At 37.1% G+C, this 60,948-nt stretch overlaps 1 pseudogene; it reads left to right on the top strand.

The window, feature by feature from the left end:
* Positions 1-23,694: 23,694 nt before the first annotated feature.
* Positions 23,695-24,419, top strand: LOC145692312 (protein GVQW3-like; annotated as a pseudogene).
* The last annotated feature ends 36,529 nt before the right edge of the window (positions 24,420-60,948 follow it).

Genomic DNA, 60,948 nt, shown 5'->3' with positions numbered 1-60,948 from the left:
CTATGAAAATCTTAAACTAAAATTTGGTGCAGATAAGTTGAACGGTTGGCCTCTAGGCGAGTGCTCAGAAAAGTGTAGCGAACGGACGGACGAACAGATGGACATGTATCAAAAAATAACTTTTTCGGTATTAGGGGCTATAATACGTGTATATTCGTTGAAATCACAAATTTGATTTTTTTTCGATCACCATACTTTCTTCTCTCATTTGTCACTTCAAAGTAAAAGGAACTCAGAACTACAGATAAGAGACACCTACTTTTACACATAGACATTTATTGATTTAAAACTGTTTTAGTTTGTCATTTCACTTCCAATTGAAAGGTTTTACCATGACTAACGGCATACCAATGACGAGACGGAAGTTTTGAGGAAGTAAATGCATTTAGAAGTCTAGACTACATTACGCCTATCAGCCTGTTTTTACTTCTGCAATTGTTGACAGTTGTAATTTCGTCCAAACGCTACATGAAATAATTCTTGGTTGACGTCATTGTGTTACTATTTTAGTATTGTTCTCTTCAGACTTGGTTGAAGTTTTGTCTTAACGGTTATACATTTTTTCTTTCTTATTTCATCGTTACACATAAGAATAAAATGTTCTGGTGAGTGGATAAATTCGAACCTACGAACATTGAGTTTTCATTCTTCCAACACATTACCAATGGACCAGGCTTTGTCTTCACGTTAACGCACGGTTACAGGGTTTATTACGATTTAAATAAAATGGCTGGCTGTTAGAGTTTCCTGCCCAAATATTTCGATAAAAAATTTCATTGCTTTGTAGATACGTAGAGCAATGTTTAGATACACATTTTAGGATAGTGCATTTTAGTGTATATAATAATTTCATGCCAGATAAAAGCTAGATAAGTTTTGATAAAATATTTCATATGTAGTTCTCAATAATAGGCTTGCTGTTCGGGGTGAAGTTTCAAGGTTCAGCATTGACTAGCAGTTTTTGCTATTAATATCCCTTCTAACAATATTGGCAGTGGACAAACGTTAGCCCGTGTTGAAGCTTTTTGCTCCTAATTGAATTATTTTACTTTATTATTTAACGAATATATTGAAAATTGTCAGCAGGCACGTATACAGTAATTTATTTCGGAAGGGGCCCGACTTCAATATTAGGATAAATTATAATAAAATTTTAAAAGATAATCCCCAAATTAGGCTAAATTTACAGAAAAGTTGGGATTTCAGAGGGGGTCCGGACCCCCTGTACCCACCCCTAAATGCGTCCTTGTTTGTCAGTAACGTTTCCTCATTTTGAAACCCTCAAAAACTTCGGATATATAAAGGGAAAAGAGTTATTTTCGATAAAATATCACTTCAAGGAGACGCGACAGTTTTATTGCACATGGTGGTATCCAACGTTAACAAGGGCAAGAATTCCTTCCCTTTTATTCTTTTGCTATTGTGCTCTATCGAAAGGTTAGGTTTGTAAAATATTACTCTTACAAACAAGCGTGATTGGCAGATAGGAATACTGAACAGAACTCCAAAGAAATGCATGCTGAACTTACGTTTATAGCTACTCTTTGGTGATTTGGCCTCAAGGTCAATCGAGTGGTAATTCAGTTCCGTCTCTGTTCTTGAGCCATGTTCGTATTACTTCGAACAGTTTTGCTAATGAAAAGCATGCCTCGTAATATAACAGACTTCTTTCGCGTAAGAAATCGAAACTCAGTTGGTCACAGCAACTTTTGTTACCTAACCATAACGGCCTAGGGTCGTCTTCAGTAGAATAAAAAATGTTACGTGATATTCCATTCACGAAGGAGGAAAGGTTACTTTAAATATATTTCTTATTCATTTTGTCTACTCTGCTTGTCAGAAATTATATACTTTCTGTTGGGCGGTGCTGAAAAGAGAGGGGGGGGGGGAATAAAACTTCGTGCTCCCTCATACATTTTAAATTTTGTTACATTGTTGCTCAAATTATTACTAAAGAAAGCACTTTAAACCAAGATATCTAAAGTTACATTATGTAAAGGTGGCATATTCAGGAATAATAATAATAAGAAGAAGAAGAAGAAGAAAAAAAGAAAAAGAAGAAGAAGAAGAATAAATGTCTTTGGAGAGCCGAAATTATGTGACACGAATCATTACATGTAGAGCTTTAAGATGAGTGGTCATAGGAGATGAAAAAACAGGGTATTTCTCTGTCTGACCAACGTAAAGATTATGTGCTGAAGTTAAGAAGCATAATAATTCTACAATAGGTTGCGTTTACGTAGAATATCAGTTACTTCAGTTCTCCTCCTTCGGGCTACTTACCTCATGTGGTAAATTCAAAACAATTTCAATTTAAGACAAATACATGTAAAACTTTTCTGTAATTAAATATATATAGGGGAAATTAAACATTTAATAGGGAAATCTGTTATCAAAGTGTCCAAAAAAGTAGATAGAAGACTATCAAGCGAGAAACATTGTGAAACTTTATAAAATTCTCCAAATTAGAATTAACATTTACTGGAAAACATTCGTTATGCACCAGTGAGCATGTAGTGAGTAGTGAGCACAGGGGAAATTATTACGAAACTGTTTGCAAACAAAAATTAGAGACACTAATGCAAGTGCGAGAACGGCATTTTTTTTTGGTATCGTCATGAGTTTTACACATATGTTACAATTTGATTTTTTTCCCACATAAAAAATAAATAAAATAACCACAGTAATAAAATTACAACGTCACTTCCATGGGGTTCGAACCCAATACCTTCGGCATACAGACTAGTTGCTTTAACTAACTGAGCTATTTGTTTTCTTACGTGAACTGAACCTGTTCTACGGTAAAGACGATTTTTCATTACGATTGTGCTAAGAAATCGTCTTTTTCCATAGGTAATTTCCACTATTTGCTCTATCTATACGTTAATACTTAGCATAGATTCATATATTTGGAGTTCGCTGATAATGCATGTAATAAGACACATTAGAAATGTTTCGTTAAAAGTTTCGTTTGTAGATCTAATCCACGTCTCTCTCAATGACATAGATGTCGCTGCTTCGTGTTGAACTGCAGAATTCCCTCGCGTTCTTGAAAATTTCCCACTTTAGCAGAGTTGGTAATTCTCGAGATTTCTGTCGATTTAATGTTTTTTGCTTCTAATTTATTTATTTTAAGCTAATATCTAACACAAATATTAAAAACGGGTTTGTTATTAACCTATCCTGCTGGGGAAACCTTCCGAAATTTCGAACATATAAAGAAAATAGAGATATTTTCAAAATACTTCAGAATAAAGAGACGCGTCATTTATTTTGCTCATGGTAGTACATAGTACTGTTGACGGACCGAAGCACTGGAACTACTTACCTTTGCTCCCACGCATGTAACTAATCGCTTGTAAGAACTCACTTCCACACACCGGCCGCTTTCTTTGCCCTCTAAACCATAGTTCGCACACGGAACATTGCCGATGTTTATCCGTGTTTCCACCGGAAGCCATTTGTCACACACGTCACCAAATTGTTTTGAAATGAATAATATGGCTTTTGCATTACACGTTTCCACACTGGCGAAACCTACCAGAAAATAACACCAAATAGTACACAACAACAAAGTTCGCATAAATGTCGCGAGAAACAGAACAACAAAAGTCACTGGACGAAAGCATGCAGGAATTGCAACTTCTTGCAGGCACAACACACGAATCGATCACCACCTACTTGCAATCACTGAAGACGAGTAAGCTACTACAGAAATCAACATCTCCACACTGACGCGTCTGCTGTATTTCCCTCGATAGAGGGAGCCTCGCAACAGACAGATAGCGAATATGAAGCAAATGTTTGCATATACACAACCTCAAACGTCCGGATCGGTCAAACAGAACATAATGCCACTGACGTTTTCAACTATTATTTGCCCTTTACCCTGCTGTACATCATAATATGACAATGGTCTTATTTGTCAGAATATGTCCACGGTGGATGAATGGATAAGCTCTTCCCCTTGTAATCAAGGGATCTCAGGTTTGATTCCCGGTGGGGACAGAGTAAGTCCGAATCCCTTGTTCAACTGTCGGTTCCATCCTTCGGACGTCATCATCTCATGGCAGGCAATGGCAAACCATCGTGGGTTCACCTTGCCCAGGGACCTTCGGGTCACAGCCCTGCTTTCGGGAGGAACACATCATCTTGATCTGCGTTTCGGAGGCGCTGAGGTACGTAATACAATTCCCAGCCACCAAATACCCTCCCATACAGTCTATTAAACTACCAGATGGTGCCCAATTTCAACGCCCTGTATCAGCCAATGGAAACATAACACCAATTTCGTTTCTACCTATTATTTGTCCCGCACTCTGATGCACATCATATGTGCAAATCATTGATCTCAGAGTTATGGACGGTAAATACAAAAATCCGAATATAACATGTAGTTTGCCATATAATTCATTATAAACATTTGCGGTATTTTGGCCCTACCTTCTTGAAATCGTTATCAGTGTCGTCGAAATATTTTTTTCCTGAAGAGTTGCCTTTATATCTATACGAATACAGCAAAAAAGCGAGGTAAATATAACTTTTATTTTTGACGAGAACTTACACAGGGTCCTTTAACCAATAATGAGCCTTTCATAATAAACAGGAAATTTTCGTGTAAATACATTCATTTATATAAATAAATCGTAGATCATTTAATCTTGTTTTCTAGTATTCAGTTATAATTACCTGTGTAGATATATACGTAGGTAAAAAGGACGAAATAATAATAATTGCTCTTCGGGTTTCATAATGAGAATTGCCATAATGATAAGTTTTTACTAAAGAAGCAAGTAGGACACATTAGTATTGTGCTTTCTCGTGGTGTTTTCAACGTTATGTATCTCGGGAACGAAAATCGGAATCAGTACCCTTGATTTACCACTTTCTAGCATTCAGTTTCGGTACCTACTTCAAATTCTGTCTGTCTGTCTATCTGTTGTTATGCTGCTCAATAATTTCTCTATTTGGTACTCATAAACAATATTCTTCCCGTGCGAAGCTGCACATTTCTGCTAGTCTAATCTAATATAAACGTAATAGTTTGTTTGTGTGTGTCTGTCTGTGTCTGTCTGTCTTTGTGCGATCTGGGGTCGAGACGAGTGGACAAAGAGTTACAAATTTTAGTAGTCCAGGCTCCAGAGCAAGAAGAAGCGTTTTCTTCAAAATTCGAACCAGGGGGTCTCAGGAGGGAGGCGTTTACCGGGACATGTGAAAGTAGTAGAAAATGACCGATATTAGTGTCGAATTCATAGTTTTTGCGGTCGCTGAGATGAATGGTGAAACTCCGATCGCATTAACTTCCAAATTCACTCCATCGGCTGCGGGCCGGGGAGGGGAATACCGAGATATGTATAAATTATTCAGTGACTTTGTCAAATCCATAGTTTTCGCGATCACTTCGATGAATGTTGATAGTTCCACAGGCGTTGACTTCCAAATACAGCCCCCATCGGCTGGGAGTCAGAGGCGTTTTCTATTTTCAAAATTCGAACCAGGCGGTCTCAGGGGGCACTTAACAGGATATGTAAAAGTAGTAGAAAATTACCGATATTTTTTTCTTTCGTGTTCAATTTGTTTACACAAATATTTTATCTGACTCGTGCGAAGAATGGGTATTTCAGCTAGTATTCTATAAGCTTGATTCTTTTCGTGCTAAAAACGAACATCCGGCTAATAATTAAGAATTGTGTTTTTGGTTTCACACTCGTAATTATCATACCTATAGGTTTTACATTTGATTTGTGAGTTCTCTTAGTGTTTGTAACGCGACTGGAAGTGACAAGTGGAAATTCTTTTGAGTTCAGTTAAGAGATATTGAGAATGCCTATGCAGTGTATGGCTGTGGTAATCACTACAGAAAGAGTAAAGGAAATAACGTAAAATATTTCAGATTTCCTCAAGAAGAGGGGAATGTCTTCAGAAATGGATTTTACCTTTTAGGTGACAGGACAAAATAAACCTAAAATATTGTTAGTTTTATATAAAAATAATAAATAAATGCAATGTTAAATGCAAATTCTGTATACCGGTACACGATTTCATGATGAAGTTTTTTTTTTAGTATTAGTTGTATATAATAGTAGATACGTAGTACGACTCGCATATACAGTGATTTGTGTTGATTCTGCATTCAAAAATCCAATAGTACGATTTAAAAAGACTGACTTCGAGATAAGACCAGGATTCGAAATCATGGGGAGGGAGAGCGACAAAGGTGATCATTTCTATCATCATTTCCTTCTACATAACATATTGAGACAAAGACTTCTTCACGGAGGCAGACATGTAACTTGAGTAGGGAGGCATGATGTTTTAGAGGGCATTACTTCTCTCGAGTTACACAAATGGAGAGCATTGAACGCGTTAAAGTACTTCAGATCCCATTTCATTCTGGAGGTCCGTCTCCCCTGTAGCCTCGGTGCTGAAACGGGACGTTGCACTTCAAATCAACTAACTAACGAATGGAAGGTTCGTAATAATTATGAACGGTTACAAAGGTATATAACAATGTATTGGACCAAGAGAATAAAGTATCCATCTCCCATGTCATGGGCATTTTTACACTTAGATTTTGATTTTTTTTTTCATTTTAATCATAACTTTGGATAATTATATATACATATTTAGAGGGCCTCTCTAGAATTACAAAGTTAAGAATGACTGCAGTAAATATACAAATATGGTAGATTCTCGAACAATCAACGAAGCACGGTGACTCAGTGCTGTAAATCGTGTGTACCTGTTTTGCAGAAAGGGGTTCAAACTAGTTTTTCATGCTCAGCGTTGCCATGTTTCAAAGAACAAAAAATAATCCAATGCGTGTGTTCGTGTTTCGCAGGAGAGATTTTATTTTTTATATAGATAGGTTTATGGAAAGCTTGTACTGCACCAGAAGTTACAACGATAATGTATAATTCTTATGTACTTTTAAGTATAATTTGTATTTACGGGCAAAATGAGCTATTTAAAAAGGCACAAGCTATCAAGAAGAAGAAGAAATCTTATAAAGAAATAATTTAAATATTTGGTATTATATTGAGATTTTGTTATCGTTGCTATGACGATTTGTTTACTTGTTTTAATGTCGTTGCTATAGTAACTACAAAGATATAGATGTAACGAGGAACCATCTTGTGTAATCTAAATGTATAATATTTTAAGGTGTCGAACAAGATATACGTTGAATAATAATAATATATATATATATATATATATATATATATATGAAATGCATTCATGTGTTGAATTATTCCAAATAATCTCGTGTATTGCCTAAACATTTAGAACCAGGGCATATGTAACATAGTTCACGACAGAATTAGCGTTACATATTATATGGTGCCGGAACCATGGACTATGGAGATCAGTTAGAAGTAAAAGTAAACTATCTCTTATCATCATGGATTATTTATTGCTTCGTAATAAAAGAAAAATTTACAGAAGACCCATAATAAATGTGAATACCGGAATTGAAGAAGTTGGATGTTCCTGGAAGCAAGACTTCATTTGATGTAGTTAAACTTTTACAACAGCTAGGACAACAAATGAATTCCATGTCACAACAGATGGATACTAGGTTGGAACAAGTGACACAAAACATTGATTCCAAATTGAACACCAGATTGGAACAAATGGATTCCAAATTAGGCACCAGGTTGGAACAAATGACACTACAAAAAGGACATGAGTTGGATACCAGATTGGAACAAATGGATTCCAAATTAGACACCAGGTTGGAACAAGTGACACGACAAATAGGACATGAATTGGATTCCAGATTGGAAGAGATAAATGCCAAATTGGAAGTAACTGACAATAGGATGGAACAGATTGTTCATAGCTTTGTATTGGTGAAAAGTAATGTTGACGTAGTTGAAACCCAAGTCAACGAACATGATAAATTCCAAGATTGCAGGAAGAAATCCATACTATTAAAGAGAAGATCAATGCGGTCATCTGTTATCCTGATCCTGCCTTCAGTGCTGTGCGTGATGAATATACGATACTTGAACCAAGACACTGCAAAGAACACAACAATTCATCCGAAATCTGTTCTGACAGGGAAGACAACATTTTAAATACGGAGAAAGAAGAAAGGAGGACACCTCGCAGGAATCATATGCGCAGAAAACGATATCTAAAGGTGAAATTCAGTGAAATAAGGTCACTAACCAAATTCAGTGGCAGATCAGAAGATATTCCTGCAAGTATGTTTCTAGAAAAATTTGAGCAAGAGTGCGAGTTAATATGTATGGGTAAGGCCAAATTTCTTAAGATAATACCGCATATTTTGTTACCACCCTGTTCTGTATGATTTAAGGCAATTAGCGGTAATTTACGTAACAATTCTGATTTCAAAAATGCCTTGCTAGCTAATTTCGAAAATGACTTTATGTTAGCAGACAGGGATGCTCAGATCCGTAATCGACGTTTTGATCCAAAAATCGATAAAAGCCTTACTGATTTTGTGATCGCCGTGTATAATGATTTGAAACAAATCAATCCTTACCAACTGGAATCCCGTATTATCGTCTCAGTACTACTACCGTTAAGCTTCAGCAAGTATTAATCTCGTCACAATGTATAAATTCCAATAATTTAATTATGCTTGTTCAAAATTATGAAAGTCAGATTAGATTGCAAAGTAATAGAAATCAAGCTATGTGCCTGTTCGAAATAAGTAGCATAGACCGCATACGTCTCCAAAAGTGCTGCCATCCCCCCAAAATTAAATTATCTGTTTTTATACTATTTTATTAAATTTTTACTAATTTTATCCTATTTTATGGTACAATTTATGGTGATTTTATACAATTTATGGTGATTTTGTGATAATTTTATACAGTATTTTGTGATTTTTCATATTTCTAGTGATTTTTTGTGTTATCATCCAACAAAAAATTATTGTAAAATATTTTTGGTAATATACTTGTTATCTAAGTTGGAAACACTTGATGGAAACACACAAATGGTTGAGAATACAAAGTTAACTTATCATCCTTCCTAAAACTCTAAAGAAACTTGTTCCTTCCCTTTTCTTGTCCTTCCCTCAAGCGGTGACGAACAGGTGAATGAACTTGAAGAAACTACCTGGAAAGGGTGGGAGGAAGGAGACACAGATGCATGAAAGAATGCTAGGAATTCCTTTGTTCAAGGAGTAGAGGTAGGACCAACAAGTGGTAATGAGTTTTTTATGCTAATGAGCACCTGCGCCGTAGACTTTTCAGTTTTCGAGACATCTGGTGCCAAGAGAAGATCATTTGACAATAGGTCTTTGTTACAGGAATGTTGTTTATCCTTGAGTACACATGTACACGTGTACGAACAATGGATGCCGCAGATGTTTGTATGTGTAATAAATTAGGGTCATTGACATGCCGGCTTCCTTTATCCTTTGTTGACAGAGAAGTGGTTGGAGTGCCTACGTGACTGACAAGTAAGTTAATTGGTGGTAGTCTTGATGTCGTTTACGTAAAAGTTCATTCTCAGGTGTAAGACTCCCTTAGCTCCTCAAGAGGAAGCGGGAGGGGCAGACGTAAAAATTATTTAAAAAACGAACGATATTAATATCATAGTTTTGGAGCTTACTTAGATAAAGAAAGACATTCTAGATGCAATTTGTGTTCAAGTTCAGCCACCGGTTAGCACTCTGGGGGAGGGGAAATTGTGGCATGTAAAAATAATTGAAAATGGCCAATATTAATGTTGAATCTAAAGTTTTTGGAGTATTTAAGCTGATTAGTGTCAGTTACGATGACATTTAAGTACACGTTTAGACTCCAATAGGTGTAAGAAACCCAACATCTATAGGGAGAGTGGAAGGGGTAAAATATAAAATGAAAGAAAACGACTGATAATAGTGTAGAGTACCGTATAGTTTGCTGGGTCACTGAGATGAATAGCGATACTTCCGATGCCATTGAAATCCAAGGTCAACATAGATTAGTATTCCTGGGGAAAAAATGGTGACATTTTCCTGGGAAAAAAATTAAAAAATACGACCTAAATTAGTATCGAACCCATAGTTTTCGGGGTCCCTAAATTTATTGGTGATACTCACATAACCATTTAAATCTACATTAAATTAGTGTCGAATTCATAGTTCTCGATGTCGCTGAGATTAATAATTACGCTCCTGATAGTGTTAAACTCTAAGTTCGGGGCGCGGTGGCTCAGTGGTAAAACGTTTACCTCCGGTGCTTGGGGTCCCTTGTTCAATCCCGGCTTGCGCCGTGTGAACTTTGTGGTGGACCAACACCGTGCTCTTGCGTTTTCTCGGGGTTCTCCCGTTTCCTCCCACTTTTTTCATTCCACCATTTCACTCATCTCTCATCATCACCGTCTCCTTTAGCCTAACCGGCATATGCGTGGGACGTAAAACTTAAAGATTTCATTTTCATTTTTTTCCAAGTTCAGCTCCCATTGGCATGGAGGATGAGAAGGAGTGAAAAATAAAATGTCCCATAGACTGAGATTAGTGCCGAATCCTAGTGTGTGCTCGTCATACTATTGGGTTAGAACTGCGATGACATTTAATCCCACTTTTAGGCATGTCAGCGGATTGAGAATTTACAGGAGTAACGCCGAAGGCGTTGCTCGCACATCTATGTATATTTGAGTGTAGGTGTATTAATGTATATTTCATCGTAGCTCCGGAACGTCTGGAGCAATTTTAACTAAACTTGGTAGGCATATGCCAATCTGGAGAAAATGCTTTGGAGCAAAGACATCTCCAGGGGTGGGAGTTAAAACCTCTGATATTAGTGTGCAATCCAAAGTTTCTGGGTCGCTGAAATAAATAATAACTCTCCCAATGCCGTTTAAGTCCAGGTTCGTTACCAGCGTCGGACAGATGAGATTGGAGAGGTGAAAAGTAAAATGTCAAAAATAACTGACGTCAGATTTAATTCAAATTCATACTTTTCTGGGTTGAGAAAACGTCTGACCCTTTCGAAATGTCTTTTGGAAGACAGATAGTATCCACCTCAAACCCAGAGGCGGATCTAGCCTGGGGCCGTGAGGGCCTAGGCCCCCCGCAGTATTTTGAGTGACAAAAATAATTTTAGCTATTATTTATGTATATTTTTAAGGTTTACAGTAAACTTATGATATACCTATTCTAGTCTGGGTTCTGGCTGTTCCCCCTCCCCCGCTTAGTTTTGATCTGCTAGATCTGCCTCTACTCAAGCTAGGTTTCTTAATCATACCAATTTGATTACAGGTGTATTATGTGGTGGTAAAGTTTTTCAATATATGTTACAAACGTAGGATAGCTTCGGTATTTTCATAATTATATATTCATTGAAATATATATTCTAGGGGGAAGAGCATTCAAATAATTCCCATAAACCTATTTTCTCCGCGCGAAGAATGGGTATTTAAGCTAGTTATAAATAAATCCCCACTTGTAATGACCACTTACAATTAAGCTTTATCAAGCTTTATAGGCGGTACGTATTTTACTATTTAATACTTCTGTCTTCCTACGTTGCTCGTAATTCTTTCTTTTAGAGTTTTCTTTTTAAATAGCATTAACTATTTTTATTGTTGAAAAGGTTACCGATATTGCTGGAAGTTTTGAAAAACGTGAAAACTACATTTAAAGAATTTATAACTGGTTTACAAGAAGCCAAACATGTATACTTAATTACACTGTTTCTTCCAGTTATTGAACTTACAAATACCGTTTAAATGCTGTATTACGAATTTTATAATAAGAACCATTAAATTATATACCGTAGAATTACAAAATAACTATTAAATAAGAATTGCAGTTTCATTAGGAACAAAGGTGGTAAAAAAAATAATACTGCACTATTTTACGCAGAAGTCTTGCTGGAAATAATTATTTGTATATTGTGACCAAATATTTATTATACTCATATACTACTATTATTATTACACTGACTCACAGAAAAAGTTAAGTATCTGGAAGGAATGTTTTGATGTCGATGGTACTGTAATTTAATACACGTGCATAACATCGTTAGATATTAAATGATTACAGAATTACGATGGTCTGTGACGGCCAGATCGACCACCAGAGTGAATTAGTGTGTCGCCACGTTATTATGTGATTTTAATTCAAAACCCCCTCACACTTGGATGCATACAATGCTCTGGTTCTGTTTGGAAGGGTCTGATATTCCGGATATTGGCATTGGCACATACCGTATTTGACGTCCGAACTGGTAGTATACGTGTTCTATCAGGGAGTCTTGCTGACCAAAGGAGTTCATAGACATACTTGCAGGTACACATGGACAAGGTTGTCCTATTGAAAGATGATATCAAGGTAATATCTCAAGAAAGGTAACACATGTGGACGCTGGATGTCTGTGACGTACCGTTCCGTCAGAATTTCTGAATCGCTACCAGAGGTGACCTGAAGTCATAGCCGATGTTTCCCCACATCACAACGCCAGAAGTAGCAACGATTTGTGTTTTCAAAACATCGTCAAAATGTGCACTCTCCTCTCAGCACACCATACTTACAGATGATGGTTATGTGAGGTGATGGCGAACCGAGATTCATCGCCTCAGTTATCCATACTTTTTGGTACGTCATCAGTCCAAACAAACTCGCATATTTTAGCCTATATATAGGACTGTGATTCATACTTCGGCTGCTGCTAGTCTGCAACCAATGGTACTGTATAACACAGGTTTTGTAGTGAGTCTATTAGTTGTACCCGGATGGCAGACGAGGGGGTTAAGAAGTTAAGATGTACATGGATCACAATAGATCAATCCTCACTTAGTGTTGTCAGACTTGCTTGACCGAAACCTTTATGAAGCATGTGATTTCCCTCAACTTCCCATTAATTTCAACATGGAGCTACTCTTATACTTGAGTGTCCCACATGCTCGAATTTTCCACGATTCGATTTGCTAACCTCATGTTGAAGCCCTTTCCATAATCTGTTAGGTCAAACTCTCACACGAGCATGCGGGATTTTTCATTGTTCTTCAGTGCTCATTAACGGTTCGACGCTGCTCGTACCCCTTATTTCCCTTGTCATACCTAACAACACGCTCTCGTGGTGGCAACACCAATGCACTTTGTTGACAGTTCTAGCCATTATAAATGATTGCAACTCTCCATGGGTACGCCCCTGATAGTTAATAAACACAGTAGTTGTATGACGTCGGTACAGAATTGAAGGACTGAAAAGATATTTATTCTACTATTGATTGGAAAGTACGTGCGAATTTGTATTTGTGATGCTAACCGGTTATTATTAAGTGGTGTCAAAATAAGCAGATAAGTGTAATATTGTAGTTATTGTGGTATTACTTGAGCATTTCTTGGACGGAATAGGAATAAAGGAATATTATTGAATTGTACTGAAGTTTCTTCAGTTTGTATCAAACTGTCATACGGATAAGTGAGAAATCTCGATCAATTTTCCAACTTAAAAACTCTCACAGAGGGCTGGAGAGAGTTCCAGTTAAGTAATCAGGGATGTAGCCAGCAGGTTTATCTAGGAGGGGGGCAGTCGTTTTTGAAGGAGGGGGCTACAATGAACAAAGCCAAAACGAAAAAAACTGTTACAGCTAGTGATTTTGAGGTTTGGAAAAACGGAAAATTGTAGCAGATGTGAGATAGCAAGCTGTGCATTTTGTCATTTCTTACACGGAAGAAATATCATACTATTTTTCGATCGGTAAGGATCGGTAAATAATTTACCGTAAATTATAATTATATATAAATTTTGTAATTTTTAAATGATTGAAGCTTGGTAATCTTACGATAATGTTTTAAAAGCTGGCCATTTGGGGAACCTGGCCCCAACGGGTCCCCGTGGCTATACCGCTGTGAATAATCCTAGACGATGTTTTACATTACCGGTAATTTTACTTAGCCGTGGCCTGATCATTATTAAAATATTTGATTTAACCTTAATTTAAAATCATTTATCACCATAATCTGAATTCCTTGAATTTTGTTGATTTTTCGTCCCGGTGCCCCCTTGGTCGCGGCGCCGGAGGTAATTGCCCCGGTCGCCCCGCCCACGCAACGGCCCTGTTGTCAGTCACAAATCTATGCATTGTTTTCACAAACATTTCTGGAAAGTCGTTGGCGAGTTTAGTTATTGTGAACAGGCTGTTGGATCACACTTTCTCGTTTAATGCGTTACACAAGATCGTCCGTATGAACACTGGGCCTTCCACTACGATAATTGGCATGAACATTTGAACGCCCTTCCCGAAAGTCTCTTCATCATTACCTGACCTTCCCTTCAGTCATTTCTGTTCGTCCGCAAATGGCACAAAATTCCCGAATGAATGTCAGCAGCATTCCGTTTCTTGGCGTTCAGATATCGTATGACAGGTCTCACTTGGCATTTGTGGATTTTTGTATTACGTCAGCCATTTCACCTTATTAATACTCGCACGTACGCAACCCCACTCGGACGATTCTGTCTCTGTTGCAAACACAGCTGTCGTGTCGTGACAAAACGCTGTAACTTTGGCGGAGAAGTTTCGCGAAAATGAGCCGTAAAGTTTTCATCCGAAAATGTGTAGAACCAGTGTAACTAGGCAATAATGGTCAACCAATCAATTTTCACCAAATTTAATTACACAACATGCATTTACGTAACATTACATGTAACCACATGTTTCCAAAGTCAAGATACACTGGTTCTACACGATATAGATCACATTTTCTGATGAAAACTTTACGGCTCTTTTTCGCAAAACTGCTTCGCCAAAGTTACAGCGTTTTGTCACGACACGGCAGACAGAATACTAGGACACGCTTCTGCGCATTATCAACCTTATCAGTGCTGCCAACCTCGTGAAAAATATTATCCCTCTTTTTTGTATGCGCTTCCCCGTACATGCACGAGTACGAAATTACGTTGACAGTGGACCATTTCTTTCGGATGCTTAACTTCTTTATGTCAGTCATTGTATTATCAATATTATCATTAAAGAAGAACTGAGAATTCGAAGCTGCAGCTGAAATCGCAGAAGGGTTCGGACATAAAACGCGTATAACCAACGAATTGAAAGAAGGGAGAACATGTATGCACCAGGTAAACAAAATTGGAAACCACTACTCTGGATGAAATTAAGACGAAAATGAGGACAAATTTACAAAACGAGATGAGACGAAAAGGGTTTTGCGGGAATCGAGACGAGATGTAATCCAGCAGCTAGGAAAGTCCTGTTGGGAGTTTGAGAGCCAGAAGGTTTGTTTTACCGAGTTCTACTATCTTTAGTGTTTAAAAAAATGGTCACATGTTCTGAATAATGGTCATTATTGCGCAATGGCCGCCATCTTGAATATTCCTTTCGTATTCACTACATTTTTCTTAAATACATCTAGCTCAAGCTGTAATTGTCGCAAAGTTATCAGTTATACCTCGTTCAATTAGCAATAGTATGGGGTTTTAGGTGACGTTATTCACTTGTCAGTAATACACACAAGAGGGAAGTAAAGGAGGGAAATTTTGAAAATTTCCCTCAAAATTTTCCCTTTTACCGATTTTTTGCTATTGTTATATGGCAACGCTGGGTTCTAGGCGAGAAAGAATTTTTTTTCCTGTAATGTGATAAATATATGCTGAAAGTTTTGTCTTGATTGGTTTACTAGCGGAGGAGTAATAAAATATTTTGTATTTTATTATTTTGGTCGCTCTAACAATCTTTGGATTTAATGAAAGTACTTTTGTCACATAGAAAGACCTCCAGCTCAAACTGTAATTGCCGCAGAGATACAAATAATACCAAGATCTACTTTTAATGATATAGGCCTTTAGGTGGCTTGCCAGAAGTGCGTATGGGAAGGATCAAAAAATGTGGAAAATACGCTTAAAAGTTTCTATTTTTCTCTGTAGCACAGTAAATACAAGAGGATATTTCTTGGTGCGTAGGTTGGCAGCACTGTTGGAGTCTTACTATGACCAAAAGTCGAGGTTAACGTCGAAGCCGTCAATAAAGCGAAGATTAATGATTTAAAAGTAAGTGATTCAAGATTTTCTTCCTATGCTGCAGTTATGATGATGTACTATGCTGCAGGTATGATGATGTACTACGTCAAGATCAAATGCTAGCAAACAGGACTATTATTAAGGCTAAAGGACACCGTGTCCCCATACCTCCATCAATAAAACCCAACATTCCTGTTCGAGGTGCTATGGACAATTTCGACAGAGAAGAAGCTACAGTTTCAGGAATGCATGGAACACACGACACAGTACTTGTCTTGTTTCAAGACCATCATCTGAGTGATAAACTTAACGTCTCGTTAGAAGAACCTGATAGTCCAGAGATACCTGGGAACGTTTGGCATTGATGTCACTTCACGAACTCGCACTAAAGATATAGATGCCCAAAAACTATTGTACTACACAAAGCCAAAAACAAGGTGCAGTATCCTCAGTACTTTCGTTCCTAGCAATGACCTACTTACAGCAAATGAAATAAAACAGCCAGGCAGAAATTTAGATCTCATATGGTTTCTTTCAAGATTTCTTAAAAAATCCAACGTACCTCAATTAGATTTCCCTCAGGAAGTTGAGATTCCCTCTAGAAACGCTTTTATGAGTGCACTGTCTGAACATCCATCTCACAGGACCATTACGGGATATACTCCAATACTACCATATCCTGCAACTCAGTATGACTCTATTTATACAACAATGTGTAATTTCCAAGATATCTTGCACCAGTTAAATGTCGAAGAGAGTTCACTGTGGTGTGACGAAGGCGTATATCATATAGCTAAAGAAATTCAGCTTCTTCAACCCGAAAAGTTTTCCAACATATTTCTTGGCCTTGGAGGATTTCATCTTCAGAAAGTCGTGCTTGCATGTGTTGGTCTATACCTCAAGAGCAGTGGAGCTTTGGAAATTCTTGTTCAGACTGAAACCATGGGTCCACACACTGCTGAAAGCGCTTTAAAAGGAAACCACTATAGCAGGGGAGTTAGAGCAATAGGAATGCTTTGTGAAGTAATGGAAACACTGGAGTGGAAGGCGTTCATGGAACAGATTAACATAACTAAATACCCCGAATTGTTCTCAATAGTAAAACACATACAGTTATCAGTGTATGAAGAACAAAGTTGATCTAAAGAAACTAAATGTGCTATCGAAAACCTGAGTGCCATCAGAATGGACTTTGAGAAATTTAGAGAAAGTGGAGCACAAAAAAGTATAATGTTTGCTTATTGGGATCAGTTTGTCTCCACACTTGCTCCTCTTCTCCGAGACTTAATTCGAGCGGACAGAGAAAATAACTGGGACTTGTATGTGTGCAGCCTAAGAGAGTGTTTGCCACTTTTCTTCTCATTTGACAGAACAAATTATGTACGGTGGTGTACTCTATATTACCATGATTGCTTAAAACTAGAACAAGAACATCCTCTGATCTATAATGAGTTTAAGAACGGTCATTTCACAGTTCAACATAGTAACAATAGATTTAGCAGCGTTGCATTGGATCAAGCACTAGACCAACACTATAATAAACCAGCCAAAGGATCTTGAGGCATAATCGGAGTAACCAGACGAAAAGAAGCCGTGACAAAACACGATTTTATCAAACATGAGAAAGAAAATATAACATACTTTTTGAGACGGTTTTGCGGCCTTAATAAAGACGATGAATATGCTCTTCATCATGAGTTTTCGAAGTCCTTAACAATTCAAGAGCAGCAAAATATTTCAGAGATGATAACTCTTGTGCTTGAGAGAGGAAATCCCTTTTCGAAAGTTGATAGTTGTGGAATTTCTAACATTATAAGTGGAACAAAAATTGATCAAGTAATAGCTAATACTCTCTATACAAGAAATAGGAGATACTAGCTACAAAAACTTCGTTCAAGAAAGGCTAATTGACAAATCCAAAGTTATTCTAGATCCCATACATAAACAATTTCCAAAGACAAAGAAACACATATCTGCAACCGAGACGCCACTCCAAGAAACAAATAATGCTATTCGGTTCATAGAAATAGCATGTTCAAGAAATTTCGATATTGAGACAGTACTAAAATACGAGCTTACATCTACATTGTATTATCAAACAGATGATGGGCTCTTAAAGAAAGCAGATAAAGCACAACTCAGCAAAGAACTTGAAAAACACTTTTTTAAATAAGAATGATGTAGTTAGTCATCTATCAACGCAGGAAACGAGAGCAGCAATGGTGATTGACTTTATGGTATACGCGCGAAAAGTCTATGTCAAACGGCTTATGTGTAAGACGTTTGGAGACTACTTTGACTATTTGTGGAAAATATTTTTAAAACTCTCCGAAGGTTGTTTGCGCACTGACATAGTGTTTGACTTGTATCAAGATAAAAGTATCAAAAACTGGGAGCGACTGAGGCGACAAAAAATATTGATCCAATTGATGTGATTCCTAGTAACCCAAATGCACCCCTTCCTGTCAACATGGATACTTTTTGGGCTTCAAGCCAGAACAAAGCACGTTTGCAAGAATTCTTCATTGAGTGGATTGTCGATCAAAGAAATTCTATAAAATCGTTGTATTTGGGAGGAGGTCACAAACATAACCCAAAGTTATGCCTGAAATTAACCGAAGGATCTGTTAGTTTGGTACCAGATCTTTACTGTGAATGTGAGGAAGCTGATGATGGAATCATGAAACACATCCAACACATGGTCGAAACTGATTCCATTGAAAGAGTTATGATTGCCTCAGTAGATACAGATGTTATGATTTCCGCACTATGTCATTTCAAAAAGAGTTATAAAAATGTGGCCTGAAAGAACTGTGGGTTTTCAAAGACACATGACCATCTATGAGGTACATACCACTTCACAAAATGACGAAGAATATGGACGACACACTTTTATATGTTCTTCCTGCTGTTCACAGTTTAACTGGTTGCGATACCACAAGTAAGGTTGGGACAAAATTTATGGCACTTAAAACAGCAATGCCATCAGGAACCCTATTGAATAATTTTGGGGTTGCTCCCTTGGATGAAGGAACGATACACAATGCCGAGCTTTTTATCGCAAAAGTACTTGGTTCATCAAAAACAAACTGTGATATGGTACGATTTGAACAGTACCACAAAGCAAAAGCTATCAACTTTTCTCAACTATGTCCACCATTATCAACGATAGTCTTTCATATACAGCGTGCATATCTTCAGTGCTACATATGGATGACTGTGCTGGATGAAGCCCAACCACTGAATCCACTAGAATATGGTTACATAGAAGAAGCAGGATATCTTAAGCCAATAATAATGACTGGATATTTCAGATCTCCTGAATTTTTCTCTCCTGAATTTTTCTCTCTCCTTTTGCACATGTCTTGCGTATGTGCAAGACATGAGCAAAAGTTTATGTTTGTCCTTGCAGAGTGAAACAAATACCGTGTTGTCCATTCTGTAAATGTAAAGTGAAGAATATGTGTGTAAAAGTGGGATGGAAGTGTCAGTTTATCAGACATTTGTGGACTGTTATGTAAGAATAATAATAAATTGCTGTTTGAAAATATCACTTGATATCAAATTTGGAATATTTCTTAATTACGAAACATGAAATGTTACGATTTTTTTAAAAAATCTATGTCTTCACTTGTGAATTAAATATTGGGTATTAATGTTTAGTGAATTTCTAGTAGTTCCACTTCTATCTTTTAGTGCTTCCACATCATTAAAATATTTCATGTGAATTTTATATTTATTTCCCTTATACTTCCTTGTCATAAGTTATAATGGCACATATGTTAGATTAATCCACACCATTTATTACTCTAATCAAACAAATTATAAAACGAAATAATATTTGTACCTCTGCGGCAATTACAGTCTGAGCTGGAGGTCTTTCTATGTGACAAAAGTACTTTCATTAAATCCAAAGATTGTTAGAGCGACCAAAATAATAAAATACAAAATATTTTATTACTCCTCCGCTAGTAAACCAATCAAGACAAAACTTTCAGCATATATTTATCACATTACAGGAAATGTATGTAATTTTTCTTTCTCGCCTAGAACCCAGCGTTGCCATATAACAATAGCAAAAAATCGGTAAAAGGGAAAATTTTGAGGGAAATTTTCGAAATTTCCCTCCTTTACTTCCCTCTTGTGTGTATTACTAACAAGTGAATAACGTCACATAAAAGCCTATACTAATGCAAATCGAACGAGGTATAACTGATAACTTTGCGACAATTACAGCTTGAGCTAGATGTATTTAAGAAAAATGTAGTGAATACGAAAGGAATATTGAAGATGGCGGCCATTGCGCAATAATGACCATGATTCAGAACATGTGACGATTTTTTTTTAAATACTAAAGATAGTAGAACTCGGTAAAACAAACAAACCTTCTGGCTCTCAAACTCCCAACAGGACTCTCCTAGCTGCTAGACTAATGAGGAAGAATTCGCGAATCGATACGAAACAAGGATTAGACGAAAATTACAAGACGAGACGACCTTGTTTTTCATCTCGTCACGTGGGCAATAATACTCAGAAAATTCCAAAATGAATAGCTTACTCTTGGTATGGGTTGGCTTTCCTATTGAGGACCGCGGTGGCTCAGTAGTAAAGGTTCACCTCTGATGCATGGGGTCCCGGGTTCAAACTCTACTCTCGCCAAGTAAACTTTGTGGTGGACAAACACTAGGGATGGTACCGAGACCGAGACCGAGACGAACTTTTATATACCGAGACGAGACCGAGATCGAGACGGACTTTTACATACCGAGACGAGACCGAGACAGACCTCTACAAATCGAGACGAGACCGAGACGAGACCATGGTCAGTCTCGAAAGTCTCGGTCTCGTCTCGAATATTGATAGTTATTTTGGCTTTTACTCAAAACTTGTTTCGTTGCTGTATGAGATAATATGGAAATGGTTGACTGATGTACCTGCACAGCGGCGTATTTAGGGGGGTAGGTATCTTGATCAAGCCCCTCCCGAAACAAAATCTCTCTCTCTCTCTCTCTCTATATATATATATATATATATATATATAGGGTGGCCCATTTTAATCTTTCCATGGAAATATCTCGAAAACGGTTGAACATAAATGAACTGAACAAAAACTCAAATAAGAAATACCATGGGGCAGATCGAACGGCGAAGTCATGGTGCCCCCCAGGGCCGTTTTTCAAGGGGGCCTGGGGCCAACTTTAAAATCTTAGATGGAAACATGGGTCGAGTGACACCTCGTTCGATAGGTCTTTAAAAACTAAAAAGCGATGTGACAAAAGATTTTTCATATCGGTCACCGTATTCAAAATAGCCCCCAAGATATGTTACCTGCATCAGATGAAGGTCCAGTAGCACTAATATGAAAACGGTTGAACATAAATGAACCAAACAAAAATTCAAATATTAAATCCACGAGGCAAATCGAAGATATTGTCACGATGTCCCCCAGGGCCGGCTTTCATGGGGGCCCAGACCCAGCTTAGAAATTTTAAACGAAAATATGGGTCAAGTGATACCTCGTTCAATAGATCTCCATACACTAAACAACGTTTTGGCAAAAGACTGTTCATATGGGTCACCGTTTTCAAAATTGCCGCCAAGACATGGTGTCTGTATCAGATGAAACATCCAGTACCACTAATATGAAAACGGTTGAAGATAATAACGGATGAAGAGAATAAAACTCCTATAGGAAATCACAGAGGGTATTTATCATTCAAGGACTCGAAAATGTTGCAACGGAGAAGATGCCTAGAGTAAAAGTGCCATAATGCAAAGGAGGAAATCTAGTTCCTAGAAAATCATCGTTCCAACGTCCTCCGTAAGTGGGTGAAGCGGGACGGGAAGAAACGGTGAAATTGCAAATCAGAACCTTAGCTTTTGCAAATTGTATCTACACAACAAAATTATCTGAAATGTTATTTTATAACAGATAGTTGTCTTTAAAAAGAAACAAGATAGGTAAAATTCTTGTTAAATATTACTTTCCATTTTGATTGCAGGCAATGATTTGTGCAAAAATGAATCAACTGAAATGCGAAACCAATTTGTCGAACAATGCAATTTTAGAACAACCTGTACAAATGTTGGTTTTGCTCAAAAGTCGCCTGCACAATATTGGTTCATTACTTCATTACAGTACCAGTCACTAGTACACCCATGTGTTTCAGACAAACCATACCTATTGCAAGTAAAAGTGGGGTTCTCATTTGAAATTTTACCATTCATTTCCGCTTCACCCACTTACGGAGGGAGGTCGGAAAGATAATTTTCTAAGAATTAGATTTCCACTTTAGCATTATCTCACTAATATTTTAATAATGTTTTTCTCCGTTGGAATGATAAATACTTTCTGCGATTTCCTATACGATTTTTATCCTGTTCATTTATTTCCAACCGTTTTCATATTAGTGGTACTGGACGTTTTATCTAATACAGGCACCATGTCTTGGCGTCCATTTTGAATACGGTAACCGATGTGAAAAATCTTTTACCACAACACTTTTTAGTTTTTAAAGATCTATCGAACGAGATATCACTTGACCTATGTTTTTTCCATTGACAATTTTGAGGTTGGGCCCCGGGCCCCCATGAAAGGCGGCCCTGGGGTCACCACGACATCATCTGACGTGTTTTATGTCATTTTCCTGTTTCACTTTTTGTTCTGTTCATTGTCACAACTCTGTTTTGGTGTTTGAAGGTCTATCGATCGAGGTATCACTTGCCCCATGTTTCCATTTAAAATTTTAAAGTTGGGCCCTGGGCCACCATGAAGGGCGGCCCTTGAGGACACCGCGACAACACCACTCGATGTGCCCCCATGGCTTTCCTATTTGAACTTTTGTTTGATTCATTTATGTTCAACCGTTTTCATATTAGTGCTACTGGATAATTAACTGATACAGGTAACATAATTATCTTGGCTGCCATTTTGAAAACGGTGACCGATATTTTAAAAAAAATCTTTTGCCACATTCGTTTTCAGTTTTTAAAGATCTATCGAACGAGGTGTCACTCGCCCAATGTTTCCATTTAAAGTTTTAAAGTTGGGCGGGCGCCCTTGAAGAGCGGTCCTGGGGGACACCATGCAATCGCCATTCGATTTGCCCTATAGTATTTCCTATTTGAGTTTTTGTTCAGTTTATTTATGTTCAACCGTTTTCAAGATATTTCCGTGGAAAGATTAAAATGGGCCACCCTGTATATATATATATATATATATATATATATACAGGCGGATCCAGGATATGATCAAGGGAGGGGCTAAACAATACTTTGCCTCTTTATCCAGTGTAAAGCAGGATTGAAGCTCATTTTATTCAGTGTATACCTTAACGTTAAGGGGAGATATAGCCCCTATCCCTTCCCTTGGATCCGCGCCTATATATAAACAAGCAGTTACCAACGCAAAATAGTTATATTTTCTCAAATTGCACTATGTAAGGTATTACCTATTTCTAATTTAGATATTAAATAAAACCACAATACCACATATATTATTCAGTGTAACAAAGGACAATACAGTATCACTAACATCAACATTTTGGAGATCTCTGATAACTCAAATAGCATACACGGTGCAATGTGCATCATTTGTATCTTAGCTTCAAATACTATGATCATGGTATAATGTACGAGGGCGGTTTGATAAGTCCGTGCTAAGTCCGAGAGAGGGCAACACTGGTGCGTACCGAGGTGATTGTCAGTTAGTAACATCTCTTGAAAGATCATACACCAAGTTGCAGCCAGATCTGTTTAGTGCTCTGTGTTTGGCGTGCGGTTAAATTGGGTAAGTCGAGTGAGTTTCACAAACATGGATGAAAGAGAATTTCGTGTGGTGATCAAACATTATTTTATGAAAGGTACTTCGCCTCAGAAGACGAAGGAGAAGCTAGATAAACATTATGGTGAATCTGCACCTTCGATTGGAACAGTGTATAAGTGGTTTCAAAATTTTCGGAGAGGCCATATGAGCACAAGTGACGGTGAACGTTCTGGACGCCCTATCGAGATCACTACACCAAAAATCATTGAGAAAATCCATATGGTCATGGATGATAGACGAGTGAAGGTGCGTGAGATTGCTAGTACTGTGGGCATCTCTAGTGAAAGGGTACATAATATTTTGCATTAACACTTGGGCATGAAAAAGCTATCCGCGCGATGGGTGCCGCGATTGCTGACAGTGGATCAAAAACGAAATCGTGTGAGGTGTTTCCAGGATGGTTTGCGGCTGTTTCAACGGAATCCACAGGTCTTTAAGTGTCGTTTCGTCACTGTGGACTAAACGTGGATACACCACTACACACCTGAAACAAAGGCACAGTCCAAACAATGGGTTGCCAGCGTGGAATCTGCACCAAAGAAGGCGAAGACCGTTCCTTCAGCCGGGAAAGTGATGGCGACTGTCTTTTGGGATTCTCAAGGCATAATTTTCATCGACTATTTAGCAAAGGGAAAAACTATTACAGGTGAATATTATTCATCGTTATTGGACCATTTAAAAATTGAGATGGAAGAAAAACGTCCAGAATTGGCCCACAAAAAAGTTCTTTTCCATCACGACAAGTCCCCAGTGCACTCATCTGTCATTGTAGTCGCTAAATTGATGGAATTAAAATTCCAACTCCTTCCGCATCCCCCTTATTCGCCAGATTTGGCCCCCTTGGACTACTACTTGTTTCCCGATCTGAAGAAATGGTTGGCGGGACGCAGATTTTCGTCAAACGAGAAGGTGGTTGCAGCAACTAGTGCCTATTTTCCAGAGTTGGACCAATCATATTATTTAGAGGGGACCAACAAACTGGAGCAGCGTTGGACGAAGTGTATCAGCCTCAAAGGAGACTACGTTGAAAAATAAAATAATGTTATCCCTGAAAATGCAGTAGTTTTGAATTTTGCACGGACTTATCAAACCGCCCTCGTATTTCGAATGAAGGAACAAAGTTACAAGAAGTGAAAAATTTAACTTTTTCTAAAGACTTTACTTCGAAAACGTGCTAACATATCACGTCTCATCATGTAGATGCTTCCAAAAGATTTTGATCATAATGTCATTTACAAGAATTGTTATTTCAAACCGTTTTAGAGATACCAAACACATGGATAGTGATTGTTTTATTGCTTAAAATAACGCATTTGTGTTAAGTTTTTATGTTGATTATTGTTTTAGTTTGCTTTTATAACATTACAACAATAGTTTTTGGTTGTTTTAATTAAAACAAGTTGCAGTTCTATTATTTTAAACAGTGTTGCCACTTAAATAAATTGCTAAATATTATTCTAAATATAGTGCAAACAACGTCACTAAGCTGCAAAATATTTTAATAACACGTAATTTGCTTTATGGTGCAAGCATGGTTTCAAAAGACGACGTTTTTTCATAGTCTTTGGGCTATTTATAATGTTAATGTCAAAGTTTTCGTTCCAGCAATACATGTAAATGCAAATTGTAACTGAAATTAAATGTAACTGATAACTTTTCAGTAACACTAGTTGTTCTCCTAAGCCTTAGGCCTGATGTACACAAAACTATGCTTAATTAAAAACTCCAAATACACCCTAGTTACATTTCACTTGTTTTAGTTTGACCACCGACCACCTCAAACTCGATCCATGCCATTAGGTATGTGCAATTATTCAAGGACTTACAGTTAGTAATACACATTGTGTTGATTTTTGGTTTGGTTTGTTTTAGTTTAACGTCCAATGATTATGCTAGGGCGTCCAAAGGAGACGTGGAGCTAATGATTATAATGGAAACCGAACCACTTCGGTCGTTCAACTGTACCCCCACCGGAAATCGAATTCGGGACTACGCAAACCGAAGTCAAGCGTGCTAGCCGCTAGACCAAATGGAGGTCCTCACATTGTGTTGATTTAAATCATTGAGTCAGTGTTGCCAGATTCGAAGATCAAAAAGTAGCGTGTCTGTGCTCCAAAAGTAGCGGGTTTGAACTATTTGTAGGCCAATATACAGTATATACAGTATAAATGAATTATTTGGCAACTAATGACTGGTACTAATTGAATAATTTTTAACATGGGCTGGAAAATGTGCTGGACATATTGCAAGAAATTATGATCGATGAACAAAAACAATTCTACACAGGATACCACGAGATAAAAGTAGCCTAGGAAACGTCCTTATACAAGAAGGTTTGACGAGATCAAGAACAACTGGAGAGTAACCTGAAAAAGAATTGCTCAAGATAGATAGTTGTGGAGAAGACTTGGAAAGACCTTCATCCAGCAGTGGATTGACAATGGTTGATTATGATTATGGCTATGATTTTATTATATCTGGACCTCAGATGTAAACTAAACCAAGTCATAATTTCGTAATTTTACAAGAGAAGCGAAAAACCAGTTCCTTAAGTAAGACCTATAGTACTGTTTTCAAACTATACTAAGTAGTTACAAAGTAATAGGATGCTTTTAGACTTACATTGTTACACCACTAGAAAGAACATAGTCTATTAAAAAAAAAGTATTCTTAACTCAATTTCGACCAAAAAATGACTTAGCATAGTCTACCTCTAAAGTTCATGTATATATATAACCAGGGGCGCCCCCCCCAGAAGAGGTAACTTTCTTATTTTACATATATAAATAAAACCCATCCCAAAGTTTGGAGCCCTTAAAAGTAGCAGTATGACAACCCACCGCCCCCCCCCAGAAGTCGGTCCTGGATCCGCCCCTGTATATAACTTTTACTAGGTAAGGTAGGGTAAAAACAGATCCAAAATTTAACGAAATTCGTACAGCGAAAAACAAATTTTATCCTTCATATTGCAGTAAAACTACGAAAATTAATACTTAAGAAAACTAGAAAGTTAAGAATCACTTGTTTTGCCGGGACAGAGAAAATAGATACATATATCTCGAATTACCTATATACTTACATAATATGTATGTCCATGTTTCGCAAATTTCAGCGTAATGAACGCATGATTAGTTTTCTCGAATAAAGATCACATGCACCGCTGAGAAAAATGAAATGAAATCTTTGAGTTTTACGTCCCACGATTATGCCGGTTAGGCTAAAGGAGACGGTGATGATGAGTAATGGATGAAATGTTGGAATGAAGAAAGTGGAAGGAAACGGGAGAACCCCGAGGAAACCCACGCACACGGTGTTTGTCCACCACAAAGTTCACTTGGCGGGGATTGGGATCGAATCCGGGAGCCCAAGCGCCAGAGGTGAACGCTCTACCACTGAGCCACCGTGGCCCCATGCACCGCTGAGAACTCAGGAATAAGCTCAGGAGAACTCAGGAATATGTTACGGCACTGGATATATGCTTCTATAATACATTACAACCTTATAAACCTGTATAAGAAACAGAATGTACTTAAAGTGAGACGCGAACTATACGAAACATAAGACTTTGAATCTAACTTGTTTGATGATCCAACCCGAGACCACAGATAGCAAAGATGAGTGCTGTAGCTCCCACTATAAGGTTAAGGAAGTGCCTGTTTTAAAGTATCAATTAAACACTGAGATGTGAAATGGTAATAAAGCAATTGATCAATTTGAAACAAAGTATGTGGTAGTAATAATTTACTCTATTTGTTAAGATAATGAACGTTATATTCTGTTTTTGAAATGACGATCAAAGCAGAGTGTTTTGGGTAATAACTGAGAAATTGTAAAATTTCAATTTCGGTACGATTAAATACATTTGTGCTGCTATGTGTTGCGTTATCCGTTAGGAGGTATCGAACAATTCTGATTCAAAGGAAGTAAATAAACTATTGTATAGTACTGGAGTTAATTTAATAGAGTTTAATTGTATATGCAGTACTGAGGCTATTTGAGACGAAGTCTATTGCTGAAAGTAAAATATGGGTTACTATTAGTGTTTTATCCCAGGTATGTTATACCCACTGATGATTGAACCCGGAACATACGCATGGAAAGCATTAGCGTTGGCAAATTAGCTACGAAGAAGTACATCATACCAGAATTCTGTCAAAAATGAAGGCAAACACTAAGAACCGGAAACGACAGACTGTACGATAATAATATTTTCACAATTTTAATTTCATACTATTTATTTCGAGACTTTCGAGACGAGACCGAGACTTGGCTTTCGAGACCGAGACCGAGATCGAGACAAGTATCTGTTGACCGAGACGAGACCGAGACGGTGATTTTTGACTCGAGACGAGATCGAGACAGCGACCGCTACTTATCAACCGAGACGAGACCGAAACTGTACAAAGTCTCGTCTCGATACCATCTCTAACAAACACAGTGTGCGTGGGTTTCTTCGGGGTTCTCCCGTTTCCTCCCACTTTCTTTATTCCACCATTTCATTCATTTCTCATCATCATCGTCTCCTTTATCCTAACCGGCATATCCGTGGGACATAAAACTCAAAAATTTCGTTTCAATTTATTCTACAAAGATAAAACTTCTTTATTTCTTATTGTTGTGTTCATTGCTCTAATTACTGAAAGCTTACTACGCAGTCGGCGTTCCATTAACCATGGATATAGATGTATTGTTGAACTTGCCCAATGGGGCGAAGAAAGAAGAGGAGTTGTGTGAGCGCATGCGAGAAAATAATAAAAGTGGATACAAGGTGATTTAAGCAAGCGATTTCGTTTATTTTAAGCACATCAAGTGTTTTGTATATAAGGAAAGGAGTGAATAAATAAAAAAGACTTAATTGGATTTATTTACGGCCACAACTGTGGCCTCTACTTTTCAGTGGACGTTAGTGGCAGTGATAGATAATGGACAGAGAAAGCGACCCTGAAGACCTCCCTGGTCCATCAGGGTTGGGACAAAGGACTTTAAGCCATCACCAGCAGCCGCCTGATGAACGTGGCCCAGAGCCAGACGTTCAGTGTGCGCAGGAAGTTTCAAGCGAAGAAGTTTTACAGGAATTCGACTACACGTCGCTTTCACAATGTATTCTCCGTACTGTACAAAGTGTTCCAGTAACTCCTGGAGATATGGTCAATGTACTTGGAACAGTAGCCACTTTGACAGGAGCAGATGCAGCAAGAGCTGTAGCCAATATCCAGGAGGGATTAGCTGGTCCTTCTGCCGTTATAAGTACAGTTGGGATGCTTGTGTTTTCTAGTGTGATGAATTTAGTTGAAGCGAGGACACGAACCTCTATTAACATTGCCAATGATGAGGATCCATTGTATGTTGGAATGGATATAGATTTAAATCCTTCGGATCAACTAGATGTATATTGGCCACAGATTAGAGAAGCATTTGAACGAAGGAGACGTGTTTTGTATGTAAACCCCGAAACGCCTAGAAATCTTCTGTTAGAAACAATATTTAATGGAGACCGATTTCACTGGACATCGATAGCCCTCGGAATTAGTGCTTTGATGTCATGTACTTCAGCTAGTGAAAGGAGTCTATGTTTTGGTGTGTGCAGTTTCCTAACATCTATTGCCTGCAGTGAACATTTCAGAAACACCTATGAACCACTGGAAGACTATTCTGTGGCAGAGACTTCCGTAGATAGAGAAGTTGAAATAGGTGGTCAAATGGTTGTCAGGAATTACGCAGTTATAGAGAGGACCCATAAGAAGATTCCTAGAGTGGTTATTGCAGCCAGTGCAGTAGTGTTGGGATCTTTTTTCTTTATTAAAGGACGATGGTTATGATCATTTTACTTGTTGTTAGAGAGGACTAACTTTTTCAGTGAAGTGATTATATTCGCAAAAGACTTCCTTGTTTGTAGTGAAGCATTTCCCTTAAGGAAACTCCTAGTTGTTTTCAAGTTTACATGCATATTTACGTATAAACTTTGTAAACTTGCCAGAAGTACAAATTTATGAATTACTGTATGCAAGCAGTGCAGCAGCTGAAATTACTGTATAATTTCAAATTTCGTTACAAGCAATCAATTCATCTTAATTCAAGAGCACTTCGATGAACTCTAAATTAAAACTACGTAGCCTATACCAGTATATTGTAAATACTCGTTGAAGCAAATGTGTTGATTATTACTGTAAATATTTATTGAAATCAAATTAAATGTTATAAAACGCTTGTGAAGTTAATAGTTCAAGTAAAGGTTCAAAATGACGTATTTATGTTCAAACAACAAACACTCTGATAAATTTTGAGAAGTCTGCAATTTAATACTTTCAGAATGGTATTACAATTATCTAGTTATTGGTTTTATGATTTTTCATAGAATGCACAAATGTGAGGGCCCTAAAGTCATCGTCATGAACTGTACAATCAATTTCTATTTTGCAACAACAACAACAACAACAACAATAATAATAATAACAATTCACCTAAGTGCTAATGTAAACACTCATAATGTTCGCCTCTGGGGGTCAGCAAATCCTCAGGAGATTGTACAGTTGCAACGAGACTTCCCTAAATTGAATGTGTTTTCTGCCATATCTCGGCGGAAAGTTTATGGACCTTTCTCACTTATCGACTCGATGTGTACCGTGTGACGAATGGTGCTCACATTCAACACTAGTAGCAAAAACTGTTCGAATTGCTCTTTCATTAAATGTATTATTATGAGGCGTTCAGAATCCAAACCGATTAACTCCATTTTCTGCTGCTTTCTATGCTCTACATATTTTGACTTGGAAAAGATACATTCTTTTCAGAGGCAAAATCGATTAACTTCGTAGTGGAAATATTTGCCACTAGAATGCGTAAACGTTCTGATCATTCTCGTTTAAATACATTGTACTTAAGTAACTAAAATGCTCACTACTGAAAAATCTCGTTTGATGGAGTTAATTGGTTTAGCATCTGAACGGCTCATTTATAATTGTACGTTAAACGTAATAAATACTACAAAGTTTTAGAACAGCAATGCAGCTAGGCTAGTTGTCACCCGGGCGAGAACTCGCCTTAGCGCCCCCTTCCTGACCAATCAAACCAAAATGCTAAACAACTATACCCAATTTTGGCATCATACGAGTAATTATTCTATTCCATTTTTTTCTTCAAGTGGTAAAGCTTGATTTCAAAATTGCAATATATAGTTTAATTTTTAGTACAAGATAAAACACCAAACTAACTAGTATTTGTCAAATTGCAAATCACAATGTTTATGGAATTATATCGGGATGTGCATAGGTGTAGAATGAATCAACAGTCTGTTGCTTTAGAATAGAATATTTAGTTATGACAAACCGTCAAGCTGTTGTCTCGAGTACTGTACTAGGATATTTTACAAATCTCTTAAATCGATATAAGTTAAATGAAAACATAAAAACCTGGAACTAAAATTTAACTTTTGGGGGCTCTTTTGGCTGCAAAGGGTTTAACAGTGTGCTCAAAAGATAACTGAAGATAACTAATGCTCTATGGATATGATCCTAAGGTTGGTGAGTCGTTATTGTATTGTTAAGTTTCTGAGGTATTTTTTTATGATATTTAGTTTGCTAAAATTCCTTTCCTTGCCTTATAGTGAAAATAAATGTTTACCCAGTTTTGCGCCCCCAATCCAGCCCCAGGGCACAAGCCCCGTTTGTTCCCCCTACTTACGTCACTGTCTTAGAATCCCGATATTCACCTTCAAACACGCTGTATTGGATAACTTTTATTTTCTCAGTTTCAAGCGATAAAACCTTATATTTTACCAGTGTGATTTCTCTCATAAGTCGCTTCTGGTACTGTATTAATTGTTAAACTTCGTTGACAACAGTCTGTTGCTTTAGAATAGAATATTTAGTTATGACAAACCGTCAAGCTTTTGGGTCTCTACTAAAACAATATTGAATTCGGAAACAATATTATCACTATTTTTGTAGACTATCGAATAGATTTCAAGTATAATTAAAGAAAAGAGATGCTTCACAGGAGCCCCGTGTCCACGAGGGGTCTAGGGGGCCAGGCTCCCCTTAATTTTTGCTGGCCCCCTAAAATTTTCACGGTAGGTTGCAAATGAACTATAATACAATGATATACTATAATATGGTTGGATCGCCCCCCTACATTTTTGGACTGGCTACCGGCCTGCTTCACAGACTAAACAATTGCCAAGCAATCATTGCCTTCTCAACGTATTCTTTTTTGTTTGTCTCAATGTCATCCATAACTCTCTATTATACATGTTTGGTTAACTAGAGGACGAATACATCATTTGTTATAATGAAGTAATTCAATAAAATATTTAACTTTCTTACTTGAAGCGTTTTTGGTATATTGCCATTAGAAAACAAATGGTAGAATCAGGAGATGGGTTGATTAGTCACAGTCAGACTATCGAAATAAAATGAAACGAAATCTTTGGTTTAATGTTTCACGATTATTCCCTTTAGGCCAAGGAAGACGGATCATTAAGGCAAATGAATAATGATTACAATTATTGGTGAAATGAAAGTGTGGAAGGAAACGGGAGATCCGAGAAAAACCACAAACACAATGTTGTCCACGACAAGCTTACTTGGCCGGGAATCAAACTAGGAATCCCACGCACCAGAGGTAGGCGCTCCACCACTGAGTCACCATGCCACCCTAGAGAGATGGAGTGGGTCAGTGGGTCGTGGGTCAACAGTATGTGACCCACTGTGGCCCACCATCCACCGTGACCCACTGCGACCCACCACCCACCATGACCCACTTGAACCACCACCCACCGTGACCCACTGCGACCCACCACCCACCGTGACACACTGTGACCCACTACCCATCATGACCCACAGCGACCCACCGACTCAGTATGATCTACCACCCACTCTGCTCACTACATTGTAGACAGTATCTTGTGAACACTGGTAAATTTGTCTTCGTTTTACTTTCAAGACCTTCATTTCCCTTCCATTTGTTTCTGTCTACTTACCTGAGGTGAGTATATTTAACCAAGTGAAAAAAGAACTTCAGGCACTTTTGGATATTTATATTTTTAATTGTAATAATAGCAATAGGACTTATACTACTACTTGGCTTTCGAGACCTGTGAGTTCTTAGAGGAGCTAACTATTGAAAAAAAAAATACGTTTTTAAATCACTGTAATATATAAATTATTATATTAAAAAAATGAATGTAACTGTGTATGCCTGATTATCACGGTCAAACTGCGAAGTCAAATGAAATTACTTTTGGTTTATAGTTAGGCCTTAATCCAAACTAGAATGTTATATTGCTTTCATTATAAAGCATAATATCCTAAGGAGGTAGTGAGGATCCGAATTTTTGAGAAAAAAATGAGTATCTCGCAAGCCGTTAAACTTCGGAGCTGAAATTCAGTGTATTAACTATTTATTGAAAATAAACAGAATGTGTCCTAGTGTTTTTTTAAATTCTCCTTTATGGGGGGGGGGGATTTCTATTTATGGAAAAATGGTAGTGAGTTGGTTTGTAAAAATGATCGAAAACGATTGATGTTATTTAAGAAAAAAAATTCAGAAACAAATATACAGTGCTTGGCTTCATATATCCACTGCTTTCTACTATAATAATTGCTGAAGCTTTTGTGTATTATATGGAACGCTTACAGCACAGGGCAATCAACCCATAAAGTTGTGAGAAAAATAGGCATAAAATTTGTACTGTAAGCTTAATTACACGGAAATTTTAAATTTTGATTGTACGCATAATTATATGGAAAATTTTACACTTTTTTCCCTTTACGTTGGTCTATTACCTTGATTTGGTACTTTCAAATTTCATCCTTTTTTCCACTGAAAAATATTGATAATTCAACAAGGAAATAATTATACTATGATAATTTAATTGAAATTTATCGTAATTTGGCACATGGCAAACAGCAGTGTGGTAATTGAAGGGGAAGAATTAGGGAAATTCCCGTTCACCTCTGAACACTTTCCAGGAACCTCGTTCCCTTTCGCTTTCTAGACGGGGGAGGGGACTTGGTAATGGCATCAAACCGCCATATGTAATTACAAAAAATAAATTTATAAACAAATAAGACATAATCAGTTTATCAGGCTTTAATTGATAATTTATTTACAACATTCCCTATCGAAGGCGTGGTAGATGAAGTTTCTATTCTCCATGAGTCGACATTGCCTACTAACATGGTCGATATGGAAAAGATGTTGTATGGTGATAGAGAGATGATACTTCTTGCTGAGTATTTCAAAACTGACCAAAAAAATTATCAGACTTAAGTCTAACAAGCAGATTGTCGATGAGGAGTTGCAGAAATCGGGTAGAAGTATTATCAATTTCCACGACAGAGTGCGAACGGGGATTTCCCGTTACGAAGTTACAGATGACAGATATTAGAAATATATTAAGTGCTCAAACATTGTCTAACTTGTTCATCAATGTTAATAGCCCACCGCTAGACAAGCTCAAAATAGACGAGCTAGTTATTTCTTGGCTGAAGGATGGACATCAGTCCGCTGCGGATGATTTACCACGAAAAATTTACCAACAGGAAATAAATCCGATTTCAGATTTGTTTTAAGGTGGAAAATTACGAGTTATGGAAAATGTATACTTGTATTACTAATGGCTTATTTGTGTTATTTAACTTTATAACTAACTTTAATAGCAAGTCTCTTCTTTGCATTAGGTAAAATACTTTCAATAAACTTTCGTAATAATTGCAATTATGCATATTTGTAACTTAAATTTAACGTGGTGTTTTAGTGATTACACAAATTACAATTATGAGCATACTTTATGAAGATGCTCTCACATAGGGTACCCGAGCACCTTTATACACTATGAAAAGCTGATTTTTTCAAGACTTTTGTGAGAAAAATACTATGAACTGAGAAACCATAACCTTTTCCATATTGTAGAGGGGTATTTTCCTGCGAATAGAGGTTTCTTTTGGAATGCGTTCAGAAATTAACACTTGCAAGAATACTCTCTTAGTACAAGTATATTTTAGGCACACACTAATTTCCCCCCCCCCCTCGAACTGTTTCAATTTCCTCACTGACAAACACTTTACCATTTTATATCGTAAAGGTCAGATCCACCCAGTGGCGTAGCACACTTTTGCGGCCCCCCCCGCAAAGTATAGAGAAGGGGCCCTAGTTGTAAAGCCGACAGAAGTAAGGTTGAAGTTCTACTTCTTTAAATCTTTATTCATCGCAAGACTTCGGGGCCCCCTATACCTCGGGGCCCCCCGCACTGCGGGGGTTGCGGGGGCAGCTGCTAAGCCACTGGATCCACCGTTATTGTAACAGAGTTGTGCTTGAGCAATTGACTAGAAATTCTAACTCCGATTAGTGACAATTTCACAGTTTTGTTTTATTACAAGTGTAAACTTTTTAGTCAGTACAGAAGAGGCCATGGATCATGTTCAGAGTTGATGATGATGGATTTCGGTGAGTCAGAGTAGGTCACAGTAGATGAGTGAATGATGGTGGGTGGTGGGTCATTATGGGTCACAGTGGGTCATGGTGGGTGGTGGGTCATGATGGGTCGTGGGTCAGAGTGGGTCATGATTGGTGCTGTGTCAGTGTGTCGTGGGTCACGGTGGGTGGTGGGTCAGTGAATCGTGGGTCAAGTTTTAATTGACCCACGCCAACTCTGATTAAAGAAAACAAATAGAACCTAATTAGCTTGAAAAATCTCAATGCAATCATGTTGATTCATGTGGGAGTATGGAGAAATAAGAAGTGTTTGTAAGGACTATGACAGAAGTAGCCTACTCTGAAGATTGGGATACTGTCAGTCTAACAAAACACAACCAATCCACAATCCAACGATGGTGCATCCAGTTCCAGCTTCTAGGCTAGCTGCGACGTCATTGATGATGACTTATTTCAATTAAACTGATATGGCTGTTGACTCATAAATCAGATAAGTTGTTAATGGATTTTATTGTAATTTAAAGTCATGTATGTTGCTTATTAGTCGTCAGCGAATAAAATTCAAAATTTCAAATTTTACTGTAACTCACTTATAGGTATAATCCTATACACAAAAAAGAGGTTTAAAATCTACAATGCGAGTTATAGGTTAGAATTCAAAATCTAGCCATATCTTGCGTAAAAAAAGCTTATTTCTAAAGGTCATTTAGCCTATTTTCTTCAGAAGTTGTTGGCAACACTGCGCAAATCAATTCGGACGACGAACATCGAAACCTCCGTCACGGAGGGAACTCGGCCGAAGCGATTAGGGCGACGGACATTGAAACCTCGACAACGGAGCGGATGTGTAGGGCCCGATAAACGAATAGTGGACGATTAAGTTGAGTGGTTTAGCCGAACGACAGGTTAAGACGAACATTATTTTGGGGATTTTAAATATAAGTCATTTGTGGTTGTACAAAGAGGAAAATAGCTCTCTTGGTCATAGGCAGAAGACACTTGTCAGTGGTCTTAGAGTGCAGAGAATTTTTGTTGGGAAGATACCAAATCGTCAGAGGACCATTTCATCATACATCTCGACAGGACACGTTATTCTATGGAATTTTACCTGGACGAAGCTGTAAGTAAAGTGCCAATTTTGTTCTGAAACAGCAACAGGAATATTCCGTGAATTATCTCTCGCGAGAGCTATGTTTCTTCAATTGTGTTAAAATCTAAGATCATTAAAATAGCCAGCACGCCTACTACGAATTTGTTTTTTTAAAAAAGGTAAATAGTAAGATTCATTACACATATTATTTTGTGAATAAGCCACTTGCACCGAAAGTTAAATTTGCATATTTTGGTTTAATCGATCTTTAAGTAAAAGAAAAGAAAAAGATTTTAGTTATTACAACAAGTTTATTTAATATTTCCACGGCTGTATAAGTAGTTCCTGTTGTAAAATGTCAATGTATTTCTTATTGTGTTCTGATGTACATGAGAGATTACTTAAGTAAAGCAGTCAATAGAAATATGTAATTTAGATAATTTTGAGATTGAAATATGATCATTTAAATGTATATGTTACCGGCGTAATCATTTAACATTGAATCTGACAATCCTTCGTACCGCGAGGACGTAGGTTGTGGTACGTGCTTCTGATAATTTGCAGGAGCAGTGAGCTATCCCTCGCACTAAGTTCAAAAGGTAAAAAGAGGACTTATAGTGTTAATTATTACACACAGATAGCTCGAATACGACCCACCACTTTGCGTACCAACTCTCACTCAAATTCTCCCAAGTTTGAGTGACAGTTGGCAAAGGATGTTATGTATCCTGGTGGAGGGAGATGATTGGGATATTTACACGTTAATGCATATTGGTTATTGAGTGCAAGGATATATAGAAGCGACCTTCCACACCAGCGATAAAAAATTTCCGCCAGTGCTTTCTCGTCGACGAAGATCCAATGTGTGAAATGTACCATCATCTCGAAGACTTGTTTTGTACTAGACTACACCAAATTCTCTTTCGTATTTCAATCATCTTATTTCGAGCTACTTAATGTTATGTCCTAAAGTATTGTGATGCCTGTGGACAACAAATCTAGATCTGCGCTGGCTTTAATAGATCTAGAAATGAAAGGAATTTTGTCGTATCCATTTTCACAACTGTGGATGGAGTAGTAGGAATCCCTCTATGGCGAGCCGACTCAGCAAAATTTTCTCGATTTTGATTGGTTGATAGAGGTCACGTGATGTTAGGCCCCGCCCACGCGGGAAATTCAAATTTAGTCACGCCCCCAGGTCACGTGGTATGGTGTCATGAGTCACCCTGCGGGGAAAACCCTAACTGTGGATTTTTGAAATTCGTTTACTTTTAGGATAAGATGAGTGCTTTGATACCTTGATTTTTAATTGGCTGATAGAGGTCACATGATTTTAGGCTCTGTAATTTTTGAAATTCTTTCCCTTTTACGGGTGAGTGCATTGGTACCTTGCTTCTGATTGGTTGATAAAGGTCATGTGATCTTAGGTCCTGGGATTTTGAAATTCGTTCCCTTTTATGGTTACCTTCTTTGACGAGTACTTGTTTTACCTCGATTCTAATTGGCTGATAGAGGTCACATGATCTTAGTCCCACCAACGCGAGAAATTCAAATTTTCAGGTCACGTGGTATGACGTCATGAGGTCGGGTGATCCACACTTGACCGTGATTTTAGAATTACGTTTCCTTTTATTGTTACTGTACTGTTTATATACTGAAGTTCACCTTAAATATTATCGTTCTCTTTCACAGATAAGATGGTTCTTACCTTGATGGAGAAGGAGCCCACCTTATATGTTCTTGTGTGGAGATTGAGTACAGAATCTTGTCCTTGAATTAGTATGTTTCTGAAAGGATACCTTTACTCTCTAACAATGGTGCAAGAGGGAACCATTATTGTCGTTTGTAGATTAACTAAAGAGATGGTTCTTTGCTTAAATGTGATTGGTTCATTGTTAGAACTCTTATAAAACATTGTTGTGAGTTTGAGCGATTTTTAAACGCTCAGGGTTTTGTTGCTCACTAAGCGCTTCATAGATGGAAACAGACTTGCTAGGTTTTTAAAACTATACTGCTCCGATTCATTTCGAAACGGTTCAGCAGTGCAAGAATTTTCAAACCTAAAGCATTTTCAAAACTAAAAATTTATCGAACCAAAAACAATTTCAAAATAAATTTTTCAAAACTAAAAGTTTTTCAAACCAAAAAAAAAATTAAACAATTTTTTCGAACTAAAAAATATTTGAAACAAAAAATTCAAATCCAAATTTTTTCGAACTAAATTTTCAAAAGAAAAATTTTTAGGATCAGAAAATTTGAAAAAAGAATCAAAACTAAATTGTTCGACCTAAATTTTTACATCAAAATTTTTAGAACCAGAAAATTTGAAACTAAAAAAAATTAAAAATTTTTATCAAACTAAATTTTCAAACCAAATTTTTTGAACTAAAAAAATTGAAACAAAAAATTCAAAGGAAAAATTTTCGAACTAACTTTTCAAACCAAAATCTTTTCGAACTAAACAAAAGTTTCGAACTGATTTAAATCACATTTAAAAATTTTCGAATGAAACTCTTTTCTCGAACTAAACTTTTTTAAATTTTTGAAGTAAAAATTAAAAACCAAATTTTAGACACTAAAAATTTTAAATTTTTTTTTCGAACGAAATATTTTCAAACTAATCATTTAAACCAAAACTTGGTAAAATTTTCCACTTCAAATTCTCAAACCAAATTTTCAATATTATTATTATTTGAAAGCGAGTGTTCGGGGTTTCAAGAAATAATAAAACATATTTTTTTAAACTTGTATTTTAACGAAAGTATTACAATTTTATTAACACAATAAGTGGAGAATATATATCAATGAATACATTGAACGTGTCTTCCTCGAATCTTGCAGACGTATTCTGTAAAGAAAAAGAAGAAACAATAGATTACTTTATGGATGTCTTTTTTCCTGAGAAATAAAAACGAGTAAATATTGATGAGAGAGAAATAAAAACTTATTCATAAAAGATGGATATGTAGCACTCTTTGGTCAGGTTCCTCTTCCTCCTTGAAGTGCGAGATGACTGCATTTTCTTCTGTTGATGGCAGTGTTGCTGCTTTATGAACTCTTCTCGGTAAGAGATGACTGCACTTTTTCTTGGTGTCGCTGCTTTATGATCAGCGAAAGGAAAAAGACTGTTACAATTGTGGCCTCATTGGGTATTTACAGTTTTTCTTCATCTTCTTTTTCTTGTTCAAGCTTTCGTTTTTTAACGTATCCGAACGGAATCGTATAATAGGAATTGAGTTATCTAAATCGACGTTTTGTGTACTGGATGCTGTAAATTTTTTGTTCTTAACGAGTGACAATGGTATGATCTTTGGTCCTACAAATTTTATGAGGGGTAGTAATGGTGGCTTGTGCACGGCATTGATTCGAAACCATTTCTTTTAAGGGGTTGAAATTTAAATGTTGTTCTGTATCGTAGTTTAAGGTAAATCCTCTAATCTTGCATATGTAGCTAGTGGCGTTGGTGTCTGGATTATATATTTCTGAACTGTAGTTTTTCGGCCCTCCACTAACAAATATCTTGGTGTAGGCTCGTTGTCCGTAAGAATCCATCTTATCTGAAAACATCCCAAATACGTGGAAGGTTTAATGGTTGGCTCACCCCGGTTTTTCTGTAAATATTACAGAATCCGTGTCGAAATATAAAACACGTTCCTGCAACATTTCCAAGTACTTGTACATCTCCAGACGTGCCTGACATATTGTAAACGCTCCTAAAACGACATTGGTGTTTCGATTTTGAACAGGAACGTGTTCATTGTACTCCCAGAACGCATATAACATGGTATCATTGATAGGTACAATTTGATGGAATTCAATGTCGGGGAAAGTTAGTTTTTCATAAAATTTTCCCGGCCGATCAATAATCGTGGTCTGGCTAAAGTTTGTACGTTGGGATAGCTTGCCCCATAGAGAATTAAGACAAAGCTTAGATAAACTTTTTGGTGCAGGATTATTTTCAATTTTGGCCGGGTCCAAAGCAATACCTTCACGTTCCAGGACGGTTTGTATAAATTTTGTTTTCTATTCTTCGTTGACACATGAATTGGCCATCTAGAAGCTTCCATTTTCGATTTTAAAAACGTGTTCATGTATTCCGTGAACAAACTACCTGATTTCGTGATGGGGTCATATTGTTCAATGCCATAATCCCAAATTTCCACCGGTTGATATCGTAATTCTATTGCATTTTGTATGATACCCATGTTCCAGTGAGGCATTGCTCTTATCGTTGAGTGTACACGTTGCTGTAGGGTCTGGGTTTATTTCTTCAGCACAAGCAGCAAACAGTGGAAACAATAGTTTCTTATTGCATCGAAATGGAAGGAGACCATGATAATGGTGGCGACTTGGCAATATCGTCATTTTGATTAGACCATTGACTTTATTTATTGGTGGTATATTTTAATCTCCATGTAGATAAATTCTTGGATGTTCTACAGGGTATTTAGCGCACTTATTAATGTACGGATACAAAGAAAAATATCCAAATATCTGATTTTTTCTCCTGCTTTTTTGTCGACTTGATGGTACAATTTCACACAATTGGTTCTGCCTCCAAAAAAGCTATCTCTTGGATTTAAGGGGCTGCAATTCATGTACGGGTGATTCTTGAGATAGGTCGCTATTGCTGGATTTTGTTTCAAGAACTGTTTTAATTCACACTCCCACATTTCATGTACAATGTACCCTAATTCACGCAGTCTTACATTTTTTCGTTGCGATCGTTTATAACGGAATTCCGTGGTGTCTTTTGGATTGCCGTAAATGGGTTGATTATGGACTGTAGTTACACACACTTTACAGCCATGATAAAAACACCTGGCATGCTCATAGACGTGCTACTCTAATCGTCTCGGGATCTTGGTAGTAGCCATCAACACGGAATCCCGCAATAAACACTTCTTTTTGTCGAGCAGCATGTAAGATTTGTTTTCCTTCGTTTTTTTCAATGTAGGCCAGCCATTGCATCGCAGCGATCGATTGTGTATTTCTTAATCGATAACCATGTGCCGGTAGAATTCCAATGGTATTGGGCTTGAGGAAATTTCGACGGAATACTAAATTGGAAGCGCTCCCAATCGTTATCGTCTCCAACAAGGGATTCACTTTGGTTTCTGCTTTAAATGACGTCATAAACGAAACACATGCTTGTCGCAGTACATTAACATCTTGAAGGCAATAGTTGATAATTTCCTTCTGGAAATGGAACGTGTCATTACGATGGTCGTACCACTGCATGAACTTGTTCCTCTCTTGAACGGAAATTTCATTTGCACCACAATATTTCGTTTCAGGGACCGGTCCAAAATACGATTGATTTTCCTAGGTGTTGAAGAAATGCGGGAAGTATCCTTTGGTTGCGGGTAAATTGAATGCTTTCGATAATTTGCTTAATGCCATAGACAGGAAATTCAGAGAGTCAATGAATGTTAGATTATTTAATGTTAAACTCAGTATCTTGGTTCCATTTAATATAACGTCAGGTTTCCATTGACATTGTTCTACCATAGTCTTTAGAATAAAATGCTCATCGTAGCCCTTCGAATTCTGTGCGAGGCAGAAAATCCTATTTATGTTGGGACGACGTTCCCGCAAATACTGGAGAACATCATAAATTGGACCATCTCCTTGAAAAATATGTTGGCGCTGACCACACGTACTGCAAGACTGCTGGATATTGTCATTTTTAACGCATGCATAACATACTTCTTGTGCAACCAATAAATTTGGAACGTGTACAAACATGTTATCGTCAATATTGTTGTCCTGCATGGATTCTATATCATAAGAAATCAATAATGCTTCCTTTCAATGCATGAGCGAGGGAACACCAGGTTTTAAGGCTTGTCGATCGGGAAGCATGAAGCATTGATGCGATCATGAAACAATCTCCTTACATACATTACAAAAGATCTCATTACAGTCATGATTGCATTGTCCACTTCGTACATAAGAATATACTCTGTAACATCTAGACATTGCTTCACCATTTTACATACACGTTCCCCTTGATGATATGAAGCATTCCAATGATGATTAAAACATTCTTCGCCGTAAAATTGACGATTACAGTCGCTGCACAACATCAGTGATTGGCTCTTGTCACATTCAGGTCTTTGTAAGCATATCGAACATGTTACAGGACAATTTCTCACATGTCTGTTACTTTCTCTGTATTTTTATGGCACGCTTCACAATAGAACTTGGTGGCAAAACAATCATTTAAAGATTGGATAATATCAAAATGGCCAGCCAAACAAATTAAATTTGTGGGGGGGCGATTTTCATCGTTGGGTCCCTCGTAGATGATGCCATGGCCTGAGAAACTAGTATACACTGTAATTTTATATTCTTTAAGATAAGACTGGAAATGTCAAATTTCATTTATTCTGCCCCCATGGTCCAAATTCACGCCTGAATTTGTCCATAACGCATCCACTTCTTGGTCGACGACATATTTAGATTGAGCTTTATACTGCTTATATCGTTTCACATCTACATTCTTGTATGTCTTCAAGCCACTAGCAATGACAAGGGCGTACGCCAGACATCTTGAATTTTGATTTTTTACACGTACAATTCCTCGCTTGCTAGATAGCAGTTCTTCGTTTTCCATTACATCTTTCCGCAAACGACCATAGCCACGTGGAATATCTACACGATGAAAATAACCGGTGAATGGCTTGCGAAGAAGAAACGAATTGTTGCTTTGCAAAACAATTTCGAACGAGGCCCACATCGTCTCCAGTGTCAGTTTTTCTGCATAGCGAAAGCTTACCCAAAATGGCTTATTGGTGATATATTACATATAAACCAACCATTGCCTCATCGTCGACATTAGCTAACAGGTAATCCAGCATTCCTTGAAAACTGTTGTGTACATATTGGATAATATCGGTTCCTGCGGTTGGTACGTTAAATTGGATTTCCATCATTTTGCTCTCAATATTAAATTGTCTATAGGGACGAGTGACTTCATTCAGAACGGTGAAACCCGATTCGGCCATTGTAGAACGGGAAAATCAAACAAACAGGTACAATTGCGGTAAAAAGAAATATGTAAGGTAAAACGGAATTGAGCAGCGTTAATTTACTACAAAAGAAAGGAGAAAGAAACATTTTAATCCCTTGATAAACAGGAAATCATAACGTTTATGATAAATTCTTAACTAAGCAATTCATGTGAAGGTCATGCGTTTGATTCCCGGCAGACGCTCAGTGTTCCATTATTAAAGCACACGTACTAGAAGTTTTTTTTGGATACCATGTCTTAAATAATTATGTTACTGAAATGTGTGTTTTATTGCTGTCATACTGGAAATCAAACTCTAGACCATTACATCAGTATGTAACTGACCTACGATTCTGTAATGATAAAAAATGCATGAAATAATTGAATCTTCCAACAGTGCTGAGATGTGACAAAGTACGCGTAAGCATTTTTAACTCGACTTTAAAATGATGCGTTTGCAAGTTTAAGAGATTCATCAAAAATTAACGTTACGCATATGTAATTGTCCAGAAGAAAAACAATCTGAATAGCGTAAACTTTTAACCAAATATTCATGCACTCTTTTTTCCGCATAGTTAAGTGGTTAGCGTACATGGTTCTGACGTGGAAGGCCCTGGTTCAATCCTCGATGGATTTGCTTTCCACGTCGGGGCGCTGTCAAACCTTTTTGGGAATTTAATATTATTCTCATGCGTAGTTTTCAAAATTTCTCATACATTTTTTCAAAACTATGCTAAGTGGTTCGCGTACACATCTCTGATCATGGTTCAATCCCGGGAGATTGCTCGAATATCACATTAAGCTGAAGGAACGCTAAACTTAAACAATGGTTTCAAGGAAAGTCGAACAATATTCTCATGCGCAGTTTTCTAAATTTTGTAAAGCATTCTTTTAAAGCATGCATGCATGCATTTTGTAAAGCTAAGTGGTTAGCGTACACACCGCTGACATGGAAACAGTGATTTTAAAGGGCATGATCCGCTGGTGCAGGAGGTCTCTGATTCGATCCCCGGTTTATGGTGAACAACATCGTGCCCCATTTCCTCCCACTCCCTAATTCCTCTATGATCATTCATTTTCCCACATAGTCAAAAGGGAACGATATTTCATGCTAAAAGTAAAATTGATAACAGTGTGTTAGTGATAACAATGTTATCCTCATGACCCACGGATATTGAATAAAAATTGTTTTCTAATCTTGTCTGATGATAAAATCTCAAATGTGAATTGTGAACTTACCTGAAATTCAATGAACGAAAACTCGTCGAAGTAATGTTTGAAATAAAGACACTGATAATAATAAAAAGCACACTTTCTTCACTTGGCAGCTGAGGGTGGTGTAGGATTTGAAAAATGTAATTTAGATTTTTATTTAGGTCGCTATAAAAACGACGTCACCATCAACCAATCAGAAACGCGGAAATTTATAAATGACATCACAACGAACCAATCAAAACGCTGCATTCAATATTGAGATCGTCATGAATCACGAACCAAAACGATGTCTAACAATCGGTCGTGACGTCATTCACGTTTCTCAATAGATATGAAATCCTTATTACAACATATAGTATCGCAATTCTGATCATGACATCAGCCCGAATGTTTTCTGCCCGGACCACCTTTCGTAAATTGTAAGGACATTTCAATTACGACATATTCCATAAGAGCTTGCTTTGTTTTTCATGAATCATGCTGACACGTTCGTAGTGAAACAAAAGTCATACGACACAGCATCCGCTGACGTTTGCATTTAAATCATATGCTTCTATGTCAACATACAAACAAGTCTTTCGGCATTTTATTTTAATCCACGAACGGAAACGTTACACTGCCAGATTTTTTTCTTTTACACAACTTAAAGTATAAGTGTATCCTTTCAAGGACCATGGTTCGAAACCCTCTAAGCACGATTAAAACCGATCTTATTCATAGCTAAATGCTTAGCGTACACGTCTTTGGTTTGAAAGACCTGAGTTCGATTCCTAGAGAAACATTTGTTACGATTTTTCTTTTCAGTTTTCCAAAACTTGGGTTAAATTTTCAAAATTTGGTTTTAAATTTTTAGTTCGAAAATCTTGAATTTTTTAAATTTTAAGTTCGAGGAAAGTTTGATTTAAGAATTTTAGATTTCCAATATTTGATTTAAATCTTTAAGTTCAAAACTTTTTAGTTGTAAAATTTATGGTTCGAGAAAAAGTTTGTTAGGATTTTTCTTTTCAGTTTTCCAAAACCTTGGTTTAAAATCTTTTAGTTCGAAAACATATTTTGAAAAGTTTTGTTTGAAACGCTTACTGAGCAACAAAACGCTGAGCGTTTAAAAAATCGCTCGAACTCACAACAATGTATTGTAAGAGTTCTAACAATGAACCAATCACACTTAAGCAAAGAACCATCTCTTTAGTTAATCTACAAACAACAAGGATGGGCCCCTCTTTCACCATTGTTAGAAAGTAAATGTATCCTTTCAGAGACATACTAATTCAAGGACAAGATTCTGTACTTAATGTCCATACATGAATATATAAGGTGGGCTCCTTTTCCATCAAGGTGAGAAAGAGGTTAACCATCTTACCCATGAAAGAGAACGATAATATTTAAGGTAAACTTCAGTACATTGTCAGTACAGTAACAATAAAAAGGAACGTAATTCTAAAATCACGGTCAAGTGTGGATCACCCGACCGCATGACGTCATACCACGTGACCTGAAAATTTGAATTTCTCGCGTTGGTGGGACTAAGATCATGTGACCTCTATCAGCCAATCAGAATCGAGGTAAAAAAAAGTACTCGTCAAAGAAGATAACCATAAAAGGGAATGAATTTCAAAATCTCAGGGCCTAAGATCACATGACATTTATCAACCAATCAGAATCAAGGTACCAATGCACTCACCTTACCAGTAAAAGGGAACGAATGTAAAAAATCCTAGGACATAAGATCACGTGACATCTATCAGCCAATCAGCATCGAGGTACTAAAGCACTCTTCTTACCCGTAAAAGGGAAAGAATTTCAAAAATCACAGAGCCTGAAATCATGTGACCTCTATCAGCCAAACAAAAATCAAAGTCAAAGCACTCATCTTACCCGTACCCATCTTTCAAAATCCAGAGTTAGGATTTTCCTCGCAGGGTGACTCGTGACGTCATACCATGTGACTAAAATCTGAATATCCCGCGTGGGCGGATCCTAACATCACGTGAACTCTATCAACCAATAAAAAGCGAGAAAATTTTGCTGAGTCGGTTCGCCATACAGGGACCCCTACTACTAATGGCCTTTTTCCTAACCATCATGCAGTATTCTTGCGGGACACGAATTTGAATATTAGAACTCATTTTAGATTTTTCAGTTCGGGCTAGATGAGTACGCCTAGGCTCCAAAAAATTATGATCTATTCTCTGTAAGGTTTTCTTTTGTTTGAGTGCGAAGATGGAAATTGCCACAAAATTGATATTTCTATTTTGGCCACCACACGTGTCAGAATACATAGTAGATGTTGCACAGAATCAGGCAAATTCATTATGTATTCATACACGACCTTTGTGCCACATGTAACAGGTTGCTTTGTCGTCGTTAAGTGTATGAACAGTTAAATTGTATGTCCATTGAAGACTTGTAAAATTATGCACTTTTATGTAAATTTGGCGTCGGTAAGCATTGCTGTAAGTCGTACGTAACAACAACTGCATCTCCTCCACTTCCCTTGTAGTTGTTGTTACTCCATTTCATGTCATAAAGATATTCAGCTTTCAGTTAATGATCAGATAGCTGCTTTTGAATATCGTCAATCTCACATGAAGAACAATATGTTAGTCGCATGAAGAACAAGTGCGAGTCTAAAACTGGTTGGTGGAAAGATATACGTTTCTTATTCTGTCCAACATTGTCCTTTTTGACTAGGAGAAAAGTTTTTTTCCCTCTAATTTTCTTTCGGTAAAAACTAGACTTCGAAGCACCATCACTTGCTTTCGGATGATAAGTAGAACCAGAGTCCGAAAGGAAATCACTGTTACTGGAATCAAATAATCAAATAATTAACGTGCTTCACACAAAATTTGCCTCCATTGTAATTATTCCAGATTAAGTTCAAGGCATACAAATTGTGCATGTAAGCAAGTGTTTAACTGGAAAACTAAAATATCTAATTATGAACAACAAATAGTAGTGACTGTTGTCAACAAACCTTATCACGATAATGGTTAAATAAAAGTTGCACCAGGTGCGAAACATCGCTCTGAAAAGCTGTAATGCAACAAAATCCTACTGCTCTCTTTGATTGTATAAAAAATTGCTAAAACAAAGTTTGCACCAATTAGACGCTTTCCTTTTTCTACCTTGTCAATAGTATTACGTTAACTACTGATTTTGCCGACAAAAACACATAGGCTATAAAATGAAAACACTAATGACTTATTACCTTAAGAATAACATATTTTGGTATTGTGTCCGATACAAATGCATTTAACAAAATGGGATAAGTCGACTTAATTTCATTTCACTGTGTAGATCTTTGAATGATACTGACTTATTCAAAACGAATAAATGCTTATATTTCTCTTATTTGATGTACTACGAGCGCCATATTTTTACAGTATATAGAGCCGAACCATACATTTGAAATTGTAAAATAAAAGAAATCGAGGTTTTTGAGTTATTCCCTTTTGCCTTGCAGGTGCAGCTTTCATATGCAAATAAATAAAATCTTGTATTGAATTTAAAAAAAATTACTTACAAGCAGCAAATATCCTTACCAGAACACTTTTCTGTAGATGTCAATATAACTCGTTTTTTCTTTCTTCCTGCCCCCGCCAAGTGAACTTTGTGGTGGACAAACACCGTGTGCGTGGGTTTTCTCGGGGTTCTCCCGTTTCCTCCCACTTTCTTCATTCCACCATTTCATTCATTATTCATCATCACCGTCTCCTTTAGCCTAACCGGCATAACCGTGGGACGTAAAACTAAAGATTTCATTTCATTTTTTTTCTTTCTTCCTATCATTTTTTCTTTTTTTTAAAAAAAAAAAGAAATATAAAAGCGTTCATAGTTGCAAACACCATTGTGAAATTGAATTCCTTTTGCTAATAAAAATAACATGTTTATATTTCAATATTCTAACTAAATTTCTGCTCAAAATATATTAAATGGTAGCTTAATTCAATTTTAAATTTAGATTATTTGTATATGTTGATTTTTATATTAAGACATTTTTAAATATAAAGTAATTATTTGCTGAGCAAAACTATATATTTTCGTTAAAATTCAACAAGGATACAGTTTCGCCAACTAACTCTTTGGCTTCATCAGACACTATGTGATACAGGATAACTGTACAAACGTATACATATACAACAGCTTGTACAGTTATCCTGTATCACGTGTCTGATGAAGCCAAAGAGTTAGTTGGCGAAACTGTAACACGTGTTGAATTTTAACGAAAATATATAGTTTTGCTCAGCAAATAATTAGTTTATATTTAATTATAACAAAGCAAAACTTCTGCTTATGGAAAATACGACATTTTACTTTTATACAGCAAAATAAATATAGTCGAATTAATTGTAAATGAGTAACTGTAAAAATGTGAAATAACAAAAATTAAAATGACAAAAGCTAAAATTGTCTTGACATTTGGGTCAATGCAAAGGGCATAATCAGAGGAGGTTAAACTAAGTTATTTCATTTAATTTCATATAAGAAAGAGGACGGGGACACGGTGGCGAGGTAGAGCTCTTACCTCTGTTACGTGGAGTCCCTGGTTCGATTCCCGGCCAAGTAAGTTTGTGGTGTGCAACATCGTGTTCATGGGTTTTCTCAGGGTACTCTCGTTTCCTCCTACATTCTCATTCCATCAATTCTTCCATCCCCATTCACTTGAGGAATCATCCGCTCCATTAGCCTATAACATTCATAATTGTGAGACTTTAAACTGATAGATTTTCATATAATACAGTTTTTCTGTCCTGACGCCGGAACTGCGCGATCTGTTAGTAAGATTTCCTGTAAACTTATTGTTTTATGTATATGTACAGAGCAACAGTTTCTACAGAGACCCAGCCTGTATGTTTCATATATTGTGCTAATTTTATTATACGCTACAATAAATCTACTGCCTAAGCCTGCTTGAAATTCAGGAATGAAAAATCCTATAGCAAACTTCAACATGTAGGGAAGGAACTACTTTAAAATTAAAGAGACACTAATATTTTAGCATATAGCATTTCGAATTAGCCTACAATATTTCTCCATATTCATACGAGTAAAAAAGGGAAAGTGTATTTTAAAAAATAACTTTTCCAATTGCTATGTAAGATACCATTTCATTCTTTGTAATGTCAAAAACAAGGACTTTCTGATTCGGGAAGTATAAAAATACGAGGCGCATCCAGAAAGTAAGTTTCCCACGCGTCCCATACCTAGGAAACGGTATGTTGCGCGAAGCGACTACGTATACGTGAGAGAGTAAGGTCCTAACATGGCACATGCGCCAGCAGAACTTCCCTAATTCTGTCAGTAGCGTCGTGGCAGTAACTGAAGATTGGCGTTCCTATTCCAGCTCCCGCCGCGTGTGAAGTGCGAGCATTGATAAAGTTTTTGAATGCAAAGGGCATAGCACCAATTGAAATCCATCGTCAGCTGTATCGTTGCAAAAATGTCAATGCTGATATTGTGCGCCTTGCTTTGTGCTCTAGGGTCAGTTGCTTCAACACAAAACGTCTTGATCAACAGCCACTCCGTGACAGTGGTGTGCAATAAGGAGCAGAAAATCTGCAGGAACTGCTTGCTCATGCCGTTAGGCCCATGGACCTGGCACAGCTAACGATGGATTTCGATTGATGCTATGCTCTGTGCATTCAAAAACTTTATCACTGTTCGCACTTCACACGCGGAGGGAGCTGGAATAGGAACGTCCATCTTCAACCACTGCCACGACGCTACTGAGAGCACTAGGGAAGTTTGGCTAGTGCATGTGCCATGCTAGGACCTGACTCTGTCACGTACACGTAGTCGCTTCGCGCAACATATTGTTTCCTAGCTATGGGACGCGTGGGAAACTTACTTTCTGGATGCGCCTTGTATTTGACTCACTTTGATCTAACAATCAATACGAGCTTCCTGAACTTAATAATTTCTCCTAATTTCAAAATTATAGTCGTAACAAATAAGCAAAATAGCTTAATATATGCGAGCTCCTCCGTGGCTAAGCGGTTAGCGTACGCGCCTTTGGCGCGGGAGTCCCGGGTTCGATTCCCGGCGGGAGCTCATGTGGTTCGGATTCCACGTTAATCAGTAGGTCCACGTCTCATATAGCCTCGCTGCTGAACGGGACGCTAAACTAAAATCAACTCAACTCCACTTAATATATGCGAAATTCACATTATTTTAGAGTTAAGGTATGTCGGTTGGTAACTTCGGTTTCATTTGATTATTCTTTTATTTCCACACTATAATATTCAGAGAATGCAGGTTTTGTTCAATTCGTAAGCAACACTGAATGTAGTTCTTACAAAAGACCGGAGACTATGACAAAATCAGGTTAGGACTAAACTGAGACAAAGATCGCGTTAAATCTAATAGCATGAACAAAAACTATTTATGTGCTATTTATGATAATAGATCAGAGAATCTTCAGTTCGTTCTGATCTTTTCGTAAAAGGTGTATTATTACTTGTTTGGAGCGTAATATTTCATCACACCATATGCGAGTAGCTATGCATCCACCGGGGATTTAACACACATGATTATATGGGTGAAAAGAACGCGTTTTTAATAATCGGTTAATCACTAGCTCTTTGACTTGACATTGCCAGTTGACTTCTTCAAACTTATGCTAACCAAGATGTGCGGATATATTACAATCAGCGTAAAGTTATATTTTACAATTGATTTAACTAACAAAAGATAGACTAAATTTCTAGTGCAACAACCTTCGGGGGCCAGGGCCCACCAGCAGGATTGTGACGTTCGTATCTTGACAGTGATGTGTGATCAGCATATCGACAACCCTCACCGTTAACACTGACCGGAGTTTGCTATTGTTTTCTTTGAAGTAGCTCCTCAATGGTCCTCATGACACTGAATGAGCGCAGCAATCCCAAGAACATTTGGTGAGCATAAACGGTCACCTTTCTTCCCCTGAACCAAATCAGACACTGCTTGACATTGTTGATCTCACGAGAATCGATGTTCGAATGCGACTAGAATGTTTACGTTACAGCCAGTGTTTCTTTCAGAAACAATGTTCCGGGGGGTACATTTAGTATTCCGGAGGGGCACTGTTGGTACATTCTATTTATTATTATATTATAGACGTATTATTTTAATCTTCTCCGAGGGGGCACTCTCAGAGCTCCGGAGAGGCAGTATCCCCCCCAAAAAATGTCTGGAAGAAACACTGGTTAGAGCTGATTTGTTGTGTTCATTTTTGCATAATTGATTTCTTGTTTATAATAATATTAATAAAAGATACATATGTATGAATGGATAGATAAGCTTCACGTGAAATTCATGCGTTACGAAATTACACTAAATCTATTGTTCTATATCAAACACACAGACAGGCAAGTGCTAGTTTGCGAAACAATCTGTTAAAATTTTAATCAGAAATAAAAAATAAAAATAATAATAACACTAGAATATATGTAACAGTAATAGTAGTAATCGCGTGACTTGGCCGAACTTTTAATTATCCAATTTGGGGCCACTATGGACCATAGTGAATGAATCAGGATGCTTTGGCCCGGGATTGCGTCACCTATTGAAATTTTGCTTATGCTTATTCAGGGGCCATGCACGATGAATCAGAGGTACCTTGGCCAGGCTATGACGTCATTGAATTGGGAGTATTGGATCAGAGGTCATGATGATTCTTTAAAATTACTAAAAATATGGTCTTGATGATTCATTACGTTATGAAATAGTACAGGTTTACGAATGCTTTCGTTCCCTTTTATGACATAAAATTTGGAGATTGTTATATCTTTGATGAGATGGACTAACACGGGTGCAAATGAAATCTTTAGTTTTACGTCCCACGCATATGCAGTTTTGGGCTAAAGGAGGCGGTGACGATAAGAAAGGAATGAAAGTGTGGGAGAAAATTGGAGCATAATGTTGCCCACCACAAAACTATTTTCGAGGTGTTTTAAATCAGGGACCACATACAGCAGAGGTAAACGCTCTACCACTGAGCCACCGCACCTCTACTGGTATGAATGAATTAGAGGTAGTTGGTTCGAGCTAATATGTTCGTTTGACGTCACTGAACTGGGATTTTTAGCTTGGAACTTATGATGGCTTGTTTCGTTCCCTTTTATGGGTATAAAATTACCAAAACAAGGTATGATCTCTTTCTTGATGACTTATTACGTTATGAATTAGTAGACCCCAGTAATAGTATAAATTAGTATTAGTATTAATATGAAACTCGAAAACTTTGGAGTTCCTTTGTGGCTAACCGGTTAGCGTATGCGCCTTTAACGTGGGAGACCAGAGTTCGATTCCCGGAAGGAGCTCATGCGGTTCGGATTTCACGTTAGTAGGTTCTATTTTTTGCTGCTGAACTTTGGGAGGAATACTTGATTTTTGGTTGTTATCCCTTTGATGAGATGAACTAACACTGGTGCAAATGAAATCTTTAGTTTTACGTCCCACGATTAGGTTAAAGGAGATGGTGATGATGAGAAAGGAATGAAAGTGTGGGAGGAAACTGGAGCATAATATTGCCCAACACAAAATTACTTTCGCGGGGTTTGAACCATGGACCCCATAGAGCAGAGGTGAACGCTCTACCACTGAGCCACCACGTCCCTTATTGGTGCGAACGAAGTAGAGGTATTTGGTTTGAGCTAATGTGTTTGTTTGACGTATGGCTGACCCTATTTCACTTTTGGGACCCACATGGACCATAGCGAATGAGTTAGAGATGTTTTGGTTCGGGATTGCATTACCTATTGAAATTTTGCTTATGTTTACTCAGGGGCAGGGGTCACTCAGGACACATAAGATCACCTTGATTTACATCAGAAGTTGGGGGGAAGGGGAGTATCGGACCTCGTTCCCTTTGATGATTATCGATTTTGGAGCCTTATTACGTTATATGGAGGCGTATTTAAAATTATTTCCTTAAATTTGATAAGTACTTTGTGATCCACTTTGTTCCGTTTCAGGGGTGAACATGGATACCTTGCAATCGTACCGAGTTCGATTCTTGGTGCTAGTTTAGGAAATGTTGAATTTAACGTCCCCAGCGAAAACGATGGTGATGAGAAATGATAGGACGAAACAGGAGAAAACATCTTCCCTTTTAGAGGTACAAAATTGCCAAAATATAAACGTAAGCAATACGTTGTACCACGTGTTTGGTCTTTTGGCCCAATTTATCCTCTTGGATGAGGACCTATTACCTTATATAGTTATATGGACGTATACAGAGGTTCATTACCTTTCATAAGATATGGATATATTTGTGCACCCCTTTGAAATTTGGGTGGAGTACTTTGGCCCAACCCCTTCAATTTTGGAAATTGCCCAATTTAAACATTTGGTATAATAGTATAGGACCCTAATATATATTATTATATCCCTTTTAGGGCACAAAATTACCAAATTTTACTACAACCACGTATTTGGTATTTTGGCTCATTTTATCACCTTGGATGAGGTCCTATTACCTTATATAGTTGTACGGACGTATACAGATGTCCATTTCCTATTATAAGACATAGGTACATTTGTGCAACCCTTTAAAAATTTGGGAGGAGTACCATGGCCAATCTTTTTAAATTTTGAAAATTTTCCAGTTTAAGCATATACGACTGGACTCTAATATGTATCATGATAAATTTGGGTGGTTCACTTCGTTCCCTTTTAGGGTACAAAATTGCAAAAATATAAACATAAGCAATATGTTGTACCACGTGTTTGGTTTTTTTGATCCAATTTATCCTCTTGGATGAGGACCTATTACCTTATATGGTTATATGGTCATGTATAGGGGTCTATTCCCTATCATAAGACATAGGTACATTTGTGCACCCCTTGAAATTTTTGGGAATGGTACCTTGGCCCACCCCTTAAGTTTTAGAAATTGCCCAATTTAAACATTTGGTATAATAGTACTGGACCCTAATATATATTACTATAAATTTGGATGGTCCACCTCGTTCCCTTTTAGGGGTCATTTTGTTCTGCTTTAGGGGTGAACATGGATACCGTACATGTGGTGCAATCGTCCCGAGTTCGATTCTTGGTGCTAGTTTCAGGAAATGTTGAATTTAACGTCTCCGCAAAACGATGATGATAGGACGAAACATGAGAAAAACATGAACTTACTTGATTGAGGATTGAAGCAGGGACCTCACACATTAGTGACAAACGCGGCTGGGATGATGTGATTTTGGACCTAATTAGTAACTCTCGTTTCTGTTCATGGATTAAATAAAAAGATGACTCTTTGCTTAAATCTGATTAGTTCATTGTTCGGGCGATTTTTAAACGCCCAGCGTTTGTTGATCAGTAAGCGCTTCATTGATGGAAACAATGTTGCCAGATTTTGAAAATCTAAACTGCTCCGATTCTTTTTCGAAACGGTTCCGCTGAGTGCAAGAATTTTCAAAACTAAAAACTTTTCAAAAAAAATTTTCGAACTAAAAAATTTCAAATAAAAAATTTAAACAAAAATTGTCAAACAAAAATTTTCAAACTGAAAGATTTCAAATAAAATTTTGAAACAAATTTTGAAAATCTAAAATTTTTAAAACTAAAAAATAAAATCAAACTTTCTGGAATGAAATTTTTTTAAACTTAAAATTTTCGAACTCGAACCGAATTTGAAAACTAAAAAACTTTTCGAACCAAATTTTCAAACATTTTTTTTTCGAACTCAGAAAGTTTCAAACTTAAAACTTGCAAATCAAAATTTCAAAACTAAAAAGTTTTCGATCTAAAATTTTGAACTAAAAAAATTCGAACTCAAAGTTCTCACTAAAAATTTTCGAACTCAAAGTTTTAAAATCAAAATTTGAAACTCAAGTTTCGAATTAAAAATATTTTCGAACTACAATTATCAAACTCAAACTTTTCGAAAATCTTAACAGAGATTGAAAGTGATCACTCGTTTCGCGAGCCGTAAGCCGTAACTTTTAGTAATGTAACATAGTTTACAGTTTAAGATTTATATTGTCTTGAGAACGATTGAGTTCGTTTATGTAATGAACCCGTTGGCCAGCCATAGCCTGATTTCACATCGTAGCTCATGAAAGCAATCTGGTTGTAGTTGTGTAGCCGTGACCATTTTTTTTTCTGGACATAGCCTGTACGATCACCAGGAATGAAATACTACTTAGTTTAGCGACCATTAAGACGTGAAATAAGATGAAATCTGAACCATCAAATGTTGACATCCTGTTATAGAACAAACGAAAATGTGTGTTTCCTTACCTGGAGTCGAACCCTGGATCGATTAGAACTTCAAGAAAAGGACATATTTCGTTTAGCACAGCGATTCATATCTTATGAGCTGGGAACTCGGACCTCAAAATCGACGTCTGCTTAGTTGTTAAAAGCAGTGAACCAATTTTCCATTTACATTGCCAAACACTTTAAAATATTAAGTCAGCTTCTGTCATATTGAAATTGCATTGAAAAAAATCACATGCGAAGGCGAAGATGACGAAAGAGAGGAGCGGCTTCTTGCGCAAGTTTCGTAACGAAATGAATTTCATTACTTCAGTATCATAGTTTCTTTGTCATAGATGAAGAATGCAGAATTTGCAGTTTTTCTTTATAACATCATTCAGCTCTGTCATATTGCATTCTCTCTCTTTAAATTGTGTTACTGTTGCTTAGTTACTAAGATATCAGTCCTGTGTTTGTAACATTGAACTTGTCATTTACTGCAATAGTGATTACCGTGTTACCTAGTGATGCTATAATGTTGCATTGAATCCAATTTTTCTGGTGCAAGAGGTTTTCAGTTCGATTCCTTTAGAGTGCTTCCCGTCGTTCTTATAGGATTATCAGTTACTTATTTCATGAAAGATCGTGCCAGTAGTGAATGATGCTACATTGAATTCAATTTACTATGGTGGAAGAGCTTCCCTCATAAGATTGTAAATGAAGAAAGAAAAAAAAACTGTTACGGTTTTCCTTGTGTAAAAGAAATGAACGATTTATCGTTTTGATCTCATATTGTTTTGTACCATGGTGCTGTAATACGAGTGATTTGTATTAAATAACATTCACAAGAAGATCGATTTCGGCTGGAAAACAATTTCATAAAAGTGAACAAGTGCATCTAATGCGAAAAGGATTCTAGTTTGATCCTGCTGACGTTCACTATTTTAAGTGAAGTTTTTATACGATAAAAGTACTGCACGAACAGTCTGTGCCTACTGCTAAAACTTAATTACATTTTCATTGAAATCAACATAAGTAATATATTTGTATTTAAAAATGTAATCAGTATGTACTGAAATAAACAACATTGTGTGTTTGTGTGTGTGTGTGTGCGCGCGTGATGTTAGTCTAAACAACAGTCTTTTTCATGAATGGTTTTTAAATTATTGTTGTGGTATTTGCTCCTCGAGAAAAAGCTGAGGCCTGCAAAATGATCTTCCTCAACTCAGTAACCTTGCTTGTTTCATGTTAAGTGTATCATTATCTGTTTTACGTCGTGATGACTCAATGACAGAGGTGTGTAAGGTCGCTGGTTCGATCTTAGCTAACGTCAAGTTGCTTTGTAGTGAACAAAAAGCCGTGTGCGTGAGTTTTCTCAGGGGTCTCCCCACTATATTTAATCCATCATTACATTTATTTCTCATCATCATCGTCTTCTTTAGCCTAGTTAACATAACCGTAAGACGTAAAACTCAAAGATTTAATTTCATTTCTCTGAATTACCACGAGTGTTTTTTTGTTCTCTTGACAGTACCGAGGACGTAAATCTTGTGTTCCTAGACTGCATAAGACGTGAACGATAAAATCTGAACCACCGTAAATGATTTATGTTGACTTAACAATATCGAGGCTGTATAGGACGTGGACCTACAGTTCAAAGTGAAATTCGAATCATCATAAATGTAGCTATAAACACCAAATATTTGTTTCTATTTTACTTATAAGATGGAAAGCGTTTATGACCTTAGGCTGTATAAGACTTGAACGTACTTCTGTGGGTTGTGTACCTAAACCCATACTAATAACGCCAAAAATCGAACCTGGACTTAGCCACTGAAATCTCAAATGGACTTAAGGAAAGATTTTTTTTTATTGTAATGCATTCAACCTGGAAAATGCTGATTAGCACCTTGACCTTCAAGTGAGAGGAGTGACAGGTAAGGAAATACTTCCGTGCTTGACGTCACATGAATGAAATTCTGTCCATCTTAGCATTTTGTTCGTTCTGTGTTTTGATCAGTAAGCTGTTATTCGTTTCATACAAGTTCAAGTGTTAATGTGGCTAATATTTATTAAATCACGTCTTAATGGTCGCTAAACTAAGTAGTATTTCATTCCTGGTGATCGTAAGGCTATGTCCAGAAAAAAAATGGTCACGGCTACACAACTACAACCAGATTGCTTTCATGAGCTACGATGTGAAATCAGGCTATGGCTGGCCAACGGGTTCATTACATAAACGAACTCAATCGTTCTCAAGACAATATAAATCTTAAACTGTAAACTATGTTACATTACTAAAAGTTACGGCTTACGGCTCGCGAAACGAGTGATCACTTTCAATCTCTGTTAAGATTTTCGAAAAGTTTGAGTTTGATAATTGTAGTTCGAAAATATTTTTAATTCGAAACTTGAGTTTCAAATTTTGATTTTAAAACTTTGAGTTCGAAAATTTTTAGTGAGAACTTTGAGTTCGAATTTTTTTAGTTCAAAATTTTAGATCGAAAACTTTTTAGTTTGAAATTTTGATTTGCAAGTTTTAAGTTTGAAACTTTCTGAGTTCGAAAAAAAATTGTTTGAAAATTTGGTTCGAAAAGTTTTTTAGTTTTCAAATTCGGTTCGAGTTCAAAAATTTTAAGTTTAAAAAAATTTCATTCCAGAAAGTTTGATTTTATTTTTTAGTTTTAAAAATTTTAGATTTTCAAAATTTGTTTCAAAATTTTATTTGAAATCTTTCAGTTTGAAAATTTTTGTTTGACAATTTTTGTTTAAATTTTTTATTTGAAATTTTTTAGTTCGAAAATTTTTTTTTGAAAAGTTTTTAGTTTTGAAAATTCTTGCACTCAGCGGAACCGTTTCGAAAAAGAATCGGAGCAGTTTAGATTTTCAAAATCTGGCAACATTGTTTCCATCAATGAAGCGCTTACTGATCAACAAACGCTGGGCGTTTAAAAATCGCCCGAACAATGAACTAATCAGATTTAAGCAAAGAGTCATCTTTTTATTTAATCCATGAACAGAAACGAGAGTTACTAATTAGGTCCAAAATCACATCATCCCAGCCGCGTTTGTCACTAATGTGTGAGGTCCCTGCTTCAATCCTCAATCAAGTAAGTTCATGTTTTTCTCATGTTTCGTCCTATCATCATCGTTTTGCGGAGACGTTAAATTCAACATTTCCTGAAACTAGCACCAAGAATCGAACTCGGGACGATTGCACCACATGTACGGTATCCATGTTCACCCCTAAAGCAGAACAAAATGACCCCTAAAAGGGAACGAGGTGGACCACCCAAATTTATAGTAATATATATTAGGGTCCAGTACTATTATACCAAATGTTTAAATTGGGCAATTTCTAAAACTTAAGGGGTGGGCCAAGGTACCATTCCCAAAAATTTCAAGGGGTGCACAAATGTACCTATGTCTTATGATAGGGAATAGACCCCTATACATGACCATATAACCATATAAGGTAATAGGTCCTCATCCAAGAGGATAAATTGGATCAAAAAAACCAAACACGTGGTACAACATATTGCTTATGTTTATATTTTTGCAATTTTGTACCCTAAAAGGGAACGAAGTGAACCACCCAAATTTATCATGATACATATTAGAGTCCAGTCGTATATGCTTAAACTGGAAAATTTTCAAAATTTAAAAAGATTGGCCATGGTACTCCTCCCAAATTTTTAAAGGGTTGCACAAATGTACCTATGTCTTATAATAGGAAATGGACATCTGTATACGTCCGTACAACTATATAAGGTAATAGGACCTCATCCAAGGTGATAAAATGAGCCAAAATACCAAATACGTGGTTGTAGTAAAATTTGGTAATTTTGTGCCCTAAAAGGGATATAATAATATATATTAGGGTCCTATACTATTATACCAAATGTTTAAATTGGGCAATTTCCAAAATTGAAGGGGTTGGGCCAAAGTACTCCACCCAAATTTCAAAGGGGTGCACAAATATATCCATATCTTATGAAAGGTAATGAACCTCTGTATACGTCCATATAACTATATAAGGTAATAGGTCCTCATCCAAGAGGATAAATTGGGCCAAAAGACCAAACACGTGGTACAACGTATTGCTTACGTTTATATTTTGGCAATTTTGTACCTCTAAAAGGGAAGATGTTTTCTCCTGTTTCGTCCTATCATTTCTCATCACCATCGTTTTCGCTGGGGACGTTAAATTCAACATTTCCTAAACTAGCACCAAGAATCGAACTCGGTACGATTGCAAGGTATCCATGTTCACCCCTGAAACGGAACAAAGTGGATCACAAAGTACTTATCAAATTTAAGGAAATAATTTTAAATACGCCTCCATATAACGTAATAAGGCTCCAAAATCGATAATCATCAAAGGGAACGAGGTCCGATACTCCCCTCCCCCCAACTTCTGATCTAAATCAAGGTGATCTTATGTGTCCTGAGTGACCCCTGCCCCTGAGTAAACATAAGCAAAATTTCAATAGGTAATGCAATCCCGAACCAAAACATCTCTAACTCATTCGCTATGGTCCATGTGGTCCCAAAAGTGAAATAGGGTCAGCCCGACGTCAAACAAACACATTAGCTCAAACCAAATACCTCTACTTCGTTCGCACCAATAAGGGACGTGGTGGCTCAGTGGTAGAGCGTTTACCTCTGCTGTATGGGGTCCATGGTTCAAACCCAGCGAAAGTAATTTTGTGTTGGGCAACATTATGCTCCAGTTTCCTCCCACACTTTCATTCCTTTCTCATCATCACCATCTCCTTTAACCTAATCGTGGGACGTAAAACTACAGATTTCATTTGCACCAGTGTTAGTTCATCTCATCAAAGGGATAACAACCAAAAATCAAGTATTCCTCCCAAAGTTCAGCAGCAAAAAATAGAACCTACTAACGTGAAATCCGAACCGCATGAGCTCCTTCCGGGAATCGAACTCTGGTCTCCCACGTTAAAGGCGCATACGCTAACCGGTTAGCCACAAAGGAACTCCAAAGTTTTCGAGTTTCATATTAATACTAATACTAATTTATACTATTACTGGGGTCTACTAATTCATAACGTAATAAGTCATCAAGAAAGAGATCATACCTTGTTTTGGTAATTTTATACCCATAAAAGGGAACGAAACAAGCCATCATAAGTTCCAAGCTAAAAATCCCAGTTCAGTGACGTCAAACGAACATATTAGCTCGAACCAACTACCTCTAATTCATTCATACCAGTAG

The sequence above is a fragment of the Thermobia domestica genome, chromosome 8, assembly GCF_964235325.1.
Source record: "Thermobia domestica chromosome 8, izTheDome1.hap1.1, whole genome shotgun sequence".
Classification (NCBI taxonomy): Eukaryota; Metazoa; Arthropoda; class Insecta; order Zygentoma; family Lepismatidae; genus Thermobia; species Thermobia domestica.
The sequence above is the reverse complement of the archived record's forward strand: the minus strand, read 5'-3'. Positions and strand labels throughout refer to the sequence as shown.